This window comes from Cryptomeria japonica, chromosome 10 (assembly GCF_030272615.1).
Source record: "Cryptomeria japonica chromosome 10, Sugi_1.0, whole genome shotgun sequence".
NCBI classification, from domain to species: domain Eukaryota; kingdom Viridiplantae; phylum Streptophyta; class Pinopsida; order Cupressales; family Cupressaceae; genus Cryptomeria; species Cryptomeria japonica.
The window spans coordinates 731,025,168-731,097,256 of NC_081414.1; the positions used below are offsets into that span (position 1 = coordinate 731,025,168).

The following is a 72,089-nucleotide window of genomic DNA, read 5'->3' on the forward strand; positions in this document are numbered from 1 at the left end:
TTCTTCATTGGTAACACCTTCATCTACTGTAACATAACATTGTTTCTTACCTTTTCCCTTAAACTTCTCGAACTTATCTTTCTGATCACTATAAGGACAATTAGCAACAATATGTCCTATTTTGTTACATAAGAAACACTTGAGAGGAAGCTTTCCTTTGTACTTATCATTGCCTCTAGGAAGTTTCTTTGCCAATAAGGCCTCAAATTCCATTAGGTTATCTTCATCATCCACTCCTTCATTACCACCTCCATGATGACTTGACCTATATTCATGGTTATGATAGACATTCTTTCCTTTCCTTACCGGTGCATTAGATACTGATGCTTTGAAGGAAAATTCCTCTTTAGGTACACTATTGTCAAACCTATTCAATTCAAAAGTAGCAAGCTTTCCTATCAATGAATCAACTGTAACTTTTATCTTTGCTAACTGACCTCAATTCTTGGATAGCAAATACTCTAATAGAATAGGCAGAAAATAAGGTTCTAAGCATTTTACTTACCACTTTTTCTTCTGTTATGGTTCCACCAACACTTTTGATTCCTCCAACTATGTATTTTATTCTTTGTCCATACTAGGTAATGTGCTCTTCTTCAATCATCAACATGTCATGAAACTTGCCTCTTAGGCTTTCTTCTTTAGCTTTTTGCACATGCTCATCTCCACCATAAATCAACTTCAACCTTTCCTAAACTTCATAAGCAGTTTATAAACCATGAACATCAATATACTCAAAATCAGATAGAGTACTTACAATGGCTTCCAATGCTTGAATATTCTCCTGCTGCTCCTTGAGTTGATATGCTATCAGAGTACCGGTGGGAGGTGTGTACTTATTAACCACATGCTCCCAGAACTGTGGCCCCACACCTTTGATGTAGATCTTCATTCTGTCACTCCACATTATTTAGTTCTCCTTTGTGAACTTAGGACCCTCCTTCTTCATCATCTCAGATCTTTACTTGAAGCGGTTAAGCTTCTGCACAAAGAGGACCTAGTGCTCTGATACCAATTGTTATTATGAGGATTCGATTATTACTAGGGAGGTTGAATCAGTAATAACAATAATCTGCAACTCTTCACAAATCTGTACTAGTAACTACTAAATCTTCATAACAAGATTTAACAAACCATTCACTTAAGTGTTCATCAATATGCAAACAATGAAAGATATCAAATGCATAAATCAACAATGCATCCACCACATGAACACAAATTTTTCATGTGGAAACCCAACTGGGAAAAACCACGGTGGGAATTAGCACCCACAAAGTATTTGCACTCTTTTAGAATGCGCCCAGTTAAAGGCCTAGCTCAGTTAAGAGCTTACAATATGCCCGGTTAAGAGCAGACCCTGTTAGGAGTCACTCGGTCAAGGGATTTTGCCTTAGCCTTGTTAGAAGCTCTACCTTGTTAGAGGATTTCAAACTCAAGTTAATGAGCCACTTGGTGAAGGGATTTACAATATAAGACCTGTTAGGATCTACCTGGTTAAGGGATTTCAAACTGCTGTAACTGTTAGGAAACAACAAGGTAAATGATCTGATCACAACACTTCCTTCCTTGCTAGTACAGATCCTTTTCAACATAATTCTACTACACACATGCAGACACTTCAATTTGGTTTGGCAATACCCTCTTCTCCAACCACCAACACAAAAGACCTTCTTCAACTAGCCCTAAATACACTTTCTAGCTAGGTTGGCTACAAAACCCTCAATAAATTCATATTTTGAGTGACAAACCAATCCGCCAAAATAAGTTATAAATTATAACAAAAAATTTCTAGACAATTTCCGTCGTTGAATGATCACCGCACATCGATTTGATAATCAATCAAACCCTTGTTTCATTCTTCTAAGCACTTTGTTGTTTCCCAAGAAATTTGACCCTTGTACGCACTCAAATGCCATATTATCATTACACATAGATTATGACTCATCACCACTAAGTTATGATCATGATAAGATCCACTGCCAAACCTTAAATCATTACCGATTAAAGATCTGTTACCAGTATATATTCTTCTTCACAGAGTTCATAATAGTCAATTACAAATGTGCTTTTAGGTACACTAAACTTGATGCAATTTCAGTCACAAACTCATATCAATGTTATGAACATATATTTTGAACCACAACACACAATTCCAACTACAACAAATGATTCAACTTCTCCTTCTCTCTTTTGCTAGTTGTGCAACCAGTCAAACTAGTTAACATCGTATACCTATACTAGTCATCTTCTTATTTCAAACTGGTTGACATCAATGACACCATATATAACTGATCATATCAACTTTACCGGTCATCTTCTCATCTAATTATCATCTCCATCAGTTATGTCGACATAGAGAATGACAAGAAGTTACAATCATAGAGTCAAGCCAAGGGCATTTAGATTGGGGATTTAGTTCTAAGGGAGAATCCAAGGAATCGGCAAGATCGAGAAAATAAATGAAGGTTTGAACCAAGCTGGCTAGGTCATTTTGTTATAGTTGTAACACATGGCTTAGGAGCATACAAATTATCTATGGCTGAAGGTGATTAGTTTGATGAGCTCATCAACTGTATCCATCTCAAGAAGTTTTATGCTTTAGATATAAAGTCCTGAAAAAATAAGTAAAAAGCATATAAAGTTCTGAAGAAAGCATAAAAATTAGAAAAGCAACAAGAATCCCTAAAAAGCAGAAAATGAAAAAATATAAAAAACAGTTTAAAACAATGAAAAAGAGTTACAAATCAAATATGGAAAAAATGCAATAAATTTAGATGGTGAAAACCTGGTAAACATGCACTATCAAAAGGTGGGTTCTTCCATCTATGAGATTGCTTTGCACATCTACCCATCTTATTGCATCTATCCTAGCCTATCCATTTCATCTTTCGTATCCATTGCTCTGAACCACTAGAAGGAAATATGCATCTTATCAACAGTTATCATTCTTTGACATACTTAGCGTAGTCACTATCTTAGATTTTATTAGAATCAATCAATCTGCATTGTGTCCTACCATGTTTTGGATCATCCTTTTGTTTCTGCTAGGGGCAAAATCTTAATCTCCTTTTGCTAAGTTGATCTTTTAAATATTTGAAAATCCAAAAACATTCAAAAAATTTAGAGAAACCAAAAAACACTTAGGGTTTTGAAATAGATGATGAACAACAGGTAATAAAGATCAAGGCATTTATAGCAACCGGATCGTGAAAATCTGAATATAAGGAATCAACTAGCAAGTAATAAAGGATTATTAATTATCATTCATTAATATGATTATATTAGTTAATGACCATGAGAACATATGTATGACATACAAGATTCAGTGTTTATATCTTGTTTTTTTCTAATCATGTACTCTATGCGACTCAAGGATGTCCATGATTAGAGGAGCTATGATTGGGCATGATTATTTTCTTTGCTTGTTATTTGTGATTTATTTCTTAGTAAGGTATGTACTCGTCTAAAGATATGATTGGCAAAAGATCATGGAGGACATTCTAAGTCATGCATGAAAGGAAATAATCCTTGTCTGTTCTACAAGAAATACTTAGGTTAGCTTGATTCATTATATCAAGTTGCTTGTATAAACTTGCTATATAAAAATCCATGTAAGAAACACTTAGGTCAACTTGAATCATTATGTCAAGTTGCTTGTATTTTCTTACAACATTTAAAAGCTCAATGATGAAATCAAGCACTGTTATAAGATAGCATATGAAGAATGGAAGTATCATTTTAGATCATTTTAGATTAGCTCATTATCATTTGCATTATAAGCATTCGTTATTAGTTTCATTTCGTTTCATTTGAGATCAATGGTCGAAAATAAAGATTGAGTATACTTGGATAAACAAAAATAATTTGAATCATTAGGTTTGCATATAATCATCATTCAATCATAATAAAAATCATTTTCATTGCATTAGTTTGCATTAAGTGCATTTCTTTGATCATGTGTATTATATCATTATTATTTGCATTAGGTTCATTATCATTTTGCATCTAGTAATCATTAGTCCATTTCATCCAATAAGGTCATTTAGTTGCATCTTTTGAACAGGTTTATTTATCATATCATTATAAGCATCTCACTGCAATCTTAACATCACATCTATAAGAAACACAATATCATCTCATCAATAGAAGCATATGCATCATCATATAGGCATTCATCACATGAGTTTAATCAAGAATATCATTTAAGTTAGTATTATCCATAACAATCATTATTGCATTTTAAGATCATCAAAAAATCAAAAATTAAATTACATTTAATGTACATCATTTCATCATCATATGCATACACATCATGGAATAAGAAATAAAATATTCATTTCTATATGTCATCATTATAAGCATTTTCATATAGATTATTGCATGCAATTATTTAATCATTTTTCATTTGTATATAAATCATGAGAATCATTTCATATCTTTATCATTATACAAGTCATAAATAGAGTCATTTTCATCATACAAGGTTTCACATTTTTCATCATTCATTTTCATCTAGATTATGTAATCATGTAACATCATTATCACATCATATAGATCATCATTATCATCATCAAAACATATAGATCATCATAAAAATGAAAAAGAAAGAAAGATTATCATTATATCATCCATCTAATTACTGCATATATAGGTCAGTAGAGCAATAATCCATGTAACACTGCATATCAATCATATAAGTCATAATAATAAAACAATAAACAGTCCATGTCTACATGTCCTCATATAAAGTAGAATGCATAATAAATCATGAAGCATCATCATCATCATATAGAATCCATGTCTGCATATCATCATAAAACATAAAAAGTTCAAGTATACAATGATATCAAATCAATAATTAATAAAATACAGTGTCCCTTCAATACAAATCAAGTCTAGAATCATGGCTGCCCTATGTCACTACCACCTGAAACTATCTATCTCTATGGCTGCAGATGAGATGATCCTCTAGATGGTTGTGCCCCTCGATCCTTACTCCTCTGAGGAGGCCCAATAACCTCACCGCTGCTGGTATCCATCCTGCCGGATACATGAGTAGTAGAGTAGCTCCTGACTCTCTGGCTCTTAGAAACCATATCCTCGTATCGCCGACGCTAGTATGTTGTCTCCTTCCCTTCTTGATACAGTTCCCTAACAATATTAGCTGAGATAATGTTGGATCCAACCTACTCAATATGATCTAAGAATTCCTGTGTATCCCACTATCTACTCACAGCTCTATCCCTCTCCGCATTGAGTGTCTATATATGTGCCCTAAGCTGATATATCTATGCTCTAAGATCATCCATGATCTCCTCCTCTGGAACATCCTACTGAGGTGTAACTTGCATTCCCTCATCCCCACCTCCCTCTCCACCTATCAAAGTCTCCACCCAAGTAGCTCTCATGATCCACCGCCTAATGAGGGGCACATGATCCTCCTCCTCCTCCTCCTCCTCCTCATCCCAGCCACCCTGAGCTGTAATGACCCTAGATCTGGATGGATCTGACCAAAATCAATACCTCTCCCTCTACACCTATCCAATCCTCTGCTCTTGCCCAATCCTGAAGAGGGTAATCCTCTCACTCATGCCATCTCTCCTCTTCTCGTATCCCGACCTATCCTACTTGCATCTCTGCCTGCTAGAGGAGGTGGTCTCCCAACCCTGCTAAATAGTGCAAAAGGTCCTCCTCAGACTCTCACCTGCCCTCCCCTCTGTCCTCCTCTCCCTCATCTCCCATCTCCTCCCTAATCTCCCTCATCTCCCAAAGCCTCTTGTGCAACTCTCAGCTCTTGTCTACGTTTCCGCCATCAAACAACATGATCATTTGAGTCTGGATCCTCATTCCTGAGCTAGGAGGAGAGTCTATTGGATCAGTGATGCGTGGAAAAGGATGTGCAAGCATATATTGTGCCTAATCAGATGTAACACCAACATCCAAAATGTGTAATATCAAATCATATGCTACCATAGGAGCAGCCAAAAACTATGCACATGCTATCTCAAAAGATAAGGAAGGGCCCCAATTTCACCTATCCTTGTATCACCGTGCATACATGACGACACCAGAAGGCATGTGCTAGATAATCTTGAATTGTCTCAAAATGCGACCAAATAACTATCGGTCAATAATATATGGAGTACAACCAATCAAGTACCTACTCTACAAAATCAATGGTAAAGTATACACATCCTCCATCCAAGGCTCACACTCAATATAAGGTCTCCAAATGATGGTATCCATGGAATCTAGAACCCATCGCCAATACTCCATCTTATCTAGCTTCCGCTGAGTAAGGATACCTGTGTATAAATATACAAATGGTTGTCCATCACAGCGAACTCTATGATGAATAGGTCGGGTAACAACAATGTGCTCCTAGCACCAGACCTGTAATAATGTACATCCAGCTGATAGACTAGAACTCTCATCATAAACAACTTGATCTACATCATGATATAAGATTGCTAGCATACATACACCCCATGCATAGCAAGTTTGATGTTGCACCATGCTCAACAGAATCCCTCCCCATCCAACAACAAAACCACGAGATCTCCTATTCGGATAGATAATCCCCCAATCAAGCCAACAAGAATCACAAGGAGAGTCTCATAATGCATAAGCATGTCCTCGCATCTAATCTCTCCTCCGTCAATGCTCTCATCTTAGAAGACTCTCCTGCATGCCTCGCTCCTACTAAGATCCTAATAATCATAGTGGACTAGCTCACCAGTCATGGGGATGTGTAAGATCCGATAGACATCCTCGAGCATCACACTAATCTCACCAGTGGGTAGGCGGAAAGTGTAATGCTCTATGTGCCATCTATCGGCTAATGCAGTCAAGAGACTCCTATTATGCGTGATATTAGGCATATACAGGAGATGGCGCAATCCACATGCATCTATATGTCTAATCTCATCCCGTGTTAGCTCTGGAACTAAATGGTGCATAGCCGAGATTTTCTCTCGACACTGGAGAACATCAAGTTTCTCCTCTTTAAACAAGAGAATTTGACCTCTATCAATCATCTATCTATCAAATCTAAAAGAGCACTAATCTATCAACAATCAATCAAATCTTTTCTAAACAAGCAAATCATGCTATCAAATCAAATGATCAATCACACAATCAATCAAAGCGTTCAATCAAATCTATCACGCTCTTCATCATAGATTGAATCGGCCTTTTAGAGCTATCAAATCAAACTATCAATCATGTTTTTTTATCAATCAATCAATCATCTATCAATAAAAAATCAATTAGATATCAATGGTGTATCAATCTATCCAATTGCACATCAAAAATCAAATCAAATTTCATCAAATTGAATTTTTAACATTGACAAAATTCAACAAATTCAATTTTTAACCAAAAGCGCTATTCTATTTACAACAGGTGCTAAATTAAAAAAATGTGCTAACCAACTTCTCATTTGTGGTACCAAAAAGATCAAAAGAGTGAAACATTTCAAATGCGCTAACCTACCAAACATTTGCACGCACCCATCAAGCAAAAGAGCTAACTTCGCAAAAGTACTAATGTTCATGGTAAAGGCATGAAAATCAAAAGCATAAGTGCTAAAATAATAAATGTGATAACCAAATCAACATATGCGCTAAACTATATAGCAAATGCACTAAAACAAAGAGCGAAAATCAGAAAAATTTCAAAACTAACCTAAAATGTGTGAAAAAAACATGAAAACTTGTACGGAAAGCGACAAACAAGCTTGGGATAGGTCACTTACCAGTGGGCCGTACTCATGAGGTCTCTGGTAACGTCACACATGCTCCAATCAATGGCTCTCGAAGGGAATCACCATTTTGCTAACTCAACATCAATTTCTTTTCTCTCCAAAAAGCTGACAAATTTTCAGATGAAGATAAAATTGACTTAGGTTAATTTTATTATTACCTTTTTATTATTTTTGAAAGGGTAATTAATGTTTTAAGTGGGGCAATTTTATTTATTTTTCAAAAATAAATTTAATTGAGGGGCCTATTATCAAATCTTTTCAATCAATTATCGTGAGATTAATCGCTCAATCAACATTCTTCAACAATTTCATGATCAATCTCCCGAGGGGGCATACAATCAAGATTTTTATCTTTGTCAGGCACGTTATCGAGACTTGATTTAATCTTTGAAACAATGTTGTTTCAACATTATTTCAAAGAGGGGCAAAATGTATACACATGAAATTGGCTATGAGCAATTAAATAAATATTTTATATTTATTTAATAATTATTCTTCTATGAAATAGTTAATTTAAAAATATTAATTTATTTAACTCATCTTATGTCCTATTAATTAATTCATTTAACCATTTCTTCTAATCAATTAAATATCTAATATTTAATGATTATTCTTCTATCCTATAGTCTCATTTATTAAATAATTTCTTAATTATTTAATCCCTTTTCCAACTCACCTTTTCATCTCCACATCACTTCTTCTTTGCCAACTCATCCATCATGTGGCTAAATTAATTCAATAAAATAAAATAAAAATAAAACTTTATTAGGCACTTATCTTCAACTTCCAAAATAAATGAATATTGTGTACGTACACATATTTCCTAACCTTCTTCTATATTCTATCCAACATCTCTATATCTTAGGAGGACTTGATTCCACTTGTCCTCTCATTCCTATATCTTCTCTAACCTGTCTTGCATTCTCTCAGTCTTCAAACCAGTCAAGGTGAGATGAGTGACACTTGTCTTCTCCTTCCCCCTTTCTCTCAACCTTCTATTGGCATTTGCACGAAGATTGCATTAATGATATGTTATGTTGTCATTGATGTCAATTAACTAGTAATGATATTGTTGTAATATTGTTTTGTAACCAGTAGGAAGAGCTAAGTGAAGGAAATTGTAACCAATAGGTAAGTTTGTGGAGTGAACCGATATTGCTATGTATTGGAGAGTTGAACCAGTAAACCCTACGTGTTGTTTTGATAAACCCTAACCGATTAAGTTTGGTGAATTGGTTATATTGGTTTATGATCTAATGATGAGCGACAATGATTATGACATGCATGATTATTGTATGAAGAGAATTTCAAGTGATTTTGGTGCATTGTTGAAATGGTTTTTGTCTAAGGAATGAGCAAGTATATTGCATGTAATGCAAATCATGTGATGAATTACTGAGTTTGATGAAGTGATTGAGGTTTTCTTGATTGATGTGCAAAGATTGTTATGTAATCCAATGGTCATACTTGAACTGACTTGTTTGTAATCTCTATGAGAATTAGGTTTTTGTTGTGTTATCGACCTAATTGATTTGTTTATAAGGTCAATGAGATGTTTAGTTTCAGAGTTGGCAAAGTTTTAGTTGAGTGTGTGGTTGTCGAACCGGATTGTGTATCTGTAGTTTGAGTAAAGGCAAATAGGACCATGAAAAGGATCTGAACAAGCAAGTGTAGTGCTATTCAAACTGATCAACAAACTCCTGTTGTTTTCTAGCAATTACAGCAAAATTGTAACCCCTAACCGGGTAAGCTCTAACAAGTTTTCTATTTAAATCCTCTAACCAGGTGATCCATTAGCTTGGATTTTCAAATTCTCTACCGAGGTTACTCCTTAGAGGGTATTGCTTCTAACAAGGCATTATAGTCAATCCCTTAACCGGGTGGTCCCTAACAGGATCTATTCTTAACAGGAGTTTTGTAAAGCTATAACAGGCTAGGCTCCTAACAGGATGAACTTTAGAAGAGTTTAGATAGTTATCTTGTGAGTCTCATCTCACCGTGGTTTTTCCCATTTGGGTTTCCACGTCAAAAATATTGTGTCAAGTGGTGAATGTTTTTGTGGCTGTGTTCTTATGGTTGATTTGCTTAACTACTTAATCCACTTTGATAAGTAATGATAACCAAAAACATTGTGAAATGAAGTTCTACTGACATAAGTAAAAGCATTTGGATGTTTATGAGCTTGAAGTTGTTTACTGTTAGTTTGTTGTAACAATCAATTGATTTATCTTGAACATTTTTATCTTGACAATGATATTGCATTGATAATTCTAAGTTTACTTTGAGAGATTGATTTTGAGATTGGTGAAATTAGTATCAGTTTTTCTATCTACTGATTCAACCCCCCCCTCTCAGTAGTTAACCAGATTCTTATTCTTTCATCATACCATCACCTTCAACCTCTTGCGCATAGCCATCCAACATGCAAGATTCAATTAGGACTGTTGATCTCTGCCACCTAAGTATATGCACTCAAAAATCTATAAATAGAGATCTCCTAAGCCATTTTTGAAACTAATAGCTAATCTTATAGTTCATTCTAGGAGTCTTTGCCTTGGATTTGTAAGTTTTTGAAGTAAATAACATTTTAGAGTTTTCAACATAAATCATTTTCATAGCATTTTAGCTTAATATCATATGCATATCATAGTACTAGTTAACAAGAAATCCATGCTTCATATGCCATCTTGGAAGCTACTTGTTCTTGTCTGAGAGCAAATTATCTATAACCAAGAACAATGGAGTTAGGACACAATAAGGTGTAAATCATGAAAGATATAATATTGTGTAATCTTTGTTTATTTCATGTTACTTCATTGGTTGAAGCTAAGTTTCTTGTAGCTTTCTTTTATGGTTTATAATGGACTAACAAGTTTCAGGTCAATTCTCTGTAGTTCAAATTTAGCCTGAACACTCACATTTGAAACTTGACATCAATACAAAAAAGGCATGACTTAACTTTTACAACTATATCCAACATTAGACCAATAAATGGACTTTTAATAGAACTCGCATTATCCTTTCATTGATATTAAAAAATGATACGTATTTCACAATCATTAAGAAAAAAGAAGAGTCTAACACCTACATATACTCTCATTATATTGAGTTCAAGTATGAAAATTTTAATGAAACATTTTCTAGATAACCTTTCAATCTATTATTTTCATTACGAACTTCATTTTATATTCTTTACAAAAATAATTTTTAATATGATACATTCAAACCTTCATGAGGTACATAGGTTGCATGTTGAAAATTATATATTGATGCACGAAGAATTCTTCCACATTACCCCTATTATATTTTATTGTCTTTATTCCTTTGGCATTGGTTCCTCCAAGTGAGCACGCCACCACTAATATTATTCTCCTTGGTGTTGGACAATTTGACATCATTTTCTTCTTCCTCTTTATCTTTTTTAGATTAATTCTATCAACTCTAATCCTAATACTAATTGAATCCTAATCCTAACCTTAACATTGATTTTAACTCTAACTATAATTTGAATCCTAATACTAACTCCAATCTAAATTAAGCCTGAGTACTAATCCTAACCCTTACTCAACTTCGACCCTTATTCAACTCTAACCATAACCCTAACTCCAAGCTTTATGATAATAGTGACCCTAATCATGACTTAACCTAACCTTACCCCTAACCCTACCCTAACACTAACCCTATTTAAATATTAACACTAACTAATCCTAACCCTAATTGAGTTCTAAACATAATCAATTATATTAAAGTTTCCTTTATACAAATTTATAAAAGGTAGCCATAAAAATTAAAATTGAATTTAAAAACTATTTTTTAAAATATCTAAAACTAAAAGATAATATTTCTATGCATATTATAATTAAATTGGATAGTATGAGTTCAACAAAATCAATTAACAATATATCTTTAAGACGGTGAATAACTAACTAATGTGTAATTACTCAAAATTTATTTTCTTTATAGAAAGTTATTAAAGAAAAATGAATTCAAGTATTTGTTTTTTGAAATATCTATAATTAAAGATAATAACTCCATGCACATCCCAACTAAATTAAATAGTATATATATATTTTTAAAAGTTATTAAAGATAGCCATCAAACAAAAAAAGTTTAAATATTATTAAATATTTATTTTCTAAAATATCTAAAATTAGAGATAATATCTCTATTCATGTATCAATTGAATTAGATATGATTTTTTTCAAGATTGAAATCTTGATAATTTTGGTCATGCTATAATTTAATCAAATAGAACAAAATCTTGTACTAAGATATGATAAAAAGTTACCAAAATTTACTCATGGTAACTAAAACATACAATAGTATGTTTTAAAAAAGTACAAAACAACCTTGAAAAACAATAAAGAATAAAAAATCATGAAACTAATTTTTAGTCACTACAAGAATATGTATAGACAAAAATAAAATATGACAAAATTTAGAATATTATAATTAAATATAAAATTCTAATTCTTTTCCCTTGAAATTTTCAAACGTGTCTATTTTGGCTCCAAAAGGGCAGTACGGATTGACTAACACATCGCTATCAGGCTGTACGAAAGGTCCGTTTTGGAGCCAAAGTAGCTTTGGCCAAATTTTCCTTGTATATAAAAAATATACACTTTATAATTCCTCTTAAATAAAATTTATTTATTAAAGTATTGGAATGGCAATCTGTTGTATAAATATCCAATAATTGCATTTATCCTTCCCATTCCCTCGAATCAATGTAATGTTCCTTCTCATCGTGTGAAACAATAGTATATACAAGTTGCAGTATCTTATCGGTATAAATTTGGCATATTGCTTCCCAATATATACTTTCCCCTAAATTGTTGATGACAAATTTCCTCAATTATAATTGATGTTCACTGCTGCATATGTGCTTCCACCTATGGCAGTGAATTATAGTGTTGGTAGTGATTATAAGCCAATAGGCTATATATTGTGGCAATAGCCACCGGATTCGTCTACTGTCAAACGCCTGAAAAGAAAAACAGTCATACTTCATTAAAAAAATTCGTATTTTTCCTGTAACGGGTGGTAGAGCGTTTTCTAACCTAGACTATTTTGTACCATTAACTGGCAAATAAGTTCACATGGCACTTGACAGGTCATATGCCATCGTACTCCCATTGCAATCAGAATTAATAGCATAATTAAAAGGCAGAATATGAAGGTTGCGTCTATTCTGGTTCCAAAACAAACTTTTTGTACAACGTTTTAGCGATAGGTTAGTCAATCGCAGCCGTTAATTGCAAAATCGACAGTGTAAAACGCACGACTGACATGCGTGTTAGTCAATCCGTACTATCATTTTAGAGCTAGAATAGACACGTTCAAATATGAACAACAGCGACTATTCTGGCTCCAAAAAGAACCTTTCGTACAGCATGATAGTGACGTGTTAGTCTCACAGCGGTTTATTGCTAAATCGACGGTTTAAAACGCGCAACTAAAACATGTATTAGTCAATCCGTACAACCGTTTTGGAGCCAGAATAGACGCAGCCCCTCATTATACTGTTTTTCTTAAATGAGGTCAAACTTGCGTTGTGATGGAGAAGTGTGCACGTCCTGTCCTTGCTACATGTATAGGAATCGACTTCTTTGAGAAGCCAACGTCGTTTGCAAGGGTTTCATCTTCTGTATGCAGCATCTCTGTTATTTTAAGTCCAATCATAAGAAAATGTAGGACCAAATAACGTCGTGTAAGAGGTATTTATTTGACCCTTACATTGGAATCGTTTTTTGTTCTCTTTTATTTTATCCTAAAGTAGTTCTGTTTATATCTCCCTTCCACCACTCCTTGGGTTGTTGCTCGCACACCTACTCCACCAATATACGACATGAGTTTGATGTTCTTTCATGTCTCAGATAAAAGATGAGTATACCAATATATGTTCTATATATTCTCTTAAGTATGAGTATAATTACGCAAGCTCAAAAAATCTTAGTGTAACTCAAAAACAGATGTTTTATAAGAAAGATAACATTGTATCATGAGTACTTTGATATTAGTGGTTACTACCATGGGGATGGAATTTCATTTGGAAAAGATAGAATAATAGGATGTTTTATTATTGATCTAAAACAGAGTTTCAGATTTTCCTTTGTAAAATAAAGGAAACAACTTTCGATTTCATATACGTAAACACATAAGAAAAAAACTGGATCCAACAAATATCTTCAAAATAAAGGCTGAATACAAACATTTTAATTTGTTTATTATAATTTTTATTTTCACTTTCTTTGTGTACTTAAATCCGATGCTTGGAATATTTTGTTTATGCACTCAAATCTGGTGCTTGGAGTATTTTGTGAAAGTTCTTGTCTTTTGAGGGCCTTATGAAACAAAGAATTAGAAGGCATGCCATTTTTTTCAATTTGGATACATCAAATTTATTATGAAATTTTCACATTCTTTTGTATTTTCCAATACAAGTTCAAGTTTAATAATGTTTTAGGTAATTTCTATCTGGAAAATTAATGTCAATAAGCTTTCAAATTAGAACCGAGGTTTTTAAGAATTGGATGTGGTTCTTAAAAAATTGTACAAAACATGTAATCAGCTTTAAATTTAAAAAATCTGTATTGTTACTATCTCTCTAAGATTTAATATTCCTATCAAAATATTATCAGTGAAAAGCCTTCAAATAAATGAATTAAAAGAACAAACAAACATATCTTGTCTCGTTTATTCACAGGTGAAATGTGTGAAACCTTATTTTCTTACAGAGAATGGATAGACATTACCCACTATTTATTAGCTTGATTGAAGCAAAATCTAAAATCAAGTTTTACATGATTTTGCATATTCTTTTTGGAAGGAATTTTGTATGTCATTTTCTATCTCTTTTGCTCAAAAATATTTTATGTTTTTGTTAACTTCTCATATTTTCCCTTTTACTAGATGTGGCTTCTATGATTTAAACAAATAACATATGCATTCAGTTAAACAATTAGTACAATATGCTCTTTGAACCTGCATTGTCCTTAGCAACTATAAGAAATCCTTGGAGAATAAATGAACTTCACTACCATAAGAGGTTTGGCTTATGATTGGAGATAATTTTTCTAATCTAGACAACGTAAGTTCACATGACATCTTGACAGAACAAATGGCTCGTCAATGTCAAGATTAGACTCAGTTTTGGTGCCGGTTAACAAATTGGGTCTCAAACTCGTACAACTGGGATTGGTGCCAAAGATTTAACCTGTATAATCCAACTCATTGTGGTAGCTTGTATTTTATACATTGTATGCTTCCTGTTGAGTGCACTGTCGTAATTGCTATCTATATAAGAAGCCTTAAAACTAGCGGTTGGACCTGAGAAAGGTCCAATTTGTACTATCGATAGATAAATTTGTACTGCTGATAGCAATTTATTAGATGAAGATGAAGAATATCATGCCTGAACATGAAGAACATCATGCCTGGAAATGAAGAACAGATTTGAATCTTTTGATGGCAAACCAATGGTCATTTCCAGCCTGCTTGGAGAAATGACCAATTACATTGCTTTTCTTATAGTTATATAAGTAAATGTTCTGAAATCCATAGTTCACTCTGTTCAGATGACTGTTGATGACTTTAGGGCTATTTGAGCAATTGACTGCTGAAGCAGGCTAAAACAGTGTCCAGAACAACCCCTAAATTGCGCTTCTCTTGTCCATGATCCCGTGCTAAAACCGGTAGGGTAGTGTTAAGGCTTGTATGCTAGCCGTCTTGGCTATTTCAAATTTAAAACACAATCAAAATACTTATAAGGTCAGCCTGATCAAGGGTTTGCAATTCCAAGTTTGGAGCACTATATGAGAGGGATTAAAAGAACTTCATTTCCAACATCATTCCAAGCAAATTAGGAGCAGAATCAGACTGATTAAAGGAAGAGCATTGGAACGAGTCAGAGCATCTCTTACTCTTAGTTACTACTCAACCTTATCTTTATACCACTTCAAGGAAGGCAAAATTCATGAATTCTTGTTAGCTGACTTGAGGAAAATTGGAAATTTTACAAGGCAAATAAAAAGATTCCAAGCTAGCTGACTTGATGGGAGTTAATTCAGATTTGCAATAAACAAGAATCATTGCCTACATCGCCTCTTGGGAGGAGATTGTGAATTCAACATGGAGTGCTATATAGGTAAGTTGAAAACATTTCATTTCTACATCAAATCAACTACAATTCAAGTCTAATCCAAGGGCAGATCCAAGCGAACTGAAGCAGATTGCATCATTCCAAAGGCAAATTTCAATCCATCCACATTCACACCTGCATCAAACCAAATTCAGATCAGAAATAGGCAGATTTGATGAGTGAATTTATGCATTCAAGGAAGAATTAAGGGTAGGTTGGTGTGAACTACACCAGGTTGAAGTGATTTTCATCACAATACATCAGATTGCAAGGCAAATTTCTGAGCCAGATCTTAGGACAAGTGAATTTTCCAGCGAATAAGGAGATATACACCCTGACGTCGAGCAATTTTTATCACCAAACTGATTATCTCCAGTCCTGAAAGTGCATTTTCCAGACTTGGAAACCTCGTTTCCAGAATTGAAACAAGGGTTTTAATTGTGAAAGTGTCAATTAAATATTTTTAAGGGTTTTTGTGAAGCAAATTTTGACAATCATTCATGTTGTTTATAAATATGATTTAAAATTTTCTCTCTTTTAAGGTTTTGTAGACAAGATCAACATGTTCAAGGAAGACAATAAGGAGTGCTCTACAACATCGTGGACAAAAATCTCTACAACAACATGAAAGAGTTGAAGACCAAGGCATTAATGTTATGATGTGGTTGGAATGAGATGAAAGTATCAACAACTTCAAGAGGAAAGATGATGGAGATGAAGGAGGAGTGTTGGATGTCTTGAAGAATTAAGGATTGATATAAGGAGATGAATGGCGAATCAACCTTACAAGGAAGAGTATAAACCCCATAGTGGAACTTCTGAATCAATTGGACTGTAGGATGTAGCCATGACCCTCAGCCCCCAATGCCATGTCTCTGATCATGGTTTATGTAAAATTTTCCATTGCCCAAATCCGATGTTTGTGAAAATTTGGGTTAAGCTATCCTATCAGCAAAGATTTGTGGCTGTTGAAATGCTTCTCCTTGCACCTGAAAATGCTACAGAAGAAGCAGTGATAGAAGAGGACATTAGAGAGTATTGAGCAGGTATTTTAGGTGTTTCAGGTCAGACGGTGACAGATGTGCAAGTAGTGAAAGACAAGATAAGGAATCTAAATAAGGGTATCTGAACTCTCACCACATTCTGTCATGATTTATGCATGGTCAAGAGACATCTTCTGGTATCCCATAAAAGGGCCTATTGGAGATCTCAAGTGCATATTCCCTCGTATGTCAATCTAGAGGAAATTAACCAGAGTAGATAAAAAAGGGTAAGGGTGGAACTCATTCACAATGTATAGTTTGTTGGTATTGACAACCCACTAGTCAGGGTAATGTGACATTGAAATCTATTGTAGTTCTAGCAATTGGGCTTGCCTACCAAATCTTTTGACCATGTTTTTGTTTTTCAGGTATCTTTTTAATCCCAATGTCTTCAGCAGTAAAGAATGACGAAAAAGAGTAAAAATAAGGGTGCAAAGGAGTGGTACATACAAGTAGCAGATTCAGAAAAATGTTACAGATGGTTTGATGATGTGAAAGGCAGGTTTGAATTTTTCAAGGCGGAAGATGATAAGTCAGGAAAGCTTTCCTCTGTCTCCATAAACAAAGTGCCCCTGTATCTCAAGGGCTTAAGTAGAGATGCATATCTTCCTCGGGTGGTCTCTTTGGGCCTTTATCATCGTAGGATATCTCAACCACCCTCTGAGAGAGAGTTATGCAAAGGTGTTCAAGAAAAAGAAATAAGTTCTATTGTTTGTGGTTAGAATTTTCAGCTTTGTGGCAAATAAGTTCAAAAACAAGCATTCTTATATAAGTTTTTGTAGAATTTAGTTAACAATAAATACAGTAGTTACTGTAATCAATGTTTCGGATCATATTATATGATTCATCATCCGGATGAAAATCAAAAGCAAAGAAAACTAAATATCCAAAATAACATTAAGTTATAGTTGAAAATTTAGAAATAGCTTTTAGTTATGGTTGAAAATTTAGAAATTATATTAGACCAAATTCTAATGTAAAAATCAAAGGATGAGAAGATTCTTATTGTTTTCAAATATCTGGTTTGCCTTCTGTAAAATTATCTATTATTGTCAATTGTACCCATTCTTAATGCTTCTGCCAGAATTGCACTTTAAGAGATTAAAATAGTTTGAAACTCTAATCTGTAATTCTTGACGTAATTTCTTTTTTCTCTACTGATGGATTCACTGGTTAATCGTTATGATGGAAACAACTCTGGTATTATGTGGTAATTCAGTTCTATGTATTGCAGAAGCTCAAGGTAGTCAATAGCCAACAATCTTTTGAAAATTAGTAAGGGTAGATTCATAAATGTTTGATTATAATTTGGAATAATTTCACTCTCAATCTGAACCCGAGGATGAGAATATTCAAATCAAAATAACCTAGGGAAAATGGAGTTTTAATGGATGAAATTACAAACGATGAATGCAAAGAACGCTTTTGAACATTTGAAAAGGGATCTTTCTTGCTTATACTAATGGGAAACCATTAAAGCATTTAAAGCCAAGCTTTCTCAAGGCTTAGGGAAGGATCCTCAATGGAAATCAACCCCTTACCTGATTCTGATATGCTTTTGTAGCTGTCAAAATACAATAAGATTTCAAAAGAAAGGTTGAAAAATCATGATAAACTCAAGATTCAAATATTCAATTATTTGCAATCCCAACTGACAACTTAAAACATTATCACAAATACTGAAATAAACTATACATGATCCCTTACTGTAAAATATAATCTGCCTTTAAAATTGTTTAGCAAGTTATTCTTTTACATCACCTCTGCAATACAAGCGACATAACCAACTGACACATTATTGCCGACAATTATTTTTTACATTAATTTCTTAGACTGCCTGCATGTACTTCAATAAACATCTTCCTGTACCTTTTTTTTTTTTTCTTCCTAAACCTCCTTAGTCAAATAAAATCCAAGAAGTGCAGCAATTACTTCCAGAAATTACAGCAAGCTATGTCCTCCATTTCCAACAGTCTAAGGAGGAGGAGTAGGGGCACCTGATTTTCAAGCAATAGAAGATCAGTCAAAATATCAAATTGACAGAAGAAATGGCGAGTACAGAGCTGCTCAGAATGATATGTGATGGTATAATTGACTTAGCTCACCCTTTCTCCTATTCTCTGCAGCCAGAAACAGGGGAGCAACTTGTAGAGCACAAAGAACGCGAGGCAAAATTGACAGATGCCCTCCAGTTAAAGTATAGAAATCTGAAGGAATACAACCATATTTTGTGATTTTTTCATGATTTCATTGTGCATGAGGAGCAAAATCGGACTGATTAAAGGCAAAGCTTGCATTGACAGACTAAAAGATATTGTTCGCCGAGGTAGATTTTTAAGTGTTATTTTTTCAATCCATTTTAACATTTCTATCTTCGCATGTGAATCCAAACAGATGAAAAAACAAAAAAAACAGAAAAAAAAAAACTACGCCCTATCCCTGTCGAATGTTGTAAATTCCCAAATCATTGGAAACACAGGCGAATAAATGATCTTTCAACCACACGAATTCGATGACAAAAGACAACAATCAAGAAAACAAAAAAACAAAAAAACAAAAAAGGAAAATCGAGAACAAATCAAGATAATAATCTACATACTACTATAATTACTAACTCAGAACACACACCTGGTTTGAACCAATTCCTCTCTCTGCGATTGCCCAAAGACCTCTGAAATAATCAAGCGGTAATATCGGTTAATGTGAAACGAACCCTCTGCCTTGAATTTATAGGAGCGTTGATTTGCTTGCAAACTGGAAATGTGCTTCCTTCGCTGCGGCCAAGAATAGAAAAGATGCAACGAGAAGACGCGAAGATCGACAAATATAAAACCTAACAAGGGGAGTTACATGATAAACCCTAATGTCAAGCATAGATGGAATTAGAAGCCCATAAACCCTAGCCACGCGTTAAACGAGATGACACGAAAAACCGCCGAGAAAATCGACGGCAACGACAAATAATGAATTCACAGCATGAGACAATTCTGATGACGGTGTACCCCCACAGGGGATTGCCTATCGGCAAAGAAACACAACTATCTACAAGCTTCAACCACCAAGAAGGGCTCATTACTTCATATTGAATGGATCAATCAAATTTCAAGCTTGGAGTTCATAAAATCTTCCATCCTCAAATCACCCTCACTCCCATCGCCTTATATAGTGCTACAACAGTACAAAATCCTTAGTAGCTTGCCGACAAATATTTCTCGATAGATATTCCCAACCACATAGAGGTCATGCCTCCTACTAATGGCTTTCCTGGACAGAGAGAACTTCGTCGTGTGGTCCTATCTTAGTGCCTCTTTGATTAGACGATGTATCACATCTGCTGCAGTTGCTTTTTTAGGGTTTTATTATCATTTTGGTTACATAGACTGTACACTGACACGATGGGTAAAGGCGCCTTAAAACTGTGTATCCTTGTATGTTTCTTTGTTTTGCATAGATATACATTCTCTCCGACTTATCATTTGAGGGAAGCTTTGTATTGTTTACATCCTTGTCTCTTTTCCTTAATTTATGATACAACTATAGGGTGTTTGATAAAGTTGAGGGGATAAAAGTGATTTGGAACCGAGGTTCGATAAACTTCTGCACAATCCAGATGATTCGGAAGTGCATCTATTGAAGACTGTGAGGCATAAGAATATTATCAAGTTCTACAATTTATGGGTAGATGATGAAAACAAGACTGAATATCATGACAAAGATTTTCACATCAAGCATTCTAATATAACAATTTATTCTACTATTTTTTTAAAGGTGTTTGGTTAGGTTAAATAACATTTTATATGCTTCTATTTTAAGAAATGGGAGAAAATGTTAACAATTATAGATATATATATACTCTTTTTAATAAATCTATACAAAAAAAATATTCTAGGCATATTTTATAATGATATTGTTTTTAAATAGTTTTATTTAAAATATCTTTATACAATTTTATTAAATTACTTACCCCATTTTAAATATGCGAGTGAACTTTTTCCTTTAAATGTTCACATATACGTTTGGATGACTACATCTATGAAAAATTATGAGAAGTTTGATGGTTAATGGAAGCACATTACAAATTTTGACAATGACACATGCTAGGAACAACTTACTCACAACAACAAAGGAATTTTTTTTCATGCAATTTATTTGTGTCCTTTAATATATTTTCCAAACTATATCTTGCTATCGACGTAACCATTGCACCTCGTTTTGGTGCAAGTGAGCTAGTTACCGACAACCAATTAAGCACAATATGTGCTTCCACTTAAAAAATGTTTAAAACAGTCCCATAGCGATGAACAGATATATAAGCATCGTAAACCTTTTTTTGGCAACCTAAAATTTCAGTATGCTAAAGGAGACATAAATTTTTGTCCGATATCGAATTTTACCAACGTGAGAACATTCCGATAGTGGGGCCAAGCAGCTGTGGAGTTTCCATTGACGAAAACGGTGCGAAAGGGAAAAACAGATGGACAAAACGTTTTCCGGTGTGAATGGCAGAAAACAACCCAAAAATAACAGCAGTTTAATGGCGTGAGATAATTTTCCGGTGGCGGGGTGCCTCCATAGGAGATAGTCTATTGACTAATAATTGAGTATGCTTTTTTGGAAACGATTAACAAATACAAGAGATTAATAATTTTGTAGTTTCGTAATTTTAATTGAATCCTAATCCTAATTAAGTTGTAATTTTATTTGAACCTAACTATAATCCCTAGCCTAAAATGAATGCTAATCTTAACCCTTACCCTAGTTTAACTCTAATATAAGTCTTCTCTCTAATTCCAATTATAACTCTAATCTAAATTGAATTGTATTCCTAATCTCTTTGAATCTTAACCACAATTTAACCCTTGCCCTAAATCAAAAATCTTATCAATAAGATTAATTGATCCTTAACCCGAACTCTAATTAACTTTATATCTAACCCTTATCCTAATTAGAAAATTTAAATATTTACTTGTAGCAAAAGAGAAGAAAGTGGATCTAAGAAATCTGGGAATAAGATACAAATTGTTTGAGTCAATAAGATTGAAGAAAAACAATTTCTATTATTTGAAAACTTAAAAATTATGCATTTTAACTATTTAAAAATTGAAAAATAACATTCAAAGAAAAAATTCATGGATATAATTGATGGACGAACAATTGAGTAATAACATGAAAATTGTGTGCAACCAATTGCAATAATACTAGTCTAATAAATAATAAATAATAATATAATATTATATATTTTTAGATCATATAAGTTCCCTCTCCCATCACCTCTAAAGTTTTGCCCGCCAAATTTACAATTTTGTTTTTAATTGATTTATATCTGCCATCTCTAGACAGCTGTTATTTGTCTTGACAAATGTTAAAAAATAGTTAAAAAAAGACAACGAGGTGTAAAAATTGTAATAGACGTTGTAAAATCGTCTCTTATTTTGTGTCATGTTGTTAGTTCAAGAGGTTTTTGTGGGCTGCTGCAACAGTTGAATAGATTTTGCTTGTAGTTTTTGAACTTGATGATATGAATTTTAGAAAATGGTACAGTATCCCTTTTTGAATAGCAGTGATGAATTTTGAGAAACATAGCTTCATAATGAACACAGACTGAATTATTAGGATTCATCCCTGCTGCAAGTACCTAACTCTAGATGAGGCAGATAAGCTGGACGATCTCGGATTTGCGGATAAAATTTGAGAGGTTTTTTAATCATTTTAAAGCCTAACCTTAAACCTTGCCCTTTTCTGCAACTATGCCAAAAAGGTTCAACATTTTGCAAGAAGCGCTCTGGTCAAGCCTGTAACTGTGAATGTTGGTAGAGCTGGTGCCAGAAAACTTGAATGTTATACAGGACGCGGATTATGTCAAACAAGAGGCGAAGATTGTTTAACTATTGGAATGTGTGCCGAAGCCTTCATCCCCTGTTCTCATCTTCTACGAAAACAAGGCAGATGCGAATGTTATCCATGAATATCTCCTTTTGAAAGGTGTAGAAGCTGTGACAATACATGGAGGAAAGGATCAGTAAGAAATAGAGTATGCAATTTTAGCTTTCAAAGCTGCTAAAAAAAGATGGCTTAGTGGCAATTGAAAATGCGTCAACGGGGCTTGATTTACCTGACATTCAGCATGTCATTAATTATTAGATGCCTGCAGAAATAGGGAATTATCTGCACAGAATTTAAAAGACCGGAAGGTGTGAAAACTGGAATTGCAACCACCTTTATCAACTAAAACCAAAGTGAGACCCCTCTTCTTGATTAAACAGGGAATGCTTCTCCAGCTGTCTTGATGAGGGAAGAGATTCCAGTGTATTCTATGAATAATTCTTCTTTATATTCGTATTTTGTTTGCACACAGAAAGAAAGTAAACTTCAGATCAACAACTGCTGAATGCTCTGATCACTTTTTCGAGTTTGCCGACGAAGAGATTATTGTAGGTAAGGATTTTACTTACTAACTATGCATTTTTCGATTTTGCTTCATGCTATTTTAGTGCCTCCATGGTGCTCTCGAAAACAACTCTGTTCCCTTTATTTAAGATAGGCTTGACGAGCCTTTTTATTTAAGATAGGCTTTAATCTCTGCTCATTTAAAATGATTTTCCTGTTCTTAATCAGTGCTGCTATACTTAAGGGCTTAAGGCATTCATAATTCCTTAGAATAAAATTAATTTGAAATCCTATTTGCAACGGCATCACACATATTTTACACAACCTCGAATTAATAGGATTAACCAGTCTGCCTAACAGCTCATTTAGATAACACTTAACAGTTGATTTACTTCCAGCTCAACTACTTAACAACTTCTTGTAAAAGTTACAATTTTGACGGAAACTGCCTCAAAAAAATGCAACTCACCATAGGCATGTTTATGCCAAGAGACTGTCGTTATCGATGGTTGAGTTGCAAATAGACAAGTGTAAAACATGAAAAAGTAATGCAAAGCACCTTGTGTTATGCATTTTAATGCAATGAACTACCTTGGAGCTGGTTCTGAACTATGATTGCTTAATGTTGGATTCGATGCAACAGTGCCATCATCCAGAGGAGGCCCCAGACACCATTTTCCTTTGGATTCTGAAGGTTCAATGACATGAACTCATACATCGGTCATTCCAAGAGCAAACTGATCTGGTTCAGATGGATGTGATGCAATTACTAGAGGATAGACACTGCATGAATAGTCAAGTAATATATCAAATCATAAAACGCTCAATCCATTTATCCACGTATCACTTAATTGTTCTTCTACGAGCCAGCTTACCTGTTCATGCCTGATGCTAAATATGCAGAAGGTGCAATAGGACAGCGTGGCCTCAAGCTCTCTGCATCAAATACTCCTCCACCATCACAGAAGCTTGCCAGTACTAGGAGGCTGTCACATGAATATACCGCATTTAAAATGGGAGCAGCTAGAGAATCACGAGGTTTCCACTGCAGTGCAAAAATGTGATATCAGTCATATGATCACATACAGAATGTAGCTAACATCATAATCACTTAATAAACTGGAATTTCCACCCGCCAACAAGTCCTTACACAGCGCAAATGGTCCAACTTAAAAGCTTCATATATAGCAAGCTGGCTCTCATGAACAACCAACAAGTGAGCTTGATCATTATAGAACTGTACTCTTGTATTCCCCAACAGGTGGCGATGATATTCCTGGCTGTAATTGCATAAATTTTTATTTTTATTTCTTCCGTCCATCTATGCTCCAGTCATAGCTGGGAGAACATTGGCCAACCATTTATAATTAGAACCTACAAGTTGTGAACATACAAAATGGCATACAAAATGGATAAAGAAAGAAAAGGCATACCTGGGCATCAGCCCTTGAGGATGTCAACATATTCAAAGTATGTGAAAATGCCAAGCCTGCAATTTTCTTCTGGTGGCCCTTTAGCTTTTATTTTACCTGGGTAGTTTACACAAATTTTAAAAAGACACAAGTTAGAGGCTACTATTTTTTAAGACGCTCTATAAAAGGAAGAAAGAAAATGTTACTTATTGAAAGACTCATCAGTAACACCTCATCAATTCGAACATTGTATATCTGGATTGTTGAATCTTCCATTCCAATTGCAATGATGTTATTATCCTGTGGTCAAAAAACCAGAAAAGTAGCTGCATGAGGAGGACCCTAGAAAGTTGTCATGACCTGCCATTAACACTCATTAGCATGCCACAAAACACTTTATTACCAAACCATTGGTTACAGACAGGAAACAAGTAACCTGATAAGTAACCTGATTAGAAATATAATTCCTAAGTTGACCAGCTCAACAGAGTCATGTTTGCAAAAGAACAGATTTTGAAAATTTATAAGCCCTTGTTATGAAACTGTAGTTATAAACACAAAGAAAATTCTGAATTAAAAAGATGCACCTTGAATGTCATCATATTGAATAAGGAGACCTTTCCACTAGACACAGACATTACATCACCTAGGAATCATTCTTAGAAAGTGCTATGCAAGCAACAGCTTATTCTGGATTCGTGCCACTGATATCATTAGTCATAACAATCCCACCAGCTGGCTGCCACATCTGTTGTAGAATGTTGGTGGTGGACTGTAGAGGAGAACATTAGTCACTTCAAAAGACAGTTTTTTAAGAAATACATACATTTTTTAATTAAAGAGTCTTACTTTTTTAGATGGATTTCTCTCATTCTGTAGCCATTTCCACAGTTTGTGGAGTGCATTTGATGCAAATGCTAAAACAGCAATACCAGAATTGGTGTATATCAGTCTTGCAACCTGCAAAAGACATGTATAACTACTTTTATAAAGAAACACGGTGGAATGTGTATCCTACTTTCACAATGCCTTTATAACAAAGATTTGAATGTATCACATCTAGTAACCTGAGAGACTTACACTGGATTTAATCAGTGATCTCAGTCAATTTCCAATTCTTGTTCTTGTCTGTAGATTTCTCTAAAAGTCTTGGCTTAATACCTACTCTTTGATTGCCATCTATACTATTCTGCATGTCTCAAATGTAAATTTCTTGTAAGTATCAGGACAAAAAGAGGAATAATGGAATCTCTATTTTTTTCTTAAGAGATGTTAAAATAACTGAAAATATTCTCTATAAATATTCAAAAGAACAGACATGATCCTATATGTTTTTAAAGGAAATTCTTAAGGACATCCCTTACAAAACCATTCATAGACACAGCTGGTGGAGGTCTGTCTGTACGTTCCATCACACCAGAGAGAGAACTGGGTGTATTTAGTACAGCAGGCATTCTGTTTACAATTGAAGCCTGTACGTTCTTGTCTGTAGATTTCTCTAAAAGTCTTGGCTTAATATCTACTGTATATAAGGAAAATGCATTGATATATGGCCAAGAAACCCATAGCAACAAAATTCTGAATTTTACCAACACCATTCTTTTCTTACTAATACACTTATAACAGTTATCAGATTCTTATTGGCAAACCACCCTCAGCCTCTGTCGTTGTCAAAATATTAGTGCTATTCATGACCCAGAACTTAATTAGAAATTCATCTCCACCTGCCAAAAACTGATTCTTTGTTGTATCAAACTGTACAACACCCAAGGAATGCTTCCAGAAATCAGAATAATTTCTCTTGGTTTCTCCTTCACTTTCATTCCATTCTACCAGGAACGATATACCTTATTTACTTGTTCCACAAGAGAAAAGCCTAACAAAGATAAAGTTGAATGAATTTTAGAAACAATATCATCAGCATACAGCACAAATAGATAATATTAAAAATCTAAAACAAAAATACTTATTACTGTGCTCCATAAGGACTGTAAGCCATTGTAGTGCACTATAGCCCAGGGGCATCATAATCATCCCTATATCTCAAAATATCATACTGCAGAAAATAGAGGGAGCAGAAATAGAAACAGAATTATCTCAGTCAGACTGAAAGATTGCAACTGAGCTTCATAGCTCTTTGCAAGTCTATATATCTATGCAGAGCTGGACTCCAAAGAGTGAGTAGCAATTGCAAACTCATTACAATTTATAGAAGATGGAAGAGCTGCAGATGGGTTGTTGTCAACTAATAATATGATTCATAAATGAACCATAGCTCAAGGTCTGTAGAGCATGGGCAACACATGGGCTACTGCAAAATAATAAATTTGTTGGTAAGATAAGATTTAAGATCTGGACAGAAAAGATAAGGTTAATAAATAATAGTCTTCAAATATTAACTCTTGCAGCTGTACTTTGTCAGGTGATGTGAATGCACTCACATTGGTAGTTGGGATTACAATCTCCAACACTCTTCCGTAATCACAGCCACCATTTCCAATTTCCTTCATTAACACCTTCCATAGATTCACACTGCTGGTGCTCAGGGATCCTAGCTTCTTCTTCTGTACTTTATTAGAAATGATTATTACGTCCATATTAAAAACAATCCACCTACCAAGATACATGGGTAACCAGCCGCTATACTTGCTAGTTCTGTAGGAATCCTTTTCATCTACATGGTTCATCAATATCTTAAACTCTCCAGTAATTATTACCTTGGTCCCTCACACTTTGAGATTACTCCATCTCACTTTTCCCCCTTAATCAAAGATTCAACTTTTATGATTTACTATCAAGCTTAATTCCACAACTTGATGCCACATCCTCTCTATACACAAGAGGATACACGCTACATGATTACATGCACTGCTTAAAAACACCTGAGGAAATTAAACTTGCCTATGGCTAAGTTTTACATATTTGGACCAAAAAACTCTGGGGTGTTAGGTACAATTGATCATGCACCCCCTACAGCAACTCAGGTACAATAAGCATTCCAAATCACCCAAACATTTGCCCAAAAATACAATTCCATTACGTATGCCCATTTACATCTCATTACCATGCATACCTCATGTTTTTACCTCTCTTCAGCGAATCTTCTCCTTCAGCTATGGCTTTGTTTCTTCATGGCTCCCTTTGTGCTTAGTGGCATCATCTTCCTCTAGAACTTTGACTCTGCCTTGGCTCAGAATTTAGCACATCTTTCGCAATTTGCTTCAAACTTTGCACATCCTCACAATCTTTCCTTTAACAACTGCATCTATATCAAACTTTGATGACTTCTTTAATAAATGGCAGAGATCCTCTTGATCTCCCTTGCAATGATCTTCAACCAGTGGCTGATTGACAATATTTGACACCCAGCTCTAAGTTGCTCCAACAACCAGCTCTAATAAACTTGACACCCAAGATCTTTAATTTGTGATTGATCAAACTTGGGTAGCTTCATTTAGATGGGTGAATTAAACCTTTTGGATCTCCTTCAATCAAACAACAGTGATGCCTTCCTTTTGGCAATCATTTGCTAATGGCAATAAAACCTGAATGGACTGTGATATATATACCTCTATTTTTTCAACATCTATCTTCTTGTTCCTTGCGGCTTCCTCCAACTTGTTGTGACGTTTTCACACATCACCCCATTGCAAATGGGGACCCCGTTTCTCGCTGGCTAGGTTAGGTGTTTTGTGTGGTTTAGTGTTAGCTTGGCAACATTTTTGTAGTCTTTAGCCTTAGGATGTGTAATGTTCCCTATTTATACACTATCAATTCCCAAGAGCAACATCTATGTCACTATCTTCTATCACTATTAATTGAGCATAACTAACTAATTCTTTGTTATATAACTTATGATGCCATTAAAACCATGCCTAAACCCAAACCAATCTGACCCTATTCCCAGAAGAGGGCTTGACTGCCTAGGGCGCTTGACACCACCTCCTTAATGTAGCCCAGATTACCGAAACTCAGTCCCTTCACCCTTGGGGCCTGCAGCCCAGATTTCAAGAGGAGTCCTTTCACCCTTGGGGCTTTCTATTGAAGTGGTTTTACTCTACCCTTCCCTAGCAGCACCCATCTGCCTTTGGGAATAGAAGAATCAGAATAGATTAAGTACTGAGACTGTGAATATATTTGTCTTTCAATTATTTTGAATGTATATTAAGTGTGACTGTCATACATATTGCAGCCTATCTTAATCTTATTAATATTACTATTGTTGAAGATTTATAGCTGCGATAGAGATCTAACTCCTCTCCACTGTGGAGTCTCTCCACTTCCCTGTATGTGACTCTTCATCTCCACCATATAGTCTCTTCACTTCTCTGCCAGTGACTCTTCATGTCTATGTGGCTGATGGTGTAGTTGTGGCTGTCGGTGACTCTTCATGTCCATATGGCTGTCAGTGAAGATGTAACTGTTGGTGTCTTTTCTTCTTCCTTCGTGGTGTCTCTTCACTTGCAATTCTGATTCTTTATATTGCTGGCTTCTCTCGTTTGTCTGTGGCAAGTTGAGAACATTATGTATGAAGTCTGTCAGTTCATTAATATTATATGTTTTCTGTTCTCAGTGATTCAGATTTATGAAGGTTTATAGAATGTGTTCGAGATGTATCTTTTGACTTCATTGTCATGATTGATTTGTAGAGAATCAATCTTATCTTATTGTGATTGATAGAAACTATCTTATTGTGATTGATAGTAATCTGAAACTATCAACAATTGTATTCATTTTCAGAGATATAATAAAGATCATATTTGTGTGGGCTGGGGTTTTCACCCTCAGGTGGAGGGTTTTCCCAGGATAAGTCTTTTGTGTCCTTGTCATTCTTAAATTTTGTGATTTCTTTAATAAATTCTGGTTCAAATTTAACATGGTATCAAAGCAGGTTTAGAAGATCGATACAGAACCAGATTTTTAAGTTCTTTATTTCTTTCAGTTGTTTGCCTAAGTCATTCTTAATGGTGAACGGATTGAAAGTAGAAGATAGGCTAGATGGGTCATCAAATTTCTCTTCTTGGAAATTTAGAATTCTGATTACTCTAGAAGAGAATGATCTCCATGATTATGTTTCAAAAGATGTTGCAAAACCTTCTGTTGATGCAGAGAAAGTTCAATGGAGAAAGAATGGGACTATGGCTAAGAAAATTCTGATTGATTCTATTAAGGATCATCTGGTTCCTATTATTTCTAAGTTGGGTTCAGCCAAAGAAATGTTTCAGACTCTGAAGGACCTGTATGAATTCAACAACACCAATAGAGCTCTAGCCTTGAGACGTCAACTGCTGCATGTTAAAATGGATAAAGAAGAATCAGTCATTTCATACTTCATGAAAATTACAAAGTTAAAGGATCAGCTCAGTGCAATTGGAGAATCTTTTGCTAATAAAGACTTGGTGATGTTAGCCATGAATGGACTTCCCAACTCTTGGGAATCTTTCATTCAAGGTATTAGTGGAAGAAATGATCTACCCAAGTTTGATCAGTTGAGAGATGATTGTATTCAAGAGGAATGCAGATTGGAGGTGAGAGGTATTGGGCGAAATCATCATGATATAGAAAATCAAGTCCTTGTTACTCATTCTTCTATGGAAAAAGGCAAAAGAAGAAAGAGGGATAGAGACAAAGAATTAGATCCCATTTCAGAACCGAAAAGGAAGGAGGACTTATCCCACATTCAATGTTATAGGTGTGACAAATATGGTCACATTGCTCAAGATTGCAAATTCAGGTCTTCTCATCTAGCTTCTTCTGCAGAAATCAACATAGGGACACCTCAGGAGGAGCCAAGGTCTAATGTAAATTCAAAAGGTTTCTTATTTTAAAATGAGAATATGACATTTCAGCTTTAGAGGGAGCCTGAAATTCCAGCTTCAGAGCGAGTCTGACATTTCAGGAGCCTCATTGTCTTGAAGATTTTGTTAATGAGTTCTTCTCTGCGAGAGAAGTTCGAGGTGAAATCCCTTGTTAATGAGTTCTTCTCTGCGAGAGAAGTTCGACTCTGCGAGAGAAGTTCGAGGTGAAATCCTTTGTTAATGAGTTCTTCTCTGTGAGAGAAGTTCGAGGTCAAATCCCTTGGTTAATGAGTTCTTTGCGAGAGAAGTTCGAGGTGAAATCCCTTGTTAACGAGTTCTTCTCTGAGAGAGAAGTTCGAGGTGAAATCCATTGTTACAACAAACTCTATTTTGGCCAATGAAATAATTACAACATTTGGACACATATCCTCTTTAGCGTTTGACCAATAGATAGTGGGGGTAGGTACATTGGAGTTTGTGCCCCCATGGATAAGCTTGGTGCATTGAATCAAGACATGCTGATGGAGAACTTCTTGATTGGTGGAGTGATGACTGGGACACCACCTCAATTTGTATGTGTACTTGGTAGATCATCATGGAGGGATGTTGAGAGATATCTCTTGATACTCAACATTAGTCACTTGCTCAATGCTTGGTGTGATGATGGGAAGCATCATTCATCCATCCTTGCTTGCTTATCCTGCCTTCAGATAGTTGTGTGATATCTCTTTATACTTCAAGGTCTTGACCTTTTCATGTCATCCTGATGCGGTGAGAGTACTTTAGAGCCTTCCTTCCTTGATACCCTTGTGCTTTCTGATGAAGTTTTTTTCTTGAAGTTGCATGATGGTGTAGGTCTTGCAATCACCTCTCTCCTATTCCTTCAAGGTGCTGCTTCACAATTTGTATCATCATCCCTTCCTATCTGCAAAACAAACAAGTATGGTATCAAATACTCATGACATATAGCTTTTACACACCTTAATTTGATATAATCTCTTTTTTATTCATGTGTTGCAGGTCTAATAAGTGTATCTAGGGGAGATCACTCAAATTGAGGAGCAATATAAGCGTCTTATATGGAAATCGCTCAAATTTGGGGGCAAAGGAAGTAGTTATCAAGGTGGATCGCTCAAAATCAGAGGCGAAGGAAGTCTCAAGAGGACATCGCTCTTTTTTGACAGCAATGGAAGTCACTCAAGGCAGATCACTAAAAATCATGAGCAATGGAAGTGCTCAAGATGCTCATCACTAAAAAACACTAGCAATGGAAATGCTCAAGATGCTCATCACTCAGATCTGTGAGAAAAGGAAGTCCCATCAGCAAAGATTGCTCAAATCTATGATCAAAGGAAGTGGCTTAGAGAATGTCGCTCAAATTCTAGAGCAATGGAAGTGCTCAAGAGAAAACCGCTCTTATTTGGGGGCGAAGGAAGTGCTTTCCATGCAGTTTGCTCAAATTTGTGAGCAATGGAAGTCATTCAAGGGGACATCGTTCTTTTTTGTGAGCAATGGAAGTCACTTAAGGTTGGAGGCAATGAAACACTATCTAGGATAGTTGCTCAAAATTAGTGGCAAAGGAAATCCTCTCAAGGCAGATCGCTCAAATTGGTGAGCAAAGGAAGTGATCTTCTAGGAAGTTCGCTCAAAATTAAGAGCAATGGAAGTGTTTGAAGGCAGATCGCTCAAATCTGAGAGCAAAGGAAATAGCCTTACACTTAACCAAATTTCAGGTTGCTGATTGACTTTATGACTCAAACCAAGACATCATATGGTGACTAGAGGGAAATTCATATGTCTTAAGCCATTCCTAGAGGAGATCGCTCAAATCTGGGATCAAAGGAAGTCTTCAAGAGGACATCGCTCTTTTTCATGAGAAAAAGAAGTAGCTTCAAGTTTACTATCCCCATCCTTATCTTTGTCAAAATGATGATGCATCTCTCCTCTTCAATAATCAAAATGATTGCCAAAGGCACTAAATTTGCTCGACATCCTCAAATATGCCCAAAGAGGTTCAAATCGCTCCAAAAGGGTGGCAAAGGAAGTGTATCAAGAAGACATCACTCTTTTTTGAGAGCAATGGAAATGTTTCACCACTTATCCAATCTTCATACAACTTTCCTCTTTATAAGGTGCAATCACATCCATTTAATGACAAAAGAAGAAATTTGCTTCAATTTGGAGAAAATGCACTTCAAAATTTCACTCTAACACATGATCAATGAAAATTAGCCCTTTCATTCCAGCAATGGAAATCACTTCAAGGAGGATCGCTGAAATATGTGAGCAGTGGAAGTCTTTCAATTTTGCCATCTTCCCTCCATTCCTTTGTCAAAACCATGATGTATTTACGTCCTTCCATGATCAACATGATGCTAAAGGCAATAAACTCATTCATTACCCTCAAATATGCAAAAGAAGTCCACATTGCTCCAAGATGAGGGTAAAGGAGGTGATCTTTAGGAAGATCGCTCCAATTTAGGAGCAATGGAAATTTTTGGATACTTAGTCAAATTTTCCTCCCGTAGATCACCTTTCATTGAAGTATACTTAAGTCACCTAGATGACAAAGGAAACACATGAATTGTTGACTATGCTTGATATAAGAGCTCCTCCATCAAACCTCTTTCTCTTTATTCTCAATTTGACCTCTCCTCTTTATTATTAATGGCAATGCACTGATGTCAAGTTATCTAAGCATTTTCCTTGAGAATACAAATAACAGACTCACTTGTACTTGTCCATCTGGTATCCAGATACAAGGATTCACTGATACAGCTGGGTCTTTTAATTGGGCTGCCTCAGACAACATAACAGAAAGCATATATAACATTATATCCAAAAAACGATAACTGCCCATTCCAGCAAATATTTTTTCATGTTTCTCATTCAAAATTAAAATTCAAGCCCATTGAACTACACCCACCTGCATTGCTCATTGAGCTGGCAGAAATGTCCTAAACTTTAAAGGTTTATTGTACTAACTTTTCCATAGATGCTACCTCTCAAATTGCAACGTCACTAACATTTGTTCCAACTGAATCCAAATTTCCAAGAAGGATTAATAATCTCTGTACTTAACAAAACCAAAGTTGCATCTTCCAAATTGAAATAATAATTCAACTTCATTTAATGTGGAATTTAGCTAACATATTTGTCTGCTGCTGAGGATGAAAATTCATACTCGTGACATTTGAACCCTGATTAAGAGTTTTTGCCACCGTTTTGGGAAGATCATCTTGTGAGTACATGGAATGAGAGCCCGGATAGTTCACCTTGTAAGAAAACAGCAATGCTAAGTTTCAGCATTTAGAAAATATGAAGACTATTCTTTGTGTAACTACGAGTGAACCTGCTAGTGCAAAAAATAACTTTGAATGTCCAGTCTGAATGTACCTCATAAGATGCTCAGAATCAGCAGACTGATAGTCAACTGCAGGACCATTTGAAGGCAGGGTTCTAAGTCGCTTTAGTAAAGCAGCTGGGGCAATAAAAAGAATTAGCAAATTTAATTTTCTATATACTGGAATATCATATAGAAGATCAGATAATCTTTCATGTCTTCAGAGACCTAAAATAGACAATGTTATCTGATGCACCTCATAGGAAATAATAGTTATTTTCCATGCCATTAAGCTTGTGAAATGCTTCTTTTAATTCAAAACACAACTAGTGCTTCGAGAAGCCATGTCCCAGGATTATTATCAAGTAAATTCACCTCAATTTGGAGGTGGCATTAGAGATGCAGGATGTGGAGGAGAAGGATTTGGACATGCCATCAACCCCAGACAAGTAGGAGGATCATCTGTGGGTTGAAATGGCTGAAATCAAATCAATAAGATCTTTCCTTGTTAGCAACAATAGCGAAATATAATTGAATTAAAAGAAATTAAAAAATTGCTGAATGTAAAGGCTAAATGAGTGAAAGTTCTGTACCAGTTAATTCACTTTATGAGGAGCAATAGGAAAGGTTGCTCCTTTTGGGCATACCTCCACAAGAGGCTCATTTGAAGGAGTTGATGCTTGAGCTCCATTAGGAGGTGCACATGTATGATCTACAAAAACTGTCTCGATATCAAGATTGGCCATAGCCATACAAATAATGAAGGGCCCCGACAGCTCTGTATCTTCATGCAACTCAGTCTTCACTCTAATTGGGTTTATTATGCTCTCTGTTTTCTTAATCATTGACTGGGTATTTAGTATTAGTAGCAATCTAGACCATGAAACTAAAACCCATATGTTTAAAAACTCATTTATGAACAAGTAGTTATCTAGCAAGCCCTCAAATTTAGCACACACTTCAGAAATACCTCATGCTCTCGCACTTCAATGAAAATTTGGACTATCCAAAATTCCAAATGAAAGGGCTCAAAAACAAATCCTTGTTTGAGTACCAATCTTGGCAGAAAAGTCGGCCAACAAAATGACAAAGAATCCCACCCTTTTCATATCAAAATATCTACTAAGGTCTGCAATCCAATACCATCTTTGTAAAAATACCGCCTGCACTCACAAGCACAGAACCGATGCCTTAATTTAACAGATAACAATAAAATTGTTTTAGAATGAAATAAAACACATAAAAAAAACAAATTCCATAAACTAAAACTCAGTGAAGCCATAGCAAGTGACTTACCTCAAGATTCTGCATAAACTATTTCATGCTGTCAACGATCTTGTCATCTTGATGAGAAAAAATGGGTAGAGTTTTAGAAAATTTTATGAAACCCAACCAAAACAATTTTATTTTTAAACTAAGGCAACCAAAGCCCATCTTCCTAGAGTTGCTTCTTCAATCTATTCACAATAAAAAAGAAGTGGATGTAAAAATATCAGAGTTTTAGCGCTACTGGATATGATTCTTGGTAATGGAAAAAGGAGCTTACGATTGATCATCATAAAAGTGATGAAATTTAATCTCCAAACTTCCAAACGTGAGCCCATCTCTGGAAACTCATCACCAAACACAAATGCATGAAATTTAGAAAAGAAAAAGTGTATATTAATTCTCCTACTCTAGATAAGAAAGTAACACTACTCATAAGTCACGTATTTGTTGTGCACTCACCTCACCTTCAATCTCTCTTTCCCACCACTGCCAGGAAGAATAAGACTTTTTCCCTCTATTCGGACGTGTTGATGGCAACATTCTTGATTTGCAACTGTGATAGGTTGCCAATGGTATCAGGGAGGTTATTTAAATTTTTACACCCAGTCAAACCTAGATGTTGCAGCTGTGATAGGTTGCCAATGGTATTAGGAAGGTTATTTAAATCTTTACAATAAAACAAGTGTAAATGTTGCAGTTGTGATAGATTGCCAATGGTATCAGGGAGGTTATTTAAATTTGTACACCCTGTTAAGTCTAAATGTTTCAGCTGTGATAGTTGGCCAATGGTATTAGGGAGGTTATTCAATTTTGTACACCAATTCAAGTCTAAACGCTGTAGCTGTGATAGGTTGCCAATGGTATCTGGAAGGTTATTTAATTTTGTACATGAACTCAAATCTAAATGTTGCAACTGCAATAGATTTCCAATGGTATCAGGGAGGTTACTTAATTTTCCACATTTTCTCAACTCTAATTGTTGCAACTGTGATAGGTGGCCTATGGTATCAGGGAGGTTATTTAAATTTTCACAGTATTTCAACTCTAAATGCTGCAGCTGTGATAGGTTGCCAATGGTGTCAGGGAGGTTATTCAAATTTTCACACATGCTCAACTCTAAATGTTGCAGCTCTGATAGGTTGCCAATGGCATTAGGGAGGCTATTTAGTTTTGTACACCCACTCAATTCTAAATGCTGCAGTTGTGATAGGTTGCTAATGGTATCAGGGAGGTTATTTAATTCCTTACACCCACTCAGGCCTAAATATTGCAGCTGTGATAGATTGCTGATGGTATCGGGGAGGTTATTTAATTTTATGCACCAACTCAACTCTAAATGCTGCAGCCGTGATAGGCTACCAATGGTGTCAGGGAGGTTAATTAAATCTTCACAGTTTCTCAACTCTAAATGTCGCAGCTGTGATAGGTTGCCAATAGCATCAGGGAGGTCATTTAAATTCTCACAGTTTCTCAAGTCTAAAAGTTGTAGCTGTGATAGGTCGCCAATGGTATCAAGGAGGTTATTTAAATTTTCACACATGCTCAACTTCAAGTGCTGCAGTTCTGATAGGTTGCCGATAGTACCAGGGAGGTTATTCAATTTTTTACACCCACTCAAGTCTAAATGCTGCAGTTGTGATAGGTTGCCAATGCTATTAGGAAGGTTATTTAATGTTTTGCACACACTCAAGTCTAAATGCTGCAGCTGTGATAGGTTGCCAATAGTATCAGGGAGGTTATTTAATTTTGTACACCAATTCAAGGTTAAATGCTGCAGCTGTGATAGGTTGCCAATAGTATCAGGGAGGTTATTTAATTTTGTACACCAATTCAACTCTAAATACTTCAGCTGTGATAGATTGCCAATGGTATCAGGTAGGCGATTTAAATTTTCACAGTTTTTCAGCTCAAAATGCTGCAGTTGTGATAGGTTGCCAATGGTATCAGGGAGGTTATTTAAATCTGTACACATGCTCAAGTTTAAATGCTGCAGCTGTGATAGGTTGCCAATGGTGTCAGGAAGGTTCTTTAAATATTCACAATGGAACAAGTTTAAATGTTGCAGCTGTGATAGGTTGCCAATGGTATCAGGGAGGTTGTTTAAATTTTCGCACCTATCCAAATCTATATGCTGCAGCTGTGATAGGTTGCCAATGGTATGAGGGAGGTTATTTAAATTTTTACACCCACTCAAACCTAAATGCTGCAGCTGTGATAGGTTGCCAATGATACCAGGAAGGAAGGTTAATTTTGTACACTCTCTCAAGTCTAAATGCTGCAGCTGTGGCAGGTTGCCAAGAATATTAGAAAGTGAATATTGGAAGAAGTTGGAAATATCGCCATCCACTTGCATTATCCTCAATTGCAAAAGGTTTCCCACAAGACTGAAGTGAAATGGCCCATGTATTGCAAAGCTACATTTTTCCAACCTTAACCATATCAAACTTGAAGGAAGCACAGCTTGCACGGCTAGCATGTCTTCTGTGATGCCTCCAATGAATTGATTTTTCAAGTGAAGAAATTGAAGACCAGGTTTGTACAACGTTTCAAGCATTTGCAAATTACCTCCATTGAATCGAAGGCGAGAGCAATTGATGTTATTGGGTATGTTGCTTAAATGGGCTGCCTCCCATAGTCGGGTACCCCGTTTTTCTTTTTCAGCAATGGTTCGTCCCATATCTCGCAAATGGTCATGCATATCAAACACACCTTCATCGTCAATCTTTATTAGTAACTTCAGAGAAAGATTAGATATAGCTGTGTGTACCATCCTGTACAAAGATTTCCAGAAAACAATAGGACATTTTTTGTGTTCTCCGATGAAGAAGCAAGCGATGTCCAGAAAAATTTCCTTTTCCTCTTCACTAAGAGCACTATAACTAATGTAGAGTGTTTTGTGAATGTCTGGGTGGAGAGCAATGTTGTGAAGGGCTTCCATCCAACAACCAGGGTCATTCTGCTTATCATACAGAAAGGCTCCCATCACTTCTAGTGAAAGAGGATGGCCCTTACAAGCTTCCACCATTTTTTTGGACATATCCTCGTGAGTGGCATTCGGAGATGCTCTGAGAAAAGCGTGCCAACTAAATAACTGAAGACCTTCATTTATCTGCAGCCCACTCATCTCGTGAATATATTCAGGTGAGATCCCTGCAACATGGAGAATGTGCTTGTTTCTAGAAGTAATAACAACTCTGCTACCAGGGGCTAGCCACTCCCCAACCAAAGCATTTGATTGTTCCATAGCATCCACATCATCTAAAATGAGAAGCACTCGTTTTCCTTTCAAACGATCTCTGAACAAAGATTTGCCCTCATCAACACTATACACTTCTCCAACATACATGCATAAGTCTTTAAGAATTTTTTTCTGCAATTTTGTCAGGCCCATGGAGTCTGCAGCAGTGGTACGGATGTTAAACACAAAGGAAGCAGCATCAAACTGAGTATAAACTTGGTTGTAGAGGGCCTTGGCAAGTGTAGTCTTGCCAATACCACCAATACCCCATAACCCAGCTTTACCCACATCTCCCTCTGAATTGAGTATAAATTTGTGAATAAGATCCTCGGTCACGCTATCCAGTCCCACTCGGTGCTTGGCAACTTCCAACGGCACTCTGTCGAATGTCTTAATCACGTCATTGACCACCGTCTTTACACGCTGGGCTTCCATGCTGTAAATAGCCGATTTCACAACAATTAAAATTAAATAAAAAATGCAAATTAATGTTCCCAAACGACGAGTTCAGATCATTCTAGTAATAAGAGAAGTTGCAATAAAAGTTTGGAAAATAATAAAATATTATTGTATATTAGTAAAGAAAATTGATAAATTAAAATACAGTTTGAGTTAAGCATTATTTTATTTTATAATTATCGAAAAATTATTTTATTTTATGAATATCATTTATTAAAGAATTTATTTATTTATTTAACTATTTTAATTTATTTTATATCAATTTAAATCAATATTAATTAATTATATATAGATTTTTATTTAATTTACTTTAGACTTTTTTAAAAAGTTTATTTCTAATTAGTTTTCTTTAAATTATTAATTAATTTTGAGACACATATAATGAAAGCAATAGGTGTAGTGTAATGGCTTGAGTGTGCTCACAAATATTCTTTTCTTGAATTTTAAATTTTAATGTTGAGATGAGAGCAAAGGATAGATTGTCTAAATAGTGAGAGCAAAGGGTGGAGTGTGTTAACAAAATTTCTTATCTTTGACCTTAAATTTCACAATTATTTACATGTCAAAATAATATTATTTAATGATAGACTCAACATTTGCAAAATAAATAATATGAAAAAATAAAAAATAATTTTTTTAATTAATTTGAGATTTTTAATTTGTTAATTATAGTTGATAATTTGATGGGCACATTGAAGATATAAAATTTAATAATTAAATATTTAATCAAATAAAATTTCTCTAACATAAATAAAAGTAAAATGACTCCTAAACTAAAATAAATAAATATCTCTATAGAAATTTAAGATATCTGTACTAAATTAAGAATTACTTTATTTATGGGGTTCATCTTGTAGTGTGATGGTCAAGTGGTTGCATTGTTAATGGTGCAACCAAGGTTCAAATCTTCGCTTGGTTGACATGACATTTATGTCGGTTATGGGCTAGACATGTTTGTTGAGATTATTTCCCATTTTTAACTCTCACTTGTCATTTTGGTTTAGATATTCAAGTGTGGACTTCATATATTTTTACCTTTAACTTTTAAAATCTAGCCCTTATTGACATCTTTACCAACCTTTTTAAGCCAACTTTTTCACTAATTGAGTCAAGCTAGGTTATGTTTGTGCCAAGTGTATGAAAATATATTTATTTGTTTGAGATCATCAAGTACAACCTAAAAAACATTGAAGAACATTTATGAAAACATCATGGTAGCATTATCATAGTATTGTATCAACAAACATCATCATAGGTCTACTATATATTTCATTGTTGTCCTCAATCATTGTTTTGAAAAAACTGAATTAATTTAACTAAGGCTCTATTTTAAGAGAACATGATCTTCACAACGCAACTAGTCATTACTAAAATTTAGATATCAAAAGATTAAGACAAACAATTTACAAAAGCCCAAATTTCATCAATGCATTCACACGAGTATAAGTTCAAGTTATGTATGAAGATCATGTTTGTAAGTAGAGATATGAACCAAGTTAAAACATGGTTAGTTTGCATATTTTGAGACACTTGTCTAATTAGAATCTAAACTTCTAACACTATGGTTAATCTAATCCATTCATTTTAAGCATCATCTCCTCACCTCTAAAATTAAGTTGAATATTGCCCCAATAGAAATCCCTTTGTTATAAAAAAAAATTATGGTTATGGGCCCTAATAGAACCCTCTTTATCATATTAAAAATATGTCCTTTTGTTATATAAAAATAGATTATGTAATTTATTTGTAATAAATTTATTTAATTTCACATTCAAATTTTGGTTAATTTAATTTCATAGATTTCCTTTATCTACACAATTATTTTTTAAGGTTATTTTATAGATGTAAGTTATTTGAAATAATAAGATTGATCCAATTTATGGGAAGCCCCAGAGCCTAGTTGGGTTAAAGTCAATTTTGATGGCGCCTCTAAGGGGAATCCAAGCTTGAGTGGGGTAGGGTGTGTCTCTCGAGTTCACATTGGAAAATTTTTAAGTAAGAAGTCTATGAATCTGGGGGCAACCATAAATAATGATACAGAGTTCAGAGCGACACTCATAGGGGTTAAATGTGGGCTTGAATTGAAGGCTAAATAACCTTCATTTGGGGGTGACTCTATGATAATAGTAAATGTAATCAGACATAAGTCCACCCCCAACTGGAAACTGCAAAAGTGGCTCATATCCATTTAGGACTTGGTTGGCAAATTTGACAACTTCAAGATCTCCCATATTTTTTGAGAAGACAATGACATGGCCATTGAGATGGCTAAGATGGCAATAATGTATCCATATGGCTCTCAGTCAACTTCACAATACATTAGGAGTTGGTGTGTCATCGGGATGATGTAGGAGTCATTTTAGGATAGGCCATAGAGACGTTTCAACAATGTTTCTTGCTAAATTGTTTAATGTGGGTGATTCAAAGGCCATGGCGAAGGCTATCTGTAGAAGGTTGACTAATATCAATTTCTTGTGAGAACTAGATGATGTCCTAGAAAATGTTGACCTTGAATAGGGCACTGTCCTTGTCTAAAGGATCATTATGTCCTTTACTGGTGTGGGAGAGAGGTGGCTAAATACCCTTTAATTCAATCTTCAGACCCTTTGATGCTACCTCAAAGGATGCTAATGGTGGTTAGAAGTGTGTCATTATTGAAGTTGATGTCAGGTTTATTTCTGAAAGAAACATATAGTTGTTTGTAGAGGCATCCTTGGGAGGAAGGGATAATGGGGTTTGAAAAAGATGAGCCTAAATTTGGAGTGGACATTGTGGAAGAGAAAGTGGAAGAAAATGTGGATCTTGGCTTGGTAGGGGTGGAGGCGAACGATGAGGCGGTGCTATAAGATCACGCCAATTGTATCCTAAAATGTGTCTACAAAGCTCAACTAGTGTATAGAAAGTGTGGACACCATAATCTATAAGGCTTACACAGTCTAGTCTGATATGGGGTAGAATTATGATATATATTTGTTTGTTTTTATATAGTTTACTTCTTCGTTGTGGTTTGCTCCATTTTGTTCTAGGGAGCTTAAGGTGGTAGGTTTTACAGGGGGATGGTGGTTTTGTATTTCACCCCTTTTTGTTTCTTATGGACTTGGAAAAGGTTGGTTCCATCTGGATGAGATGATTCTTTTGGGGATGGGTGTAGCTATTGAGGTTGGTAGTTTGCTCCGTTTAGTTTTAGACTTCTTCATGGACATGCATATGTAATTAGTTTCTCTATATTAATTTATAAACGAGTGTAGCCCCATAAGTTGCTATTTGCCTATAAGAAAAAAAAGATTGGTCCAATTTTTTTTGGATTGAGTTAATTTAACTTTTACATTGGAACAATTGAATTAAATATCATATATTTTCTATATCCACAAGTAATTTAATTTTAGTATATTCAAAATAATATGGTTAACTTCCAATTCATTTGGAATTAGTCTAGATTATTTAGATTGAGGTAATTTAATCACACAGTTTTATATTTTCATATGTAGTTTAAGCTCACTTTATTTAAAATAATAAGATTGGTTTATTTATTTTGAGTTAACCCAACTTATTTAGAATAGAGTGTAATTTTTTTGGAATAGTCCAATTTATTCTGACTAGATTTTAGAAATATAGATGAATTATAGGTCTACATTATTTCAAATTATTCTTCAAATTACTACTAAAGACTTTATACGCAACTTTAGAGGCTTGCTTGTTTGCATTGTGTTAAATTATAGCATTTCTAAGTGTTTTTAGTCTCTATATCTAGACCATTTAGCCTGGCATTATCCCATTATAGATCTCTCTTTTCCACTTTTACGTGTCATCCATTTATATGCATGTCATACGAAGTGACCTTATCCCTTGCACATCTTACATGCCTTCACACTCACATATTAGTGGATATGTCTATCTATGGGTTTTGTACTAACATGTACACATCTCACATTCACATATTAGTGGATGTATATCTATGGCTTTTGTACTAACATGCACATATCTTACATATTAACTTGGATGGGTCTATCTATGACTTTTGTACTAACATTTACATATCTTACATGACATGTGTTTTGTGCTTACATGAGCTATTTTATAAGTTATAGCTAGCGATGTCTCACCATTGGGGAAGACATTATTGTCACCAAGTACAAACCTTTATTTTATGTGCTCATATGCTTATCTATTTCTTTCCACTTAACATATCATATTTGATTTTCACACGGTATTATATTAACTTTTATTACATGTTTTTTTGGTGCTCTATACAATGTTATATTTTCTCTTTACATCATTCACATGCAACCAATTAGAGGGAGAGAATAAATTATCATTGACGTTCCTTCACAAAGCATCCACCCAACACTTAAGGATCATGTTGCATAATATTGTCGACATATTGACCTGTACTTAGTTCCATACTTAGACCCTAATGCTTTATCACTTATAGAGTATACAATTGAGAATGTCACACATCACCTTAGAGCACCATGTAGTAGTCCCACATGTTTTCCAAAGTTGTTTCTTGACATGCCACTTTTCAACATATTTCAAAACTAGAATCTTAACCTTCAAAAGATGAAGCAAAATGCATACAAGGACAAATGTTTCAATTTCTATAATGGCATTGTCTAAAAAATTATGTAAATTATAAATACACATCTATAATATAATATATAACAATTAGGAGAGAGAAATATGGTAGATGTGGAGTAAATACATAGTGATGTACATGTCTTGATAGAGCATGTCATCTAGAGAATACACGTTGATAAACAAATTGTTTAAGTTCTTACATGCTTCTATGCATAAATATTTGTCTCCATATTTTCTTCTACATGCCACTTATAAAAAATCTAGGTCCTCATCTATAGTGTTGTCTCCTTCGACCATTTAAGATCCAAATCACTATTATCAAAGTGATTCATCTTGCATGTCCTACAAAATACAATTAAAGAATCTAAGACTTTATGTGAAACCATTAGATCCACCTAATTACTTTTCATGTTGATATCAATGCATTTGGATCATAGATAAGTAGGGCATAGTCTAAGCAATGAATAAAGATGAAATTATAAGGACTCTTCAAGCTAAACATATTTTTTTAGTCTAGTATGTCATCAAAGTACTTGAAGGGATTCCATGAGCACAATCATCATAAATGTGAGTTTAGATGTAGATGAAGAAAATATTTATATTGTACTTCTAAAGGTCCCTTTAGTCATCAAGAATTTGTAGCAAGACCATGTGTTGGGATCAAGACTAGATAGGAGGAAAGTTTGAGTCTACATCAGAAAAAATATTAGAAGCCTTTGAGGATAAATATTATCCTAAACATTTTTATGATGACTACTACCTTCAATGCCAATAACAGGTCCAAGGAATTGACCAACTAATTCGTCATCTATACATTTATGACTTTAATGACCTCTATGCAAAGTTGAACACACTTAAGCCAAAGAACCATATATTCTTTGAGTATGATCAAAAACCATTCTCATTCTTTTAGTACAAACTTATAGAATCCAAGGTCAAGACAATTGGAGAAGTTTATTAGTAGATGGTTTTCATTAAGGAGCCAAGGACAAAGGGAAAACATGATAAATCCCACAAGCCAAAGAAAATACTACTTTTGGAAACTCTAAATCATCCAAAGTAGGTAAATGGTGTGGCAAAAATAAATTCAATAAAAACTCTAACAAGAGTGTTAAGCACAAAATGAACAATTTGCATGCTTAGAAGCATACGATTTCCATAGGCCAATTAACATGTATCTTGATGCTATATATCTACATTTGGCAACCATAATATTTTTATCAGACGTAAATTAGATCATATTTTCTATTTGTAGGTATGGGTGCAATGGCAACCGTGGATTTTTCTTTGATAGCAAAAGAACCTTATTTTTGAAGCGACTATTTATTGGGATCAACAAAGTCCTAATATTTAATTTTTTATTTTATTTATCTGCTTTTTGTGATTTTTTATGTGGCATCGTGAAAAAAGTATCCCATTATTGTGTTTGTCATTTTTCCATGTATATTATTTGGTATGATGTGTGTATTATAATTTATATGAGTATTTATGGATCATGTAAATTGTGTAAAAACATCTGACATTATAGTAGTTGCTTTTGGATTCGATTGTGTTCAAGAATTTTTAGCATCAATGTTTCATATCACACTCATGCAACCCATCATCAAGATGATAGAGCATAAGGAGATAAAAATTCTTGAACACAATTGAATCTAGAAGTAACAACTATAATTCTGTGGATTGTGGAAACTTGATTTCATTAAAATTTATGACATTGTTAGATGCATAAGAGATTCTATGACATATGTAAGCAAATTAAACAAAAGGAGTTATAATCTTGACCAAGTTGATAGTCTATGATGCATGCCATAAACTATGTTAGCTATTAGGAGAAAGTAACAAAAAGAGACACCCAAGTTTGGTGGGTGGTATAGAATTGGTTATGACACATCCATATTCCACTTATTTGACCCATGATTCCAAAGGGGGGGTGTTAGAGTTTATTTTCATGGTTTCTTAAATCCATCATTAATTTTTTATCTGATCTCTTCTATTTATTGGATGTGCGGGCTAAGGTTGTGTGCAAGATTTAACTTGTAGAGCTATGCAACAAAAATTTCCTCCAAACGAACATGACCTATTGGTCCCCATGTCAAGGCTCTGAGCCTAATATTATATTATGACTATTGTTCTTAAAAATGCATTGGTTTGCTACTTTGGAGGCTAGTTTCTCTACAATGGTTTTCATAAGGTTATTAACGTCATCTTGTTCTTATGCTAATGAAAGAAAGCTATGATAACATAAACACTTCCTATATTAATCTATGAAAGAAGCATATAGTAAATGTGGTCAAACAATTTGTAGAGAACAAAATAGACACAATGATATATCATAGAACCCTTTTAGGAAAAAACTAGCCTCCATAACTTGAACTAATTGTATTCCCATTAACTTCAACGATTACAATACAACTATAGGTTCAAACCTTCATTATGGATTATACTGACATACAACTTGGAGATTTTTCAACAAATAACAATACTTACAAATACACTATGAGACCAAATAAGAGAAAAAAACACCATTTATGGTTTACCAAACCCACAGGCCAATCTAATGGCCCAAAATGATGCCCAAATGAAGAGCCCAACTTTTAATTCCATATTTTCAATTAGTCCATTGTTAATTTTTTTTAAGATAATCTAGCACAAACTATTGCAACCCACTTCCCAAAATGAACACTCCATTTTGGCTTTATTCCCTCCAATTAAAGATGCTCTATAATACATTGTAAGTTGGTCAACAGGTCAAGTCAACAAAGTAGTTCCCCTTCTACATGTTCTTACATGTATCATGTAGAAATGCCATAACATCTCTTACAAATTGTGCAATATCATTGGATTCTCCTACACATATCTATGACATAACATGTGCTTACAAATTACTTACGTGCCTAGTACATTGTATTAAACATGCAAAATAACCAAGCCATAATGTGACACCTTTTATTATGCGGACTTACAAATAATTAATAAATAATAAATAAATTGAATGTTAGAATTCCAAGATGTATAACGCAATTATTTGAACAATATATCTCTTTCCCTCCCCTTTCTAAGTATTAATTTACATGTCAAATTAAAATTTATGGAGATCTAATATCTTACAACTCTCTCATCATAGTGTTAATGTAGGACATCTCTATGTCATGTTTTTATATTAGTATAGGTATAACTTGCTTTACAGTTGTATCAAAGTCTTCTTTTTTGAATCTTTCAACATCAATAGTGTATGCATACACTATACATTTATCTAAGTTTAGATTATGGATTTGTTAATGGTATTTAAGGCTCTTTCACTTCCATTTGCTATCAAATCTTAATGTTAGCTTTATAATGGTTTGTTCTCCTTGTTGTGTTAATCCTTGTTTGAATGGGGTTAATCCTTGTGTGAGAATTTTATTTATTGTGCTTTCAAGGAAATAACATGGCAATCACTTTTGGTAAAGAAAAGGAAGATATTAACGTTAGTTATGGTTTTTACGTTAAATGGTATTGACTTAGAGATCATGTTTGGTAACATGGGTTTACACTCTCGAGTGGTACTTATGTTACTTTATTATGTGGCTATGTGTAGTGGAATTTCAATGTTGATTTCTTTCTTTTAGCCCCTAGTCACATGAGACACAACTAGTTGTTTTGACTGTAGTCTAGAATGCTTAGATTAGGTATGGGGTTACCATTATTTTAGTTTACAATTTTTATGGTTTCTAACTTGACATGAATAATTTTGCAAGTTTTCAGTGTTAGTCGAAACCTATATTTTTGAAGATTCGAAAAGAGGATATTTTTCAAATTGTCATTCTCGTGGGGGTTTTTCTAGATGAGGATAGTCATAAATTTTCATGTATGGTTTGAGGAGGCTAATTGAAATTTCGTCAACATCGAAATTTTAGTACATACATTTCTCCAATGGTTGTTCATTAAGTTCCTAAAATATAATGGATTAATGAAATTGCTAATTCAAGTTTGGATTTGATGTTGGTATTCTAGAGAATCTATATTTTTTCCTCTCGATGTCTCTATTCTACTTGTTGGGCTAATAAAACATTAAACTTGACACGTAATTAGTGTAAGAATTGGATATGAAGGTAGCCACCCAAGATCTAGAGGCCAAATGAAAAGCACATATATAAGAGAGAAAGAATGTACCAAGAATAAACTATATTCCTATCAAGGATACAATAAAATAGAATCAACTGGATTCCATACAATGAATTGGATGTACATAAGCCTACTTATATAGGAAAGGCAAAATAAAATAAGAGCACATAATAATTACATGTGGCTCAATGAGATGTAAAGGTAGGTAGGGGTAGTTAGAACTCAACCATCCTAAGAAATGATAAATGCCAACTATCATAAGGTTGGACTTAAGCAAAGAGTAAATTATTAATTTACTATAACACCCCCTTAAGTGCAACTTAGGGGAATGAGACTCAAGCAAACAATGCAAGATGGGTCCCGACTAGTAGGCCATGTGTAGGTACCCATGTACAAATGCAATGCAATCTCTCACAAATGGAGAAAGGGAGAAAAACTAGTGGGAAAACATCACCCTTGCCACCCCCCCTCTCCCACCGCCCCCCCCCCCCCCCCGCCCCCCCCAAAAAAAAAAAAAAAAAAGATGAAAACTTAAAATGCTGTCAATGAGAAGAACAAAACCTCATGCGAGAGAAAATTCCTCCCCATAAGAGAGAAGAAGAGAGACCATGAACACCCCCATCAATGTAGAATCTCTTGCAAAGATGGTCCAAGATGTCAACCAACATTCCCCCCCATAGGAAGAAATAGAGCCAATGTTGCACCAAGAAGGTCAAAGTGTGACAAAACTAGGCACCGCTATTGATGAAGAATGATTGTTGAATCACTCATTGCAACATGATGAAGATTAGGCATGGAGACAACTTGTATGAGCATCAATTGGATTCTCAAACTACATACATTCTCAATTGGAGACATGTACAAAGTCCAACAAGATACTTCCTAATCTACTGAGTACAAGAGGATTCCATCAAATATGTCATCAACTAAGTACAAAGAGGTGTGGCACTTTATATTGGTGCGAGTACAACATAGCTCATGCAAGAGAATACAACAAGATGATGTAAATATGGAAATATAAGAAGATGCCACCAAAAAGATGCAAATATGTAGTGTGTCGCCAAGGAAATTGTAGGAGCAACTGACACCCCTTGGCTATGGATTGGAGGATGGATCATTGTATGACAGGTATGATAGATGGACTAAAAAATATCTTTCCCAAATTTGCATGAAAATTAGGTTTTTAAAAAACCTTAATTAAAATGTTTAAATAAAACTATTTTATTAAAAGTCCATAATAAAAAACTTAATTAAACTTAATAAAGAAAAAATGTTTTTTTATTTTTATTTTTGAAAAAATAATTGCTAAAAATAATAAAAAAATAATATTTAAAAAAAAAACTTTAATAAAATTCATTAAAGAAAAAAACTTTAGAATTTTTAATTTTTATTTAAACATTTAATAATTAATTTTTTTTATTAAATAAAAATGATTTAAATTTCAAAAGTTTTTTTAAAAAAATTTTGAATTTTGTTTTTAATAAAATTCATTAAAGAAAAAAACATTATAATTTTTAATTTTTATTTAAACATTTAATAATTAATTTTTTTATTAAAATACTTAATAAAAAATGATTTAAATTTAAAAAGTTTTTTTTTTAATATTTTTTTATTTTGTTTTTTAATAAAATTCATTAAAGAAAAAAACGTTATAATTTTTTTTTTAATTTAAACATTTAATAATTATTTTTTTTACTAAAATACTTAATAAAAAAATGATTTAAATTATAAAAAAAATGTTTTAAATTTTAAAGTTTTTATTTAAAAAGCAAATATTGGTAGGTTGGGCTGACTTGCCAGGACTGTAGCTACGACAAGTGGTCTCTTCGCCTTCTTACGAGCCACAATACTCAATGGTAACTGCAGAGTCTGTGGTTTTGGCAAAGCCTTTGCAGGGCTGCAATACTCTATGGTACCAATATATATATATTTGAAACTTTAATTAAAAATGCCCCATGAAAAATTTTAATTCATAAAAACAAAAAAGATTTAATAAAATAAAATCAAACAAGCTTCAAATATTAAATACAGAGAGAATTATTTAAAAACAAAAATTATACCCAACCTATAAACTGTACCATTGTCCGTACTGCCAAGGGAGGAAGAATTTTTCTCAACTCCGAGTCAACCTCTTGGATTTTGTGAACGAATAGGGTATTTTGGGCCTGGGACAAGTAATCACCCTCCACCTTCAAACAGTTGTAGATTTGGCCTCCAATGTCGGATACGGATGAAACAAAAGATGATTCTGACTTTCTCAAACATACTCAATTCAATGGTAACCTCATATCTAACCCAAGAAGCTCCAATATTGAATTGCAATAAGAAGCATCGAAATGCAAAACCCCAAATTGCACCAAAATTCTCTGCACTATAAAAGCTCTGATACCATGTAAAAATTGGCTATGAAGGAAGCCACCCAAGATCTAGAGGCCAAATGGAAAGCACATATACAAGATAGAAAGAATGTGCCAAGAATAAACTATATTCCTATCAATGATGCAATAGAATTCTAATCAACTGGATTCCATACAATGAATTGGATGTACATAAGCATTCTTATATTGGCAAGGCAAAAGGAAATGAGAGCACACAATAATGACATGTGGATCAATGAGATGCAAGGGTAGATAGGTGTAGCTAGAACTCAACCACCTAACACATAACTATGCATCCTAGGAAATGATAAATGCCAACTATCCTAAGGTTGGACTTAAGAAAAGAGTAAATTATTAATTTACTCCAACAATTAGCAATTCAAAAAATAAATCATAATCACCTCTATAAATATTCATTATGTCATCTTAAAATCCTTAACTCTTACCACAAAAAAATTCATCAAATAGGTAGTTAATGATTTATTTTCCATATTAAACATTTATATGAAATGTTTTCCTGGAAGACAAGTCCATACTTTGTAACTTTTTTATTTGAATATTGAGAACTTGAGCTATTGGCTTCACAATTTTAAAATCCATGTTTGATCACTATCCTAAATACATAACTATGTTAGATCAACAATTGCTAATGTAAAAAACATCGTCCATAATCTTTGAATGCATACGCTAAAAAGTAACCCATGGAAACAAGCCATGCTATGAATCAAGTAGGATTTATGATTAGAGTACAAGTAGTTTGGCTAGCTAAAAAAAGTGTGAAACTCCTAATTTTTTTGGCTCTTCCTAGGCCAAGGAGGTCATTTATAAGGACCTTGTAGGATAATATTTTTAAAAATATAGTCAATTGGTTTAGCCACATTTTATGCATAAGTATACTCTAAAGGGTCATCCCTAAAAATCCCTTCGACTAACTTATCGATATTTGATACCACATATCTCTAAATAAACAAAGTAGTACTAGATGAAAATAAAACTATAAACGTAGAACCATATTTATATCCACATCTATTAAAACCTTGGTGGTTTCATACTTAATGTATCACAAGTCTAAAAAATGTAGAATGTGCATAAAGCTTAAGGGGAGACACAAACAAGTGTATGAGTTCTCAAAATAAGGATTTGACAAAGGTAAGTATTTGCAAACAAGCACAATATATTAAGGTAAGTCAGATATATATCTTGTTTCTTAATTCATTGATCAATATAGATTATATATATCTCAATATCTACATACATACATACATGTACATACATGTACATGCATGCATGCATGCATACATACATACATACATACATACATGTACATGCATGCAAAACTAAAAATGGGTGTCCTTGAGCATCTTGCTCGTAGATATGGCTAGAGATCAAGTATGGATCTATAACATGTTGGTTCATCCTCCCATGTTTATATGGACATTTTTATGAAATGAATCATAATAAAATTTCTTTTCCTATTGTACCTCTAGTTATTTCATTTTATATTAAGGATAGCCCTGGCACAAAATAACTATAATGGACTATTGTACCATCCATGGCCATCTATGCAATGGTATCTTCATTCATTTAGCAAATCAATATATAGCATTAAGATAACTTTACACATATGTAGATATTTATTTTAAGTGATTAACAATGTCCTTATTGCTAGATTAGGATTTATAATCTCATCCCTTTAAGTTGGTGCAGTTTTATTCCATATCATTCCATGTTACTCAAAAGGTCTTGGTTATAATAGTTAACAATGTTTCCATCTATGTTCAACAATATTTTAAGTATGATTATAGAGATAGAATTTTGAAAGTAAGGACAGATGCAAATGTGTCTATTTTTAAGTCAAGTCATTTCATACTTCATAATTATACAAAAAATCTAGCTGAAGTCTTTGTGATCATGAAGACAAGGAATCCACATGACAACTCCTAATGAAGCTCTAATGAAGCTCTTAAGATTGAACACCAAGATTAGTTAAAAATTATATAATATGCATTGAAGAAAAGAAACCAAGAACAAATTAAAATATAAGAAAAGGTGCACATGAATATCCCTTTTTTGACTAATGCTTCTTGAGAGAGAGAATTATAATTCTTGTCCTTCCCATAAGTGAAGGAAAACTAGGTTACTTATCATACTTCATATATATAAAAGAAAAAAAGAGTTCATCTCTAAGAAGGCAAGGAAGAGCAAGAAAGTAAGATTTGACGGTCCCATCGTCACTTCTTTTAACGTTACTACCTCCATATGGCCCCAATGAACAATGCAAATACTTTAAAGGCACAAATATATTCCACACCAAAAGCACAAGGGCAACAAACAATAAGTAACTCCACAATAATTCCTCATATATCAAGTGCATTTTCCAAAAGTGACACATCATATTGATATTCAATTACTAAATAATTGATGCAAATTAAATAATTTTGATGAAGATAAATTATTTAATTTGCATCCTTCAAATATTTTTGGTTGAGATTTAGACCTTTCATATACATATTTATCGATTTCATTATTTAGGCGGTGTCTTTCACTTGGAAGGGCACATCCTTCTGTGTGGGGGAAAAAGTGACACTAAGCAAACATGCCCTAATCTCACTTTCAATCACACACTTGTGGAATACGAAAGAGCCTAGAGGTATCACACAATTGGCTACTTCTTTTTGTGGAAGAGAGAGCCACGGACTACCTATTAGGATTTCTATTCCTTTGTTGCAAATGATAGATAGAATGATGCAAGTTCAACTATTAACCCTAAAGTGTAAGTATGAACTAGTAACTTTGAGCACAAGATTGTAGAATTGAGATTTAATGATGAACAATTGTAAGGATAAGAGGAGAAATGTAAATGTGTACCTTGAATGGATTTGATCCTACAAGATCTGCCGTTGAAGCCGGAAGCCTGAAATACTGAAGCTGCTACCTCTGAAACTGCTAAAATTCACTGAAATAGATAGGACCAGGGCACCCAGCGCCCCTGTCCTGGCAGGACCAGGGCACCCAGCGCCCCTGTCCTGGCAGGACCAGGGCACCCAGCGCCCCTGTCCTGGCAGGACCAGGGCGCCCCACGCCCCTGTCCTAGCTTTCTAGGTTGGAATTTGGTGTGAAGTTCTGTCTCGGTCCGCTTCTGTCGGATCTGCAACTTGCGGCGTCCTTCAAATTCGGAAATCTGCACTTATATCTGAAAAGGGTTGTAGGTGGCTATATAGGGTTTTGCCTTAGTCAAACCCCCGCTTTGGTGATTTCCACCTCCATGAATAGCCAAGTTGTATAGTAAAAGTTGTGTGTGCAGACCTTGTGTGTGTGCAAGATCCTAAAATGAAAGTAAGCAAACTAGAGCAACCTACAAAGTAAACCCTAATTGCTTGTAATTGACAAAGTAAAATGCTCTAAATCAAGATGCAAAGTGATCTAAAGCATGAGTGCAAAGGATGTAATGAAGCTTGTGCAAAGACATGAAAACAACATGAAATCATACCCAACCCCAAGGGAGGGGTACAAGCCAATCTTCAGTCGGTGATCTCTTATTGTTCTTCTATGTCTTCAAAGCCCTAAGTTGATGAATGAAATTGAATGCTTGATTAATGGATGTTGAGTGTTGTTGAAGATCCCACAAGACTTTCTCTTTTGCTACAATGCCTTCCTTCTTGTTGCTTGTTGTTGTTGTCTCCATTCATGATTCTTCCTTATATGTCTCTTATCTATATCCCTTCAATTGAGAAAAGAGAGTCTTTATATAGGAAACCCTAGGTCTTAATTTCACTTTAGGCCGACTTAGAGATTGAATCTCCCACCAATTTCTTGGGGTTAAGCTTTATTTTATGATTGGATCGCGCTCCTAAAATTTCGGGAAAAATGTCCGGGACCGTGTGCACTCCGGGTGCCATGGTCCTCTCCGGGCGCCATGGTCCCGACAACTTTTCACCAAATTTTCAGGGCCGTCGGATATGATGATTTTAGAGAGAATCCCGAAGTTACAGCTGATTTCAAGATGTTTTGACCCTAGAAATCAGGCCTTAAAGTTCAAAATAGGACCTAATTAGGGTTTTAGATTAAATGATGTATTGGAAGAATAAAATGAAAGGGGCACACTTTAATGAAAAGGGCCCAACTTTATGATATGGGAGATGATAAAATAGAACCTTAGACCTAATTAATTTAATAAATTAAGTGCTAAAGGGGAAATGCAATGCAAAATGCAAAATGCGCCAAGGTGGGTGCTAAACTAGGTGTGAAATTGTACCACCCTAGCAAGTGCGTACAATTTACAACGCTACACCTTCATGGCATTGGCAACTATTCTACTATACTAATGACATATACTTCTGTGATTAGTCCATATGATTTCAAAGCTTATGATTATTCTTGTTGACTAGTGCATATGTTTTCAAAGCTTATGATTATTCTTGTTGATCATATGTTTTACTAATATGATATTTTCCTATGATGCTTATTGATCCTCGACTATTGCTCACACTTTGATCCTCCATGATTAAAGCCATATGATTTTAATACTTAAGTGATTATTCTTGTATATCATATGCTTTACTAATATGATATTTTTCCATGAGGCTTACTGATCCTCCACGATTGCCATGCTTATTCACATTATATAATTTACAAGCCATTCTATGTTACTATGTTTTAGGATGGTTATACTCCCCTAAAAAGTTTTTTATGATTCAATATTTCACAATTATATGTTCTTCAATAATCCCTAATTGACACTCATGACTACTTCCATCCTACTAAATTTCTAGTTCACATTATATATGCTATCATGAGCATACCTTTAGTATCTTCTTATGATGTCACATGATACTATCCCTCCTTATTAAGTTGTTTTGAGCTCTCCAAGATTAAATATATCTATTTTTTCTATATTCACCTCCAACTTAATTGCATTCTCACCATGCAACTAATCGAGGGAGACAAAATACTAAATTTCTTTTCTTAAGACTGGTTATGGCAACCATCACACCATCAAATTTAACCAAAAAATTCTTGAACAACTCTTAATATTCCAACATTTTAACTTACATAAAACTTCTAATTTAATTTTAATTCAATTTAAAGATATATTATTTAACATATTGTTAGCCCCATGATATTTATAAAATACTTAAACAAACCCCACTCCATAAAACCCTATCCTCAACCAATGGCTAGGCTGAATGGAAGCATAAATGTCTCCTGGTATAGAAAAGCATGCAGAGAGAGAGAGGGGTCCATTACTTACCTTACAGTTGAATTCATGGACCACCCTGAGCGACAACAGATATTTTCCAGGGCATCCTTCCAGCCGTCGATCTCTTCTCTTGCGTATCGAACTGAATGCCCATAAAGTTTTAGACATGGACAGATCTGTTGAAGAACATACTTCCACCACTCAATATCTTGTCTTCGGATCTGATCTGAATGGGCATAATGTTTTTGAAATGCTTGCTTGTAGGGACTGGAGTTCCCTTGAGGATATCTGACTTCAGTTGGAAGCACATCATAAAACAGAGGAATGATCAACCCCTCTGTCTTCACCATTGTAGCGGCCTCCTTGAGACACCATGTAGACTCTGCATAGCCTCTAGAAAATATGGGAATGCGTATGGCGCTGCTCTCGATTGCTCTCTCCAAGCTCAACCCAATTATTTCTCCCTTCTTCAATTTGTGGCTGTCTAGAAAGACTTGCAGTCCTGCGGCAGTAAGAGCTTCAAAGAGACGATCAACCAGAGTATTTCTCACATCTTTTCCCCTGAAACTCAGAAACACATGATATTCCTTATCGCTTTGGGACGGAATTTTAGTCGAGGGAGGAATGTATTCATCCATCTTTGAATTCTTAAGAGTTGCAACTGAAAAGAATGGCAGAGAGGATTAAACCCAATTCCAAACAACTGCACATAAGTTGAACTCCTATCAGACATTGTCTTTGTATAGAGCAAGTGAAGTTGATTCTTATCCTTGCAGTCACGTCAACTTCTTGTCATATTCAATTAGTGACCCCATTGGAATTGACAGAAGTTGTCTTTAAGGACCACTTCCGAACAATGCGTGATAGATTCTCTCTCTTAACATTGAAAGAGGCAATTGTTATCGCATATATCTATTCTATATTGGAAATTTTACCTAATTTTAGGTAAAATATATTCTGAGTTAGGTATCCCACGTGGTGGACTCTGCACTAGATAATGTCGAAGTATAGAGGTGGCTTGCAACCGTTAGATTTATTAAACTATATATCTATATGAAATATGTTCAAGTCTTCAATTTTTTCTAATTTAATAATATTTATATTTATATATTAAAGTTTAATGATGAATGTAGAGGTGTATTTTATAGATTAAATTTAAGATATACTAGATGCCATAACACAAGACATTAAATATAACAATATATTATTAAAATATGAAATATTATTAAACCCTAACTTTAATTGAACCCTCATCTTAACTCTAACCCTAACTAAACTCTAAACCTAACCTTCCATGTGATTGTTTGCAACAGTCATTTGTGATTCCTTATGAAAGTTTCTTTGTTGTTTGTTTCTTGTTGTATGTAATTTTTTTTTGTTAATAAATATTCCTTTTTCTAATTAAAAAAAATATTGTACCTTAACAAAAACCATTTACTTGTCCTCATTGAACTTTAATCCTAATTCTAATTAAACCATAACCCTAATTGAACTTTAACTCATGTTATTAGTACTACTTAGTAGACAATATTATTGTAATCATTGCATTTTTTTCATTTAATTAGTGAATAAAAAGAATTAGTTCAATCAATTAGAAAGTATTTGTTTTTTTTTTCTTTTTTAAATTTAATTTTTCTAAAATCTATTTATATGTAATTTTTTTTCCAAATATGATATAATTTACAATTTTTTTTAATTTTAATTTTTTTTTTAATTGTGAAAATTATTTTTTAACACTTTGAATCTAATAAAAGATTTTTTCGAACTTCAAATACAATACCAAATTTTTAGACAAATTTTAAGAATTTTTTTTAATAGACATGATTTATTTAACATTCAATGAATAATACTTTAAAAATTATCTCAATTTTTTTTTTTTATGGAAGACTAAGACAATTGAAATACTAAGTACCACTGTAAATCTTAAATCTTCATGATGCCAGAGTTCTCAACACTTGTTACAGATTACGACAAACTTGAGCACAGATTCAACATTCCCTAAATGCAATTAAGTTTTTCTTGTATTGCTAGCAAAAAAATTATAAGACAAGTTATACCGAGCATTTATCTTCTACCATCAATTAAAAAACCCAAGGGCATAAAAGCACAAATATTTCAGCTAGTTTGTTGACTTAATTTAAAAACCTCATCATAGGAGCTTGGAGTTTTTTCAAATTCTCTCAGTGCTACCATAGCCACTGCTATTACTATTCATATAACTTGACTCCTAAAAAATGAACTAGAACACTGGACAAACCAAATGAACATGTCCTCTAAAGTAAAACATTTGAAACCACGTATTCGAAAGCCACCAAGCATTCTCCGAACCGGTTTTGATAGACAAATCATAACTGCAAAAAATAGCAACAACCAACTTTACCATTTGAGAAACAAAGGACTTGCAAACCCAATAGTGTAATATACATAGAACATAAACAATATATGCAGAGCCACAACACACAATCTTCACTTACCGAAGGAATGCAAAATATTCTTCCATTGAGACATTAAAAACTCTTTCCTGCACAAATATTATTTCCTACATACTGAAACTTCCACTACACTAGTCTTCCAAAAACACCTCAACATATTCACTAGACCACACAACAATAACAGAACACTCACTTTTGGACCATCTGCAACACATAGTGACATCAATGACAACACAACAAGTCAAGTTTGCAACACTAATTTTGCACACCAACACAATGTTCTAGTTAAAAAATATCTCCTTTCCAGGTACATTCATCTCACTTTTTTTCTTTTTTGTTAGGATTTAAATATCTTGTAAATTAGGGAAGAATGGTGACAATATTTTGAGATGGAATTCTATTACTTTTCTTAACACCTATAAAATTATAGGTAAAGCCTTAGATACAAGGATAAAACTAGCAACAAAAGGGATAGTTATACTAGAGCAACCAAGTTTCTTTGGTCGAAGATTTATCTTTGATTTAACCTATGTTAGCTTGGGAAACTAGTGAATAGGCCCAACAATTAGGTCAAAGTGCTTTTCTTGTCGTCATAATTTGATAAAGCCTATGATAGAATGCACTAAAGTTTTATCTTTAAGATGTTATAATGGCTTAGTTTTGGCCCTAAAATGTGTTAGCATGTTCAAATTTTATTCAAAGATGCCAATGCTCAATTAATAATCAAGAATTCCTTATGTGAACCATTCTCTCTTCAACAACCAATTAGATAAGGCTTTCCTTTAGCTCCATTCCTATATGTTCTTTTTGTTGATGCATTTGGTTATCATTTTCTATGAAAATATAATCAAATGAAACTTTGAAAAATGAATTTTTAATCTCCAACAGTATGACAATGCTTAATTCTCTTTGTTTTTAATGATCGTAAATTAGTTTTGAAATTTTTCAAAGGAAATAATTAATATGTTAGATGACTTAAACATATATTTCTCTATTTTGGTTTTGAAGATAATGCATCATAAAAAATGAATTTTTCTTAATTTAACTTGACCTAATGCCACATTGGATTCTTAAGGAATGGAAACATATCTAACATGAATAGAACACACTTCATATGAGTATCCCCTTTGTTTTGGATGTTCCTCTCCCCAAAATGTGGAATTGTTTTATTACTAAGTTAAAATATGAACTCTAGAATCAAGGAAATAAGTTTTTTTCATTGTTTGACAAGGTTTAAATCATTAATCACATATCCTTACTTCTCATGTGTATTATTCTTCTTGTTGGATGGCTTCCAAGAAGGAATGTGAGGACTTAAATAAAATCATGTGCCAATTTTTGTGGTCTAATTGGGATGGAAATTTTTTAAAATCTACTTCATGGTTGCACTATATTCAACTCAAATCTAAAAGAGGTTTCGGTCTCCTAGGACCGAAAAAACAAAAGATTTATCTTTCTACTAAATGGATAGTTAGGGTTGTTTCTAGATAGTACAACCTTGGAAATATTTGATTGGAAAAAACATTAACCTTTTTGTTGTTAAATGGAAATGGCATGATGTCATATGGGTTGACAAAATCCTTCTTGAACCCTTCTTCCACTTGATAGAATCATTTCCTTTGTAATCCATTTAAAAGACTTGTAAATCAATTTCCAAAATTTTTAATTGGAAAACTTTTCCTTATAATAGGGGTAAAACTTTTCTTATTTATCCATCTAATGGAACAAGCCAATTCAATTATCGTGACTATACAAGTTTACTATTTATTCAGAAATGGAGTTAAACAATTCAACAACATATGGGATAGTAATACTTTAGATTGGGCTTAATCCTTATGGTGTAACTCCTAGTTTGAAAGGGGTTAATCCTTGTGTGAGTGAGAGTTTAATTTATTGTTCTTTCAAGGAAATAACATGACAATCACTTTTAGTAAAGAAAGGGAGGATATTAATGTTAGTTATGGTTTTTATGTTACATGGTATTGACTTAGAGCTATTGTTTGGTAACATGGGTTTACACTCTCAAGTGGTAAATTTATGTTACTTTATTATGTGGTTATGTGTAGTGGATTTTTAATGTTGATTGCTTTCTTTTGGCTCCTAATCAAATGAGACACAACTAGTGTTTCGACTATAGTCTAGAATGCTTCTAGATTAGGTATGAGGTTATCATTATTTTAATTTACAGTTTTTATGGTTTCTAATTTGTGGGGTCTTGAAAGTGTTAATTGGATTAATTAGATTTGTATGAATGTCTTTGACATGAATAATTTTGCAAGTTTTCAATGTTAATCAAAATCTATATTTTTCTAGATTCAAAAAGAGGCTATTTTTCAAATTGTCATTACTGTGGGGCTTTTTCTAGATGAAGATAGTTGTATATTTGCATGTACGGTTTGAGGAGGATAATTGCAATTTCATCAAAATGGAAATGTTGGTACATAAATTTCTCCAATTGTTGTTCATTGAGTTCCTAAAATATAATGGATTAATAATGGATTTATGAAATTGCTAATTTAGGTTTGGATTTGATGTTGGTATTCTAGAGTATATATATTTTTTCTCTTAATGTATCTATTCTACTTGTTGAGATAATTAAACTTGACAGATAATTAGTGTACGAATTGGCTATGAAGGTAGACACCCAATATCTATAAGACAAATGGAAAAAACATATAAAAGAGAGAAAGAATGTGACAAGAATAAACTATATTCCTATCAAGAATGCAATACAATAGAATCAACTGGATTCCATACAATGAATTGGATGTACATAAGCTTTCTTATAGAGGCAAGGCAAAAGGAAATGAAAGAACACAATAATGACATGTGGCTCAATGAGATGTAAGGTTAGGTAGGTGTAGATAGAATTCAACCACTTGGTACAAATAACTATGCATCTTAGGAAATGATAAATGCCAACTATCCTAAGGTTGGACTTAAGCAAAGAGTAAATTATTAATTTACTCCAACACCCCCCTTAAGTGCAACTTAAGAGAATGTAGAATCGATCCAACAATGCAAGATGGGTCTTGGATACTAGGCCATGCTAGATACTTATGTACAAATGTAATACAATCTCCCACAAATGGAGAAAGGGAGAAAAGCTAGTGGGAAAAAGATCCCCCAAAGAGAGATGAAAACATAAGATGCTCTCAATGAGAAGAACAAAACATCATGTGAGGAAAAATTCCTCCCCATAATAGAGAAAAAGAGAAACCATGAAGCCCCCTTCAATGCAGAATCTCCCACAAAGATGGTCCAAGATGTCAACCAACATTCCTCCCCATAGGAAAAAATAGAGCCAATGTTGCACCAAGAATATGAAAGTGTGACAAAACCATGTACCACTATTGATGAAGAATGACTGATGAATCACTCATTGCAACAAGGTGAAGATTAGGCCTGGAGACAACTTGTATGAACATCAATGGGATTCTCAAACTACATTCTCAATTAGAGACATGCACCAAGTCTCACAAGATAGTTCCTAATCTACTAAGTATATGAGGATTACATCAAATATGTCATCAACTAACTAAGTACAAAGAGGTGTGGTACTTTATATTGGTGCAAGTACAACATAGCTCATGCAAGAGAATACAACAAGATGTAAATCTGGAAACAATAAAAGATGCTACCAAAAAGATACTCTTTGGAAGACCATAGATGAAGATGCCTTTGATTGGTATGTCGCTAGGAAAAATGTAGGAGCAATTGGCCCCCCTGGCTATAGGTTGGAGGACAGATCGTTGCATGAAAAGTATGATAAGTGGACTAAAAAATATATTTCCAAAATTTGCTTATTTGCATGAAGATTTGTTTCTAAAAAAACTTAATTAAAATGTTTCACTAAAAATATTTTATCAAAAGTCCATGATAATTTTTTTTTAAAACTTAATTAAGAAAAATTGAATTTTAACCAAGACTGATCTCCTTAAATAGGGAGATAGAGTCTCCCACAGTCTCCATGTATGTGGTCCTTCGTTCCACCTCAACTCTCTATCCCAAAGGATAGGGTCAACATACAGATACACAAATGGGACTACCACTGGTATATTTGGCCTATGTCCCTAGCCATTTTTGCTCCTCTACACTTGCAAATCTCTCATAAAGTTCACTAGTCCTTCCTCAAATGGTGTTGTCTCTTCAGTAGTCTTGGTCCAAGTAAATCCATGTGCTATCTCCCATGTGAATATTTTAGTATGCCCATCTTGTTAGACCTTTTCAAACTTTTTTCGGGCTAATCTCATGGTCACTGTAACTTGTACATCAATCTTATATACAATGAGTCTCCTTAGAGACTTAGTATGGGATCTATCTCTGCCATTGAAGAGATTATCATTACTAAACTTCCAAATAAGCTATAAACGTCTAAAGAAAATATAGACCAAAACAAATTAGCATCTTTTTAAGACTTTGGTCACTACCAGTAACCACCTCAAAAACCAAAATATTAGAACCAATGTAGATACCAAAGATATTTCGAACCTCTCTAGCAAATAAGAAGTCAAAAAATATGTGCTTGATAGTCTCAAGAGCCTTACAACAAGAGCAAATAGAGACATCACCACCGGGCTTCCTAATGGGGAGCTTTTGGATCAACAACAACCAACATAAATATTTCTTCTTGGGCTTAATTGGTATATTCCACAGATTGTCAAAGACTCTCTACCAATACTCATGACCCTAATTTAGGATCCAACAAGACCCAACATGGGAGAGGATAGAGAGATCATTGACAAGGACAACATAAACAAATTTTGCTTTGACATTAGGCAGTGAGGATCCATCAAGCCACTTAAAAGATAAGAATCTAAAATCATCGGTCTGGAAAGGCTTGGGTAGGTCAAGAAGGGAAAAGGCATCTCTCAGGACAGTATAAGTCTCGTAGTGAGAAGAGGGGATATGAAATTTATCCAAAATGTTGTTCCATCTCAGCAAATGGCCATCATGGAGGATATTGAAGAACCCATTTATACCTTTTTCAACCCAAATCTTAGTTGAGAAGCCTTGCAGTAGAGCAAATGGTTTGTCTTTATACTTCAAATTCCACCAAATCGAGTGTTCACCAAAAATCTCCCCATTCACTTCAAATATAGAATTATGGGAGATGTGTCTCCTCATGACCTCCCATGCCTTCTAGATAGATCTAAACACTGTGGATCTTGAAGTTCTAATATCAAAGTGTCCTACAATAATATCACAAAGTGAAAGTCCTTTCTACACTGAGATTTTATTGGGGGTGGTCTTGGAGAGATTGTGCCTAATCAACACTTTCAAAGGTTCATTCTCGTACAGTGATCTAAAAATCCATTTTGTTGCCAAAGAAAGGCCCTACCATCTCAAATATTTGAGGCTAAGACCCCCCAACTTCTTACTTAAAGTACACCATTTTCACTTCACAACATACTTTTTCTTTCCCCCTTTGCCATCAAACCATAACAATTCCCTGATTAGTTTATGTATGTGGCAAAACTGATAATTGCTAATAAGCCAAGAAAAAGCAAATTATATATTATATGAGGACAAAATCTTTTGACATATTTGTGCTCTCCTTTCCAATGAGAGGAAATGTCTATTTCACTTTCCCAATTTCTTATCAGTTTTCTCTCTAATCCATTGCCTCATTGCTTTCAGGTTTGGTTCAATGGCAAAGGCAATCCCTAAATATCTTACCAAGTGTCTCGGGCCTCCCCATGAGAAGGAATATTTTTTGCACCAAGGAGAACGATGTGCCTCCCATCCTAACAAAACTAATTGGGGCAATGAAATTCTACCCCCAGAGGCTTCACATAACAAGTCAAGATTAGCCATAAGTGTATCCAAATTGCCTTGATCCAGCTCAGTAAGGATACTAGTGTCATCTGCGAACTGAACATTGGAGAGATTCTCACCATTGGGTAAGGTGATACCCTAAAATTTATGAGATGTATCAAATTCCCTCATCAAATAGTATAAAGCATTAGTGGCAATGACAAAAATAGCTAGAGCTAAGGGGCACCCTTGCCTAATGGATCTAGACAGATTAATGTACTCAAACTTGCAGCCATTAATTTCAACACAAGCTTTAGCATCCCTCATCAAAATATTCACCATTTTACAAAAGTATTTGGGAAGGCCTAAACTTTCGATCATCATACCTACAAAACTCCATTCCATTCTATCATAAGCTTTTTCAAAATCTGATAATAGAAAAGCAGTGTCCTGTTTAGACTCGCCCAATACATGGCCTCCCAACAAGTGAGAAGATTATCAAGGATATATCTTCCCTTGACAAAACTTGTTTGGGTAGGGCTGATGATTTTAGGAACAATACCTTCCAATCTCCTTGCAAGGGCTTTGGCTAGGATCTTATAAGATACATTCAATAAGGTAATGGGCCTCCAATTCTTAATCTGAGATCTATCTCCCTCCTTTAGTATCAACTTGATAAGTCCTTTATTTATGTCTTCTCCTAATGAACCCTTGATAGTGGCCTCTTGATATACACACAACAGATCTCCCCCAATCCACTCAATGCAATCTTTGTAAAACTCAGACGACAAACCATCTGGTCTTGGGGCTTTTCCATTGCTAAGGGCCATTATGGCTTCCTTAATCTCCTCCAAGGAGAGATCCCTATCTAACAAGTCAACATCCTTTGTGCTAACTTTCCTTGGAATAATTCCTCTAATGTATTCCCTAGTTGGGTATATGCAGGATCATGGTGTGCCAAAACAGGCCCTTAAGTGGCAATAAAATTTGAGAAAATCAGAGTTATGCAACTTGACATGAAAATTTGAATAAGTTGTGAACATTATTTTTAAAATATGTAAGAAGAGAATCTATGGAAAATTGAATGTAGTTTCTAAGCTACTAGTTGTTTTTCAAAAAAAAAAATCCTATTTGGTGAAAATTTCAAATTTCAATGCAATGGTACTAAAATTTCACGAAAAAGATAAGAAGTAGGCGTATGTTTGACCACCCTAATCATAGCCAAATAATAATTTTTTTTTATAAGATTTATAATATAAGTATTAGACTCATGTCCAGATGTGACACACATTTTTTTATAATTTTTTATAAAGTAAATAATTATTTATGAATTTTTTACTAGAACTTTTGAGAAATTTAGAAACTCCTACATCTGACCACCTTAACTTCGTCAAAACCTTATGAAATTCATTTTTTTTTAATTTTTCCCTATATTAGACGAAGCATAGGATGTGATGCATGTTTCGGATTCAAAAATGTTATACCGTTAGAAAGTTATGAGTATTTTTCAATCAGTCTATTAATCAGGACTTTTGTCAAAATTCAATTAGAAAATAAATAATTATTATTTATTAAAGTCAAAATAAGACGAGCCTTATATTCTTGGAAATCTAAGAATGTCCTTAAAGAACCCTTTTCCTTTTATCGATTTTGGCTATAAAAAAAATCGTCAGCCACCAGTGTAAAGTCTGGAAAATCAAGGAATACTGAAAAACACGTTTTTTCAATTGACTTTCTAGGATTGTCACTTCCAAGCCAAATCCGAAAGCATACCCAAGCCAAATTTTCAAATTTGAAATTTATACAACAAAAATCGGATATCCGATATTAATAAGTAAATTCAATAACTAAGTTTGCACATAATTAATCTATTGTTTATTAATATATAATATATTAATATACAATATATTAATTTATAAATAAATTAGTATATGGTATTAGGGAGAGGGAGAGGGGGGAGACAGAGAGAGAGAGAGAGAGAGAGAGAGAGAGAGAGAGAGAGAGAGAGAGAGAGAGAGAGAGAGAGAGAGAGAGAGAGAGAGAGAGAGAGAGAGGGAAAAGGGAGAGATAGATAGAGTGAGATGAAGAGATTAGGGGAGAGGGAGAGAGAGAGATTAGGGGAGAGAGAGAGGGAGGATATATATATATACACATAGAGAGAGGAGAGAGAGAGAGATAGAGAGAGGGAGGGGGAAAGGGTCATATTATGTTATATGACCCATTAGGACACCATATGACCCCTTAGGTGTCAAATGTTTGTAAGCAATATTGGCACTACTTTTTATATTATAATAATGGTTCATCTTGCCACCTTATGACACACTATGACCCCTTATGACACCATATGGTGTCTTTAGAGGTCATATGGTGTCCTAAGGGGTCATGGGATACCGTATGAACCCTAAAGATAACATATGACCCCTTATGACACCATATTGGGTCGTTATACGTCCTATGGTGTCCTACGACTGCTTAGGACACCATATGACCCCTTACGACACCAAATTGTGTTGTTATGGGTCATATTGTGTCCTAAGGGGTCATATTGTGTCATATGACCCATTTAAGACACCATATGACCACTTAGGACACAATATGACCCTTTACGACTCTATACGATGTTGTTATGGGTCATATGACCCATTATGACACCATATGGTGTCGTTAGAGGTCATATGGTGTCTTAAGGGGTCATGGACACCATATGACCCCTAAGGACAACATATGACCCCTTATGACACCATATTGGCTCGTTATGGGTCCTATAGTGTCCTAAGGGGTCATATTATGTCCTAGACCCCTTAGGACACCATATAACACCTTAAGACACCAAATGGTGTCGTTATGGATCATATTGTGTCCTAAGGGGTCATATTGTTCATATGACCCATTTAAGACACCATATGACCCCTTAGGGCACAATATGATCCGTTACAACTCTATACAGTGTCGTTATGGATCATATGCCCCTTATGACCCCATATGGTGTTGTTAGGGGTCGTGGGACACCATATGACCTCTAAGGACAACATATGACCCCTTATGACACCATATTGGGTTGTTATGGGTCGTATGTTGTCCTAAGGGGTCATATTGTGTCCTACTGTAAAGCGGAAAATCGAACCCTAGGTGTTCTCCCCCACTCCAAGGAGAAAGGAGGTCACTAGGATTGACGGTTTTCACTTAGTAGGGACTTTACATTCAAAAGAGGGGTTGAAACCCACAAGATCCAATCCCACACAATGCAAGATTGGATTCTAAATGATTTTCAAGGGTTGAGACATCAAGGATACCCTCTTTTGTAAAGATTGTAGATAGAAAGATTGAACTAGGAATGCATGTAAAGTAAGAAAGATTCGCTTATAAACAGAGATAGGGATACGGGATGAAGCTGCGGACCTGGAATTAGCAGTAAAATATCGAGATGATGCTGTTCTACAAATTTGAGCGAAAGTTGACGGGACGATGGCGCCCAGCGTGCACACGGTCCTCCGAAAAATCCACGAAACGAAGGGGGATCTGTTCGTCTCTGCACAAGGATTCCAGATCTTCAATTACAGCCGCGTACCTGCAACTTACACACAGAAAAGAGAGGATGATTGGGGGGTTAGGGATTAGGGGTTTGCCTTTAGGTCAAACCCCGGTTTTGGAATTAACCAAGAAATGAGAATGCTGTAAATGTAAATGTTTGTAATGTAAACAAGTACTGATACCTTGTTGTAAGAATGTTTGTATTCTTACATGCGAAGGCGTAATGAATGTTGTATTTTGTATGTTGTAAGTGATCTCCTCTTCAATGGTTGAATCCTTGTCTTGAATGCAACACTTAGCCTTGAATGGAGACTTAGAATGCTCAATTGCTTGAAGGAATGCTTGAATGTTTGAATGTTTGAATATCGCTTCAGCCTCTTGCTTGCATATATTTTCCTCTTTTTCCTTGCCTCCCCAAATGGGAGGGGAAATGTAGTTTATATACTTGTCAATTACGACTGATAGACTGATTTTTCCGACCTTGGGCCGACCAGCAAACATTATTTCCTGAATTGCAAACTTAAAGACCCGATGCCCAAAAGAGACCGGGCCCAAAATAGGGCCAGGGACCAGGGCGCTGGGCGCCATGGTCCTGGGGGACTAGGGCACTGGGCGCCCTAGTCCTGAAGGACCAGGGCACTGGGCACCATGGTCCCACCTCCCGGGACATCAGGGTGCAAGGAGGATTAGGCCAGGGTGCTGAAAAATGCAGTTTTTGGTGTCGTAAACAAGTTTCGGGGTCTCCATTCAGGTTCAACATTGCGCCGCCATCGTGAAGACCCAAATGCAGTCGAAATTGCAAGTGTCACAATTTTAGGATGCTACATTTAGCCCCCACTTTAGCGGGAGTATAAGCATACGCCCATACTTCTGGTAAAGTACAAGGAAACAACATTGAAAAACTTTCACCACGTCAAGAAGGCAAGATATACCAAGCCCCCAGTGGACTAAGGATCTTATGACTTCAATTGACAAAGTAAAAGGGAAGATCACGAGGGAGAACCATGACTGTCAGTAGCAAGGTTCCCTCACTATGAGTCATGCAAGAAAGATATCAAAAATTTTCAAGGCAAAGCTAAATTTGTCAAGAAATTTTCAAGTATCTTGAAGAGATATGAACGGGGTGTATGCCCCCCTATGTTAAAGCAATTGCACACGCCTCATCAGGGGTGATTGCTTTAAGGTAGTGATACATATAGGAAATGAGAAGGGAAAGGAGCACGTTATCATAAGGATTTAGCCCCCAAGTGTGAGATAAGCCCAAGGATAATAGACACAAAACACAAAGCACAAGGTGACTTCACTTTCCTTGGGGTCAGTATGCTGTATGATCATTCATGTATATCATATGTGTGTATGCATAATTGTTCTTCATTCCCCAATCAAGGAAGGTCACCTAGAAGAAGGGAACACATGTGTCTTTTGAGTCAACATGAGAGAGACCAAAAGAGATCTCAATGCTTTGCATCGTCCTCAAGTAGACAACACTAAGGACAACGAATAGAAGAATGAGAATAACACATAGAAGAAGTAACAATATAGAGGAGGAGAGAGTCTGCTATGCTAATGAAACTAGTCTAGCACGTCATCTACCCCCCGATCTTGCTGATCAATGTTTTGGGAAGGTAGGGAACACGCTAAAGGAGGAACATCCAACAAAGCAGATGGAGCTATCACGAGATCCAAACAAGGGCTATGTTCATGTTCCAAGCCACGTTGTTCTTGTCTAGGAGCTAGGATAAGTGCTTCAGAAAATTCGTTAGATAAATGGTTATCAACATCAACATATTCATATTCACTATCAGAATGAAAAGAAGTAACATTCTCATCATGAATAACATTTTCATCTATATCATCATCAAGATATATAAAAATAGGATCTTTAACTCGCACAAGATCAAGACCATCATGCATCTTATGTTTAGGAGATTTTTGCTCAATTTCTAGCTGAGGAGAAAATGGAATAATGCTAGCTGAAGGTGTTTTTGGGGATTGCAAAGTTTGAGAAGCAGCTGCTTGAGCTCTAAGATGATGCTTTCGTCGGCGTTCACGTGCAGAATGATTTCGTCTAGTCTTAGTAGGAAGTTGAGAAGATTGAGGAGGAGGAATGTTCTCATCCTTATCACTTGGGTGTTTGGGTTGTGATCTCTTAGGTTGGATAATAGGAGAAGAAGAAGGTCTCTTCTCTCTATAAGAGGAAGGAGGAGGAACTACTCCATATAAAGGAAGAATATTTGGTTTAGGAAGGAGACCAAGTCCATCATGACGAGGAGGTATAGGTCTACTTTTAGAAAGTTTATTAGGCATAGACATAGTCACATCCATAGGGATGGGTTGGGAATCTTCTTGAGGAAAGACATTAGTTTTATCTTTCAAAGGAAGAACTTCCTTCTCAAGAATGATAGGAATATCAAGTTTGGGTGTTCTAGGTTCACTTAGAGATAGGATCATATCTTTTTTCCACTTTTGATAAGATTTGAAAAGATGATCACTTTGCGGTAGAAGAGATTGGAATTGTTTAGGCCAAAAATAATCAATAGGAACGCTAGAAGTTCTTTCAACTGGTTTAAAGAGACTATGATTGACAGTAACAACTTCACCATTATGGGGAAATTTCAAACACTTGTGAATAGGAGAAGCAATAGCTTTCATGGAAGACAGCCAAGGATAGCCTAGCTTCACACGAAATTGTTCGGACGATGGAATAATAGCAAAGCTCACATCAAGGGATTTGTTATGGACCTCAATAGGTAATGTAATAGAACCAATTGTAGGAGAAGAAAATGCATCAAATAATTTCACAACCACATTTGTTTCATCATAGATCACTTGATTCAATTGCAAAGTAAAAAGAAATTCTTCAGTAATGATATTAACCATGCAAGAAGGATCAATAAGCACTCCATGGCAAGGTGTATTATTGACTTTTGCAACTATATATAAAGGACCATCAGGTGCCCTAATAGTTTCACTAGAATCAAATGTGATGGAAGGTTCTTTAGGGATTTTCTGTTGCTCTACAAAGTTAATCACATTCGGAGTCATAGACACAAGATCATCAGGTGAGACAGAGGAATCATTAGTATCAATCGCATTAGAGGTATGAGAAGGTAACGGATCAGTAAAAATCTTAATATTTTGGTTAGGAGGAGCTACAGATGTGTTGCCTTTATCATTCACACCAGAAATAGAGATAGTATTATTATCAATCAAATCTTGAATTTTACCCTTTAAAGCAAAACATTTTTCAGTATCATGCCCAGGTTGATGATGAAATTGACAAAAAGATTTGTTATCAAAATAGGGTGAATTAATCTTTGTAGGATCTATTTGCCTTATAGGAGGAAGAGTAAGCACATTTTTTTCCAATAACTTATTCATAATACTATGCAATGATTCATTCAAAGGAGTAAACTTTCTTTCTTTCTTGAAAAACTTAGAAATAGGAGGCACACCTGATGCTGCATTCACATTGTTGTTGATGATGTTTTCATTGAACTTAACGAACTCTCTGTTCAGTTTAAACTTCCCAAATGGTTGTGGACTACTATCACCCTTATCACTCAGAGCCATAGGATTTGCTTGTTCCATTTGACTCACAGTCAGTTGATAATTGTGAAGAGTTGCACACAACTGTTGGAAAGAAGTAAACTCAGAAAATAGATGTTTTTCTCTAATATCTTTTTGTAAATTAGAAATAAAGATTCTTTGAATATCATTGTCAGGTACTGGAAAAGAAATTTGGGCATACAAATGCTTATATCTACCAATGAAATCGGTCACTTTTTCTTTAACACCTTGTTTACAATTCATTAAATCAATCAAAGTAACTTTAGGACTTATATTGTTTTGAAATTGTTGAATAAAAGCATTTGCAAGTTGTTGGAAAGAAGTAATAGAATAGGAAGGCAACGAGCAATACCATTGTAGAGCCTTGTCTCTTAATGTTCTAGTAAACAGTTTTGCAAGCAACCTTTGGTCATAAGCAAAATCGGTACATATTGTTTGAAAAGTCTTAACATGTGTTAGAGGATCACCTTTACCATTATAAAGCTCCAATTGTGGGAGTTCAACATGCTTAGGGGGAATAGCTCGAACAATGTCAAGAGAAAGTGGGCTTGCCACATCAAATGTGGGCACACTAAACTTAGATTGATTCATAGAGGCAATTTGTTGCTGTAAAGAAGAGACAGTTTGTGCAAGATTGTTAATGGTCGCTTCAGTCGAAGAATTCATATTAGGCGTGTTAGATTGAGATGGGGGTATTATGTTATTGAAAGAAGGTATTGATTGAGAGTAAGGTGGCGGGACACTATGATATTTAGTCATAGGAGATGATTGGAAAGGAGGAACACTACAAGGAGGAATGGAATGATTAAACGAATTGCCCCCTTGTGCTAGGTTCATTTGTGGAGATGTAATAGGGACACTCATTGCAGGAATGAATGAAGAAGTCAGATTAAATGAAGGAAGAGGGTTAATTGAAGAAGAAGGATTGCCCCCATGACTGGTGATCATAGGTGGAATGTCTTGTATTGAAGTAGTCATTATGGTTGATGTGAAAGTAGGTATACTAGCAATAGAAGTTGTTAAAGGAATAGAATGATTAACTTGAGTAGGAGGTTGTGTATAACCCAAAGTTTCAGCACAACTCTTCATAGGCATCACATTTGAATCCACAATGTGTACAATACTACGCAAAATATGAATTCCATTCTTATCATTTTGAACCATATGTTTTAGACCCTCAATTAAGGGAAGAGCTTGACTATCGGGGTATTCTTGAGACATCCATTGTCGAAAATCGTCAAATTGGTTATCCAATTTCGAAAGTTGTTCTACAGAAACCTCATGGAGAGCTTCTTCATCATTAAGAGGATTAGAGGAATTACCCGTGTCCTCGTTAAAGAGGCCATTCAAATTAGGTTCCATCTCCTCAGTAATTAAACCTTGGAAAGACTTAATTCTAAGGCTTCGTCTAACGGGAATAGTGTAAGTAGGGCTTATCGTTGTAAAACTCATGCACTAGGGAGAGAGAGAAAATTTTGAATTTTAGAGGTAGCAAATTTCAGTAAAATCAGCCAATCTCCTAGATTTAAGCTGTTAAATACAATCAGGACAATCTCCTGAAATTTCGGAAAAAATGTCCGGGACCGTGGCGAACGAAGTGCACACGGTCCTCGCAACTTTTTTCAAAATTTTCAGGGATGAAAGTTATGATGATTTTAAAGCTAATCTGAAAAAATTGAGTGATT

At 34.7% G+C, this 72,089-nt stretch overlaps 1 protein-coding gene across 14 annotated transcripts; it reads right to left on the reverse strand.

Annotated features, from left to right (window-relative positions):
* Positions 1-15,644: 15,644 nt before the first annotated feature.
* LOC131045569 (disease resistance protein RPV1-like) lies at positions 15,645-55,848 on the reverse strand. Of its 14 annotated transcripts, XM_059212042.1 has the most exons (18): positions 55,166-55,847; positions 35,617-38,831; positions 35,435-35,494; positions 35,185-35,231; positions 34,482-35,051; positions 34,264-34,366; positions 33,942-34,026; positions 33,730-33,820; positions 25,828-25,936; positions 25,597-25,707; positions 25,335-25,519; positions 24,979-25,047; positions 24,769-24,864; positions 24,486-24,673; positions 24,211-24,380; positions 23,927-24,118; positions 23,061-23,113; positions 22,153-22,939 (listed from the first exon to the last, which is right to left on the reverse strand). In XM_059212042.1, the coding sequence occupies exons 1-2, from the start codon at positions 55,750-55,752 to the stop codon at positions 35,672-35,674; spliced, it is 3,747 nt and encodes a 1,248-aa protein (XP_059068025.1). In that variant the 5' UTR covers positions 55,753-55,847; the 3' UTR covers positions 22,153-22,939; positions 23,061-23,113; positions 23,927-24,118; positions 24,211-24,380; positions 24,486-24,673; positions 24,769-24,864; positions 24,979-25,047; positions 25,335-25,519; positions 25,597-25,707; positions 25,828-25,936; positions 33,730-33,820; positions 33,942-34,026; positions 34,264-34,366; positions 34,482-35,051; positions 35,185-35,231; positions 35,435-35,494; positions 35,617-35,671. The 14 variants fall into 14 exon arrangements, with proteins under 14 accessions (XP_059068028.1, XP_059068025.1, XP_059068024.1 ...); XM_059212045.1 differs by lacking the exons at positions 22,153-22,939; positions 23,061-23,113 and adding an exon at positions 15,645-16,040; XM_059212041.1 differs by lacking the exon at positions 23,061-23,113.
* Between the last annotated feature and the right edge of the window lie 16,241 nt (positions 55,849-72,089).

Bases quoted from the DNA above. Each gene is read 5' to 3' on its own strand.
- LOC131045569 (XM_059212045.1), bottom strand. From the start codon at position 55,752: ATGGATGAATACATTCCTCCCTCGACTAAAATTCCGTCCCAAAGCGAT. The intron at 38,832-55,165 runs GTAAGTAATGGA...GGCTATTTACAG, and splicing joins TCCATGAATTCAACTGTAAG to CATGGAAGCCCAGCGTGTAA.